Source organism: Bufo gargarizans, unplaced genomic scaffold, assembly GCF_014858855.1.
Source record: "Bufo gargarizans isolate SCDJY-AF-19 unplaced genomic scaffold, ASM1485885v1 fragScaff_scaffold_311_pilon, whole genome shotgun sequence".
Lineage (NCBI taxonomy): Eukaryota > Metazoa > Chordata > Amphibia > Anura > Bufonidae > Bufo > Bufo gargarizans.
The window spans coordinates 161,891-233,979 of NW_025334088.1; the positions used below are offsets into that span (position 1 = coordinate 161,891).

Consider the following 72,089-nt stretch of genomic DNA (forward strand, 5'->3'; position numbering starts at 1 on the left):
TGGGCCATAATCCTGAGGCAGGAGGCTGGCAACCAGCCCCCTCCAAAACACTGTGGCGAGGTTGGTTTCGTCACACATCTCCCCCTTCCAGGGAAGACTAACCAGATACCTGACCTCACGGTCAGTACCTGAGTTAGTCTGGCAGTCCAACCACAACCCCATACTGGACCTGTTGAATTTTGGGGCCTGGCTTTGTTCTGTATGTCCCCAGCTGTTGAGTGGGCATCTGCGACTCCTTGCTGCCTTGTGGTTCTCCAGCTTGGAGCTGTAGGTACTTGGTGGGCAGAGGCCGACTGCGCTCTGCCCAGATGCCAGCTCTTCCGCGGGGGTAGCCTGTGGAAAGTCCGGCTCTGAAGAAGAGGGTAGGGGAGGGCAGAGGCCGACTGCGCTCTGCCCAGATGCCAGCTCTTCCGCTGGGGTAGCCGGTGGGGAGTCTGGCTCTGGAGAAGAGGATAGGGGAGGGCAGAGGCCGACTGCACTCTGCCCAGATGCCAGCACTTCCGCTGGGGTAGCCTGTGGGATGTCCTGCTCTGGAGAAGAGGATAGAGGAGGGCAGAGGCCGACTGCGCTCTGCCCTGATGCCAGCTCTTCCGCTGGGAAGAAATCAGTGGGTAGCGCAGGCTCATCCCCTGCCCCCAGAACTCTGTTGGGAAGTAGCTGGGAAGGGGAGGGCTCGCTTACCTCCTCCTCCTGGTATCCCTGCGGAGAAGGATGGGGATCTGGACCGACTGTCCAGCATCCCTGTAGGACTGGCACCGAGCCCGCGGTCTCATCTGCGCCCATTCAGAGGGGCTTGTGTTCCCCTTTTCCCGGTATCTCCGGCTGCTGGTGGAAGGTGAGGCCGGTTGCCTCTCCTCCCAGTACTCTGGTTGCTGTAAGGCAGAGGGACCCCGCATCTCCTCCCCCTGGAACTCAGGTTGCCGCTGGGGAGAGAGACCGGTTGTCTCCTCTCCCTGTGATATGCACTGCCGCTGGAGATCTGGGCAGGCGGCCCAGCATCCCTGTAGGGCCAGTAGAGAGACCTCAGTCCCATCTCCACCTGCCATCTGTGGGTCCTCCCAGGACCAGTCTGTGAGGTCCCTCAACATTTGCGAGTCATGATCACCTGCGTCCACACCTGGCAACTCCGGCTGCTGCTGAGGGTCTGGGCCAGCATCCCGGTGGAGAGCCCTCGGTCCCGTCTCCACCTGCCTGTTGTGGTTCCTCACAGGAAAAGTCTATAAGGACCACTACCTCTGTAGCTGGTACTGAAGCAGGGGATACTTCAGTCGGGTCTTCCCAGCTGTAGGGTTGTAGGTCTGGGACTGCCACCCAGCTCTCTGGCAGTGTATATTGGGACCGAATTGAGCTGAAGAAGTATTGGTAGTCCTGCTCCAGCTCCCACTCCTTTGTCACTAGAGATGCCAGGTCTTGTCTCACCTCTCTCGCTGTTGCCCAATCATGCATAGCCTCTCTGTAGTCATAGATATCCCAGAACCGGGACCCTCCAGCATCTCCGAACTCCGGTTCTGCGAAGGCCTCAAACAACAGGCCAGGGACATCATAATCCTCACCCTCGGGTCTGTCGTGCTCAGCCATCCTGGGAGAGTGCCGAATCACATACCACCAGAGTGCCTGGTAGGCGTCATCTAGCCAAAGCTCCTTCCATACCAGGCTCTCCAGTTCTGTCACCCACTCATTCAGGGGCTCCTCTCCCAGAAGGGGCATTCGCAGGGCCACTCGCATCCGCAACTGCTGCTCCTCACTGGGGAGACACTCACCCCGCTGACGCTGTACATCTTCCAGGGCCTCGTGCCAGACGCCTTTCCGGACTGCATCCCTCCAGTCCAGGTCATCATCCTCCTCGTAGTGGAATGCTGTTCGAAGATTCCATCCTGCTGTAGCCAGGGGCGCTGTACGGATACTAGCGTTGCCCTCAATATACTCCACAAACGGTGTCTCCGAGCTGCTTCTCCTCACACTACGACGCCATCCCACTGCTTGCCACCAATGTAACGGAACACCTGGCACCCCGACCGAGTACCTCCGTCGATAGATGCTCCTAGTGCTTTCCGAGGACTCCAAGCACTCCACTTGGCACCGTACGCACTGCAGACCCCACGAACCGCCGTAGCTTGGTTGGGGTCTCACCGTCCTCCACCCACGATGGACCTACGACAAGGCTCCAGGCTCCAGTGGGTGAACCTCTCCTACCGCCAGAGAGCAGGAACAGCTCTTACAAGAGCTAGTAGTTATGCAGGGGGAGTATAGCAAATCTTCAGCGTATAGCAATCCCCCAGTTTTGATCAGTTATCCAAACACCAGTCTCAACATGATGAAGGATAAAACAGGAACACTTTATTGAGGGCTACCCGCCCGTATTTATGCAGGTCCCCATCTGGTGGACACGCCCCCCAGGGAACCAGAATGGAGACTGCGACACACCGAACAGATACAACACATCCCCACAATGCATCATGGTTTCCTCCTCTCTGCCCAGAGACAACCGAGGGATAATCAAATTATCTCTCAGGACAAAGGGGAGATCGCCAATACACATGCGGGGACAACAGGACAGAAATCACCATTTAAACACACAATGTCACACCCTCCCAGCAACCACAGACATTTAACATATTCCCAGATAGCTCAAGTCTAAGTGCATATCATTATGCCAATGGCACTCAGACCACACGAATACAATTAAACTAGCCATCTGGGTGCCCTCACATAACAAAATACAATTCCAAAGACAGATTTAAGCTGTGCGGCCGGCCTGTCTTCTTTAAAGTTAGTATGGGCCATAATCCTGAGGCAGGAGGCTGGCAACCAGCCCCCTCCAAAACACAGTGGTGAGGTTGGTTTCGTCACAATGGCCAAGCTGTGAGAGCAGAAAAGAGCACTGCCCCCAACAGAGAGATGGAGGAGGAGACCACTGATAGCAGAGAGAGGAGCGGACCTCCACTAATGGCCGAGCTGTGAGAGTGGAGAAAAGCACTGCCCCCAACAGAGAGAGGGAGGAGAAGACCACCGACTGCAGAGAGAGGAGCGGACCTCCACTAATGGCCAAGCTGTGAGAGCGGAAAAGAGCACTGCCCCCAGCAGAGAGATGGAAAAGGAGACCACCGACTGCAGAGAGGAGCGGACCTTACTAATAGCCGAGCTATGAGAGTGGAGAAGAGCACTGCCCCAATAGAGAGATGGAGGAGGAGACCCACCGACTGCAGAGAGAGGAGTGGACCTCCACTAAAGGCCGAGCTGTGAAAGCGGAGAAGAGCACTGCCCCCAAAAGAGAGATGGAGGAGGAGACCACTGACTGCAGAGAGAGGAGCGGACCTCCACTAATGGCCGAGCTGTGAGAGCGGAGAAGAGCACTGCCCCCAACAGAGAGATGGAGGAGGAGACCACCGACTGCAGAGAGGAGCAGACCTCCACTAATGGCCGAGCTGTGAGAGTGGAGAAGAGCACTGCCCCCAACAGAGAGATGGAGGAGGAGACCACCGACTGCAGAGAGGAGCGGACCTCCACTAATGGCCGAGCTGTGAGAGCGGAGAAGAGCACTGTCCCCAACAGAGAGATGGAGGAGGAAACCACCGACTGCAGAGAGAAGCGGACCTCCACTAATGGCCGAGCTGTGAGAGTGGAGAAGAGCACTGCCCCCAACAGAGAGATGGAGGAGGAGACCACCGACTGCAGAGAGGAGCGGACCTCCACTAATGGCCTAGCTGTGAGAGCAGACAAGAGCACTGTCCCCAACAGAGAGATGGAGGAGGAGACCACCGACTGCAGAGAGGAGCGGACCTCCACTAATGGCCGAGCTGTGAGAGCGGAGAAGAGCACTGACCCCAAAAGAGAGATGGAGGAGACCACTGTGGTGAAACCAACCTCGCCACTGGGTTTTGGAGGGGCCTGGCTACTAGCCTCTTGCCCCAGGATTATGGGCCCTCTCATCAGCCAGGCCTCATTTGTTCACAAAGGACTTGGACTAACTTGAACTCTCACCCCCACGAATTAGACCAGGGTTCAAGTTAGTCCATTACGTTTGGTAATTGTATTTTGTGGATTGCGTCTCAGACGATGCTTACTGTGTTAGTTAATTGCGTCTCAGACAATGCTCATTGTATTTTGTTTATTGCGTTACAGACAGAGGGAAGGGGATTTTGTGTACAATTGCTGGGAAGGTTTGAATACTGTAAATACATGTGATTGGCTGTTTTTACAAAACACTGTGGGTGGTAACCTTGTTGGAAGATGTGTATAAATCAATGCTTGTGTTAAAATAAAGAGAGTTCCTGCTTTGCCCCTTTATGAAGTCTTGGCTCATGTTTGAGGGAGGGGATAACTACACTCTTGGGGATTGCTATATCATAATACTCCCCTGAGTATAAGCTCTTGTAAGAGCTTGTTCCTGGTTCTTGTCTCTGCATTTAGGAGAGGTTCACCCACTGGAGCCTGGAGCCTTGTCATAGGTCCAGGGTGGGTAGAAGACGGCAAGACCTCAACCAAGCTTCGGCGGTTTGTGGAGTCTGCAGTGCTGACGGTGTCAAGTGGAGTGCTTGGAGTCCTCGGAAAGCACTAGGAGCATCTATTGACGGAGGTACCCGGTCGGGGTGCCTAGGAGATCCATTACAACCACCAACTGCAGAGAGGAGCAGATCTCCTCTAATGGCCGAGCTGTGAGAGCGGAGAAGAGTACTGCCCCCAACATGGAGATGGAGGAGGAGACCACCGACTGCAGAGAGGAGCGGACCTCCACTAATGGCCGAGCTGTGAGAGTGGAGAAGAGCACTGCCCCCAACAGAGAGATGGAGGAGGAGACCACCGACTGCAGAGAGAGGAGCGGACCTCTACTAATGGTCGAGCTATGAGATCGGAGAAGAGCCCTGCCCCCAACAGAGACATGGAGGAGGAGACCACCGACTGCAGAGAGAGGAGCGGACCTCCACTAATGGTCGAGATGTGAGAGCGGAGAAGAGCCCTGCCCCCAACAGAGAGATGGAAGAGAGGATCACCGACTGCAGAGAGAGGAGCGGACCTCCACTAATGGTCGAGATGTGAGAGCGGAGAAGAGCACTGCCCCCAACAGAGAGATGGAGGAGGAGACCACCGACTGCAGAGAGAGGAGCGGACCTCCACTAAAGGTCGAGATGTGAGAGCGGAGAAGAGCACTGGCCCCAACAGAGAGATGGAGGAGGAGACCACCGACTGCAGAGAGAGGAGCGGACCTCCACTAATGGCCGTGCTGTGAGAGCGGAGAAGAGCACTGCCCCCAACAGAGAGATGGAGGAGGAGACCACCGACTGCAGAGAGAGGAGCGGACCTCCACTAATGGCCGAGCTGTGAGAGCGGAGAAGAGCACTGCCCCCAACAGAGAGATGGAGGAGGAGACCACCGACTGCAGAGAGGGGACCCCCAACGGACACCCATCACAGGACATTACAGGAGGCGGTAGAAGAGAAGAGGACTACAACTCCCAGCATGTCAGCCTTTTATTAGTGATATCAGAGGACATTACATGAGGTAGAAGAGGACTACAACTCCCATCATGTCCAGCCTGTTATTATGTGGTATCAGAAGATATTACAGTAGGAGATATAAAATGGAGAGAACTACAACTCCCAGTCTGCTATGGGATATCAGAGCACTGCCCCCAACAGAGAGATGGAGGAGGAGACCACCGACTGCAGAGAGAGGAGCGGACCTCCACTAAAGGTTGAGATGTGAGAGCGGAGAAGAGCACTGCCCCCAACACAGAGATGGAAAAGGAGACCACTGAATGCAGGGAGAGGAGCAGATCTCCTCTAATGGCCGAGCTGTGAGAGCGGAGAAGAGTACTGCCCCCAACATGGAGATGGAGGAGGAGACCACCGACTGCAGAGAGGAGCGGACCTCCACTAATGGCCGAGCTGTGAGAGTGGAGAAGAGCACTGCCCCCAACAGAGAGATGGAGGAGGAGACCACCGACTGCAGAGAGAGGAGCGGACCTCTACTAATGGTCAAGCTATGAGATCGGAGAAGAGCCCTGCCCCCAACAGAGAGATGGAAGAGAGGATCACCGACTGCAGAGAGAGGAGCGGACCTCCACTAATGGTCGAGATGTGAGAGCGGAGAAGAGCACTGCCCCCAACAGAGAGATGGAGGAGGAGACTACCGACTGCAGAGAGAGGAGCGGACCTCCACTAATGGCCAAGCTGTGAGAGCGGAGAAGAGCACTGCCCCCAACAGAGAGATGGAGGAGGAGACCACCGACTGCAGAGAGAGGAGCGGACCTCCACTAAAGGTCGAGATGTGAGAGCGGAGAAGAGCACTGGCCCCAACAGAGAGATGGAGGAGGAGACCACCGACTGCAGAGAGAGGAGCGGACCTCCACTAATGGCCGTGCTGTGAGAGCGGAGAAGAGCACTGCCCCCAACAGAGAGATGGAGGAGGAGACCACCGACTGCAGAGAGAGGAGCGGACCTCCACTAATGGCCGAGCTGTGAGAGCGGAGAAGAGCACTGCCCCCAACAGAGAGATGGAGGAGGAGACCACCGACTGCAGAGAGGGGACCCCCAACGGACACCCATCACAGGACATTACAGGAGGCGGTAGAAGAGAAGAGGACTACAACTCCCAGCATGTCAGCCTTTTATTAGTGATATCAGAGGACATTACATGAGGTAGAAGAGGACTACAACTCCCATCATGTCCAGCCTGTTATTATGTGGTATCAGAAGATATTACAGTAGGAGATATAAAATGGAGAGAACTACAACTCCCAGTCTGCTATGGGATATCAGAGCACTGCCCCCAACAGAGAGATGGAGGAGGAGACCACCGACTGCAGAGAAAGGAGCGGACCTCCACTAAAGGTCGAGATGTGAGAGCGGAGAAGAGCACTGCCCCCAACACAGAGATGGAAAAGGAGACCACTGAATGCAGGGAGAGGAGCAGACCTCCACTAATGGCCGAGCTATGAGAGCAGAGAAGAGCACTGCCCCCAATAGAGAGATGGAGGAGGAGACCACCCACTGCAGAGAGAGGAGCGGACCTCCACTAATGGCCGAGCTGTGGGAGCAGAGAAGAGCACTGTCACCAACAGAGAGATGGAGGAGGAGACTCCCGACTGCAGAGAGGAGCGGACCTCCACTTATGGCCGAGCTGTGAGTGGAGAAGAGCACTGCACCCAACAGAGAGATGAAGGAGAAGACCACCGACAGCAGAGAGGATCGGAACTCCACTAATGGCCGAGCTGTGAGAGCAGAGAAGAGCACTGCCCCTAATAGAGATATGGAGGAGACCACTGATTGCAGAGAGAGGAGAGGACATCCACTAATGACTTAGCTATGAGAGCAGAGAAGAGCACTGCCCCCAACAGAGAGATGGAGGAGGAGACCAACAACTGGAGAGAGGAGCGAACCTCTACTAATGGCGTAGTTATGAGAGCAGGAAAGAGCACTGCCCCCAACACAGAGATGGAGAAGACCACCGATTGCAGAGAAAGGAGCAAACCTCCACTAATGGTCGAGATGTGAGAGTGAAGAAGATCACTGTCCCCAAAAGAGAGATGGAGGAGGAGACCACCGACTACAGAGAGAGGAGCGGACCTCCACTAATGGCCGAGCTGTGAGCGCGGAGAAGATTACTGCCCCCAACACAGAGATGGAGGAGGAGACCACCGAATGCAGAGAGAGGAGCGGACCTCCACTAATGGCCGAGCTGTGAGAGCGGAAAAGAGCAATTCTCCCAACACAGAGATGGAGAAGACCACCGATTGCAGAGAGAGGAGCAAACCTCCACTAAGGGTCGAGATGTGAGAGCGAAGAAGATCACTGTCCCCAACAGAGAGATGGAGGAGGAGACCACCGACTACAGAGAGAGGAGCGGACCTCCACTAATGGCCGACCTGTGAGAGGGGAGAAGAGCACTGCCCCCAACAGAGAGATGGAGGAGGAGACCACCGACTAAAGAGAGAGGAGCGGACCTCCACTAATGGCCGAGCTATGAGAGCGGAGTAGAGCACTGCCCCTAACAGAGAGATGGAGGAGGAGACCACCGACTGCAGAGAGAGGGGACCTCCACTAATGGCTGAGCTGTGAGAGCAGAGAAGAACACTGCCCCCACAGCAGAGAGATGGAGGAGGAGAACACCAACTGCAGAGAGAGGAGTGGACCTCCACTAATAGCCGAGCTGTGAGAGCGGAGAAGAGCACTGCCCCCAACAGAGAGATGGAGGAGGAGACCCCCGACTGCCGAGAGAGGAGTGGACCTCCACTAATGGCCGAGCTATGAGAGCAGAGAAGAGCACTGCTCCCAACAGAGAGATGGAGGAGGAGACCACTGACTGCAGAGAGAGGAGCGGACCTCCACTAATGGCCGAGCTGTGAGCGCGGAGAAGATTACTGCCCCAACAGAGAGATGGAGGAGGAGACCACCGACTGCAGAGAGAGGAGCGGACCTCCACTAATGGCCGAGCTGTGAGAGCGGAGAAAAGCACTGCCCCCAACAGAGAGATGGAGGAGGAGACCACTGACTGCAGAGAGAGGAGCGGACCTCCACTAATGGCCGAGCTGTGAGAGCGGAGAAGAGCACTGCCCCCAACAGAGAGATGGAGGAGGAGACCACCGACTGCAGAGAGGAGCGGACCTCCACTAATGGCCGAGCTGTGAGAGCGGAGAAGAGCACTGCCCCCAACAGAGAGATGGAGGAGGAGACCACTGACTGCAGAGAGAGGAGCGGACCTCCACTAATGGCCGAGCTGTGAGAGCGGAGAAGAGCACTGCCCCCAACAGAGAGATGGAGGAGGAGACCACGGACTGCAGAGAGAGGAGCAAACCTCCACTAATGGTCGAGATGTGAGAGCGAAGAAGATCACTATCCCCAACAGAGAGATGGAGGAGGAGACCACCGACTACAGAGAGAGGAGCGGACCTCCACTAATGGCCGAGCTGTGAGAGCGGAGAAGAGCACTGCCCCCAACAGAGAGATGGAGGAGGAGACCACCGACTGCAGAGAGAGGAGCGGACCTCCACTAATGGCCGTGCTGTGAGAGCGGAGAAGAGCACTGCCCCCAACAGAGAGATGGAGGAGGAGACCACCGACTGCAGAGAGAGGAGCGGACCTCCACTAATGGCCGAGCTGTGAGAGCGGAGAAGAGCACTGGCCCCAACAGAGAGATGGAGGAGGAGACCACCGACTGCAGAGAGAGGAGCGGACCTCCACTAATGGCCGAGCTGTGAGAGCGGAGAAGAGCACTGCCCCCAACAGAGAGATGGAGGAGGAGACCACCGACTGCAGAGAGAGGAGCGGACCTCCACTAATGGCCGAGCTGTGAGAGCGGAGAAGAGCACTGGCCCCAACAGAGAGATGGAGGAGGAGACCACCGACTGCAGAGAGAGGAGCGGACCTCCACTAATGGCCGAGCTGTGAGAGCGGAGAAGAGCACTGCCCCCAACAGAGAGATGGAGGAGGAGACCACCGACTGCAGAGAGGGGACCCCCAACGGACACCCATCACAGGACATTACAGGAGGCGGTAGAAGAGAAGAGGACTACAACTCCCAGCATGTCAGCCTTTTATTAGTGATATCAGAGGACATTACATGAGGTAGAAGAGGACTACAACTCCCATCATGTCCAGCCTGTTATTATGTGGTATCAGAAGATATTACAGTAGGAGATATAAAATGGAGAGAACTACAACTCCCAGTCTGCTATGGGATATCAGAGGATCTTCTCTCTCATTCTAAGCTCCGCCCCTTCAGATCACATGACGTCTTTACAGCTTCTGCGCCATCATTCCTCAGCTCCCGCCCACAACTGCTGGGATCACATGACGGTGACGTCACCGCTGGTCCTGTTGCTCAGTGGTGTATGTAAGTTGTAGTGATTGTTTGTGGGCGGGGCCAGAAGGGAAGCTGTCCCCGGCCGCCATGATGGAGGCTCACCTCCCAGGTAAAAGAAGCTGTGGACGGGTCTGGTCAAGGCTGACACTGCTGGATGTGCGGGGAGATTATTGGCGGCTCCGCCCCCTCACGTGACTTGACGTTATCACAGGTCATTGACTACTTCTTCCCCTGTGCAAAGCTAAGCCACGCCCTTTCCTGCTCTGGTCACATGACAGTGACGTCACCGCAGGTCCTGTACCACCACCTGACTGCACTGCTGAGCTCCTCCTGCTCTGGTCACATGACAGTGACGTCACCGCAGGTCCTGTACCACCACTTGTCTGCTCTGCTGAGCTCCGCCCTTTCCTGTTCTGGTCACATGACAGTGACGTCACCCCAGGTCCTTCCTCTGTCATTCCTCATGGAGAAGCTGCCCCCCGGCCGCCATGATGGAGTCTCCCCTCCCAGGTAACAGGAGCTGTGGACGGGTCTGCTCCGGGCGGACACTGCTGGATGTGCGGGGAGATTCCCTGCGGCTCCCTCTCGCCCATGTTGGCCGCTCACAGGCCGTGGTTCCGGGCACATCTCGGGCAGACCCCCCGGGTTATGCCTCGCACATATCAGTGCTCCCAGACTGCGGCAGACATGGCTCCCTGGGAGATGTGAGGGGGAGGCCGGGCGGCCATCATGGAGACAGGGGCCGGCAGACCTTAGAGGCTCCTGTGCGGCCCCGGCCTCCGTCCATGTCTGGAGCAGGTCAGCTGCGGCCTCCATCCAGGGGAGTAATGCGGCCTCTGTGGCCTCCTGGTCTGTCAGGGCGGTCACCACAGCCGGAGGGGCTGCTCTCCAATATGGCCGCCGTCCAGCCCCCCGGCATTGTATATAGGCTTCCCTACAGAGCTCAGGAGGGCGACATCAGGGTCTACACCAAACACAGCCCTGGAGTCGTATAGATGTCCACCTCCTTGTCCTCCCCCAGATTACACCCTGCAGGGATGGAGATGTCCTCAGCCAGATTACACCCTGCAGGGATGGAGATGTCCTCGCCCAGATTACACCCTGCAGGGATGGAGATGTCCTCACCCAGATTACACCCTGCAGGGATGGAGATGTCCTCACCCAGATTACACCCTGCAGGGATGGAGATGTCCTCCCCCAGATTACACCCTGCAGGGATGGAGATGTCCTCCCCCAGATTACACCCTGCAGGGATGGAGATGTCCTCCCCCGGATTACACCCTGCAGGGATGGAGATGTCCTCCCCCGAATTACACCCTGCAGGGATGGAGATGTCCTCCCCCGGATTACACCCTGCAGGGATGGAGATGTCCTCCCCCGGATTACACCCTGCAGGGATGGAGATGTCCTCGCCCAGTTTACACCCTGCAGGGATGTAGATGTCCTCCCCCAGATTACACCCTGCAGGGATGTAGATGTCCTCACCCAGATTACACCCTGCAGGGATGTAGATGTCCTCACCCAGATTACACCCTGCAGGGATGGAGATGTCCTCACCCAGATTACACCCTGCAGGGATGTAGATGTCCTCACCCAGATTACACCCTGCAGGGATGGAGATGTCCTCACCCAGATTACACCCTGCAGGGATGGAGATGTCCTCCCCCGGATTACACCCTGCAGGGATGGAGATGTCCTCGCCCGGATTACACCCTGCAGGGATTTAGATGTCCTCGCCCGGATTACACCCTGCAGAGATGTAGATGTCCTCGCCCAGATTACACCCTGCAGGGATGTAGATGTTCTCGCCCAGATTACACCCTGCAGGGATGTAGATGTCCTCCCCCAGATTACACCCTGCAGGGATGTAGATGTTCTCGCCCAGATTACACCCTGCAGGGATGTAGATGTTCTCGCCCAGATTACACCCTGCAGGGATGTAGATGTCCTCCCCCAGATTACTCCCTGCAGGGATGTAGATGTCCTCACCCACATTACACCCTGCAGGGATGTAGATGTTCTCGCCCAGATTACACCCTGCAGGGATGTAGATGTCCTCCCCCAGATTACACCCTGCAGGGATGTAGATGTCCTCCCCCAGATTACACCCTGCAGGGATGTAGATGTCCTCCCCCAGATTACACCCTGCAGGGATGGAGATGTCCTCCCCCAAATTACACCCTGCAGGGATGTAGAAGTCCTCACCCAGATTACACCCTGCAGGGATGTAGATGTCCTCCCCCAGATTACTCCCTGCAGGGATGTAGATGTCCTCACCCAGATTACACCCTGCAGCGATGTAGATGTCCTCCCCCAGATTACTCCCTGCAGAGATGTAGATGTCCTCCCCCAGATTACACCCTGCAGGGATGTAGATGTCCTCCCCCAGATTACACCCTGCAGGGATGTAGATGTCCTCCCCCAGATTACACCCTGCAGGGATGGAGATGTCCTCCCCCAGATTACTCCCTGCAGGGATGGAGATGTCCTCACCCACATTACACCCTGCAGGGATGTAGATGTCCTCACCCAGATTACACCCTGCAGGGATGTAGATGTCCTCACCCAGATTACACCCTGCAGGGATGTAGATGTCCTCCCCCAGATTACACCCTGCAGGGATGTAGATGTCCTCCCCCAGATTACACCCTGCAGGGATGTAGATGTCCTCCCCCAGATTACACCCTGCAGGGATGTAGATGTCCTCCCCCAGATTACACCCTGCAGGGATGTAGATGTCCTCACCCAGATTACACCCTGCAGGGATGTAGATGTCCTCACCCAGATTACACCCTGCACGGATGTAGATGTCCTCACCCAGATTACACCCTTAACTTCCCGTGGTCCGTTTTCCACCATCTAGGACCGTCTACAGAACACTCAGTATAAGTATCAGTGAGACAGACATAGGTGATACTGTGCTGACACTTTGGTTTCCATGTCCTTCAATGTCTGACAACCATGTACATATATCATCACAGTGGTCTCATCAATGGTCAGTGGTCTCTCGATGGCCCCCTTTTTATCAATGTCATTTCCTATCCCCCCCTTTCTGAACCCACGGACAGCAGCAGAGCTGTTCGCTGCATTACAAGATTGGGGGGTTGTAATAAGCACAAACTCATATTTGTGGAGTCACTGGAGAGGTTTCTGGAATGTCTATGAGAGGACCTTGGAGGACTATCCTCCATCTTCTTGATGAGTTCAGGGGATCCCAGCAGTATCCCAGGAGCTTCTGTTTACCCCCTATGCCCGTATACAAGACCCCCGAGGCTTCCCCCACCCGTTCATAACAAAATAATGTAAACTTTTTATCATAATTTTGGAAGCAGCGATTATTGTAAGCTACCACCTACTCTTATAGTGACTTCACTATCACCACCTCCTCAGGCAGAGTCCATAGTCTCACTGCTCTTACAGTAGAGCCCATAGTCTCACTGCTCTTACAGTAAAGAGTCCATAGTCTCACTGCTCTTACCGTAAAGAGTCCATAGTCTCACCGCTCTTACAGTATAGAGTCCATAGTCTCACTGCTCTTACAGTAAAGAGTCCATAGTCTCACTGCTCTTACAGTAAAGAGTCCATAGTCTCACTGCTCTTACAGTATAGAGTCCATAGTCTCACTGCTCTTACAGTAAAGAGTCTATAGTCTCACTGCTCTTACAGTATAGAGTCCATAGTCTCACTGCTCTTACAGTATAGAGTCCATAGTCTCACTGCTCTTACAGTATAGAGTCCATAGTCTCACTGCTCTTACAGTATAGAGTCCATAGTCTCACTGCTCTTACAGTAAAGAGTCCATAGTCTCACTGCTCTTACAGTAAAGAGTCCATAGTCTCACTGCTCTTACAGTACAGAGTCCATAGTCTCACTGCTCTTACAGTATAGAGTCCATAGTCTCACTGCTCTTACAGTAAAGAGTCCATAGTCTCACTGCTCTTACAGGATAGAGTCCATAGTCTCACCGCTCTTACAGTATAGAGTCCATAGTCTCACTGCTCTTACAGTACAGAGTCCATAGTCTCACTGCTCTTACAGTATAGAGTCCATAGTCTCACTGCTCTTACAGTACAGAGTCCACAGTCTCACTGCTCTTACCGTAAAGAGTCCATAGTCTCACTGCTCTTACAGTAAAGAGTCCATAGTCTCACTGCTCTTACCGTAAAGAGCCCATAGTCTCAGTGCTCTTACAGTAAAGAGTCCATAGTCTCACTGCTCTTACAGTAAAGAGTCCATAGTCTCACTGCTCTTACAGTAAAGAGTCCATAGTCTCACTGCTCTTACAGTATAGCGGCCACAGTCTCACTGCTCTTACAGTATAGAGTCCACAGTCTCACTGCTCTTACAGTATAGAGTCCATAGTCTCACTGCTCTTACAGTATAGAGTCCATAGTCTCACTGCTCTTACAGTATAGAGTCCACAGTCTCACTGCTCTTACAGTATAGAGTCCACAGTCTCACTGTTCTTACAGTATAGAGTCCACAGTCTCACTGCTCTTACAGTATAGAGTCCACAGTCTCACTGTTCTTACAGTATAGAGTCCACAGTCTCACTGCTCTTACAGTATAGAGTCCACAGTCTCACTGCTCTTACAGTATAGAGTCCATAGTCTCACTGCTCTTACAGTATAGAGTCCATAGTCTCACTGCTCTTACAGTAAAGAGCCCATAGTCTCACTGCTCTTACAGTATAGAGTCCATAGTCTTACTGCTCTTACAGTATAGAGTCCATAGTCTCACTGCTCTTACAGTATAGAGTCCACAGTCTCACTGCTCTTACAGTATAGAGTCCACAGTCTCACTGCTCTTACAGTAGAGTCCATAGTCTCACTGCTCTTACAGTAAAGAGTCCATAGTCTCACTGCTCTTACAGTAAAGAGTCCATAGTCTCACTGCTCTTACAGTAAAGAGTCCATAGTCTCACTGCTCTTACAGTAAAGAGTCCATAGTCTCACTGCTCTTACAGTAAAGAGTCCATAGTCTCACTGCTGTTGCAGTAGAGTCCACAGTCTCGCTGCTGTTGCAGTAGAGTCCATAGTCTCGCTGCTGTTGCAGTAGAGTCCATAGCCTCGCTGCTGTTGCAGTAGAGTCCATAGCCTCGCTGCTGTTGCAGTAGAGTCCATAGTCTCGCTGCTGTTGCAGTAGAGTCCATAGTCTCGCTGCTGTTGCAGTAGAGTCCATAGTCTCGCTGCTGTTGCAGTAGAGTCCATAGTCTCGCTGCTGTTGCAGTAGAGTCCATAGTCTCGCTGCTGTTGCAGTAGAGTCCATAGTCTCGCTGCTGTTGCAGTAGAGTCCATAGTCTCGCTGCTGTTGCAGTAGAGTCCATAGCCTCGCTGCTGTTGCAGTAGAGTCCATAGCCTCGCTGCTGTTGCAGTAGAGTCCATAGCCTCGCTGCTGTTGCAGTAGAGTCCATAGTCTCGCTGCTGTTGCAGTAGAGTCCATAGTCTCGCTGCTGTTGCAGTAGAGTCCATAGTCTCGCTGCTGTTGCAGTAGAGTCCATAGTCTCGCTGCTGTTGCAGTAGAGTCCACAGTCTCGCTGCTGTTGCAGTAGAGTCCACAGTCTCGCTGCTGTTGCAGTAGAGTCCACAGTCTCGCTGCTGTTGCAGTAGAGTCCACAGTCTCGCTGCTGTTGCAGTAGAGTCCACAGTCTCGCTGCTGTTGCAGTAGAGTCCATAGTCTCGCTGCTGTTGCAGTAGAGTCCATAGTCTCGCTGCTGTTGCAGTAGAGTCCATAGTCTCGCTGCTGTTGCAGTAGAGTCCATAGTCTCGCTGCTGTTGCAGTAGAGTCCATAGTCTCGCTGCTGTTGCAGTAGAGTCCATAGTCTCGCTGCTGTTGCAGTAGAGTCCATAGTCTCGCTGCTGTTGCAGTAGAGTCCATAGTCTCGCTGCTGTTGCAGTAGAGTCCATAGTCTCGCTGCTGTTGCAGTAGAGTCCATAGTCTCGCTGCTGTTGCAGTAGAGTCCATAGTCTCGCTGCTGTTGCAGTAGAGTCCATAGTCTCGCTGCTGTTGCAGTAGAGTCCATAGTCTCGCTGCTGTTGCAGTAGAGTCCATAGTCTCGCTGCTGTTGCAGTAGAGTCCATAGTCTCGCTGCTGTTGCAGTAGAGTCCATAGTCTCGCTGCCCTTGCAGTAGAGTCCATAGTCCTCGCTGCTGTTGCAGTAGAGTCCATAGCCTCGCTGCTGTTGCAGTAGAGTCCATAGCCTCGCTGCTGTTGCAGTAGAGTCCATAGCCTCGCTGCTGTTGCAGTAGAGTCCATAGCCTCGCTGCTGTTGCAGTAGAGTCCATAGCCTCGCTGCTGTTGCAGTAGAGTCCATAGCCTCGCTGCTGTTGCAGTAGAGTCCATAGCCTCGCTGCTGTTGCAGTAGAGTCCATAGCCTCGCTGCTGTTGCAGTAGAGTCCATAGCCTCGCTGCTGTTGCAGTAGAGTCCATAGCCTCGCTGCTGTTGCAGTAGAGTCCATAGCCTCGCTGCTGTTGCAGTAGAGTCCATAGCCTCGCTGCTGTTGCAGTAGAGTCCATAGCCTCGCTGCTGTTGCAGTAGAGTCCATAGCCTCGCTGCTGTTGCAGTAGAGTCCATAGCCTCGCTGCTGTTGCAGTAGAGTCCATAGCCTCGCTGCTGTTGCAGTAGAGTCCATAGCCTCGCTGCTGTTGCAGTAGAGTCCATAGCCTCGCTTGCTGTTGCAGTAGAGTCCATAGCCTCGGCTGCTGTTGCAGTAGAGTCCATAGCCTCGCTGCTGTTGCAGTAGAGTCCATAGCCTCGCTGCTGTTGCAGTAGAGTCCATAGCCTCGCTGCTGTTGCAGTAGAGTCCATAGCCTCGCTGCTGTTGCAGTAGAGTCCATAGCCTCGCTGCTGTTGCAGTAGAGTCCATAGCCTCGCTGCTGTTGCAGTAGAGTCCATAGCCTCGCTGCTGTTGCAGTAGAGTCCATAGCCTCGCTGCTGTTGCAGTAGAGTCCATAGCCCTCGCTGCTGTTGCAGTAGAGTCCATAGCCTCGCTGCTGTTGCAGTAGAGTCCATAGCCTCGCTGCTGTTGCAGTAGAGTCCATAGCCTCGCTGCTGTTGCAGTAGAGTCCATAGCCTCGCTGCTGTTGCAGTAGAGTCCATAGCCTCGCTGCTGTTGCAGTAGAGTCCATAGCCTCGCTGCTGTTGCAGTAGAGTCCATAGCCTCGCTGCTGTTGCAGTAGAGTCCATAGCCTCGCTGCTGTTGCAGTAGAGTCCATAGCCTCGCTGCTGTTGCAGTAGAGTCCATAGCCTCGCTGCTGTTGCAGTAGAGTCCATAGCCTCGCTGCTGTTGCAGTAGAGTCCATAGCCTCGCTGCTGTTGCAGTAGAGTCCATAGCCTCGCTGCTGTTGCAGTAGAGTCCATAGCCTCGCTGCTGTTGCAGTAGAGTCCATAGCCTCGCTGCTGTTGCAGTAGAGTCCATAGCCTCGCTGCTGTTGCAGTAGAGTCCATAGCCTCGCTGCTGTTGCAGTAGAGTCCATAGCCTCGCTGCTGTTGCAGTAGAGTCCATAGCCTCGCTGCTGTTGCAGTAGAGTCCATAGCCTCGCTGCTGTTGCAGTAGAGTCCATAGCCTCGCTGCTGTTGCAGTAGAGTCCATAGCCTCGCTGCTGTTGCAGTAGAGTCCATAGCCTCGCTGCTGTTGCAGTAGAGTCCATAGCCTCGCTGCTGTTGCAGTAGAGTCCATAGCCTCGCTGCTGTTGCAGTAGAGTCCATAGCCTCGCTGCTGTTGCAGTGAGTCCTAGCCTCGCTGCTGTTGCAGTAGAGTCCATAGCCTCGCTGCTGTTGCAGTAGAGTCCATAGCCTCGCTGCTGTTGCAGTAGAGTCCATAGCCTCGCTGCTGTTGCAGTAGAGTCCATAGCCTCGCTGCTGTTGCAGTAGAGTCCATAGCCTCGCTGCTGTTGCAGTAGAGTCCATAGCCTCGCTGCTGTTGCAGTAGAGTCCATAGCCTCGCTGCTGTTGCAGTAGAGTCCATAGCCTCGCTGCTGTTGCAGTAGAGTCCATAGCCTCGCTGCTGTTGCAGTAGAGTCCATAGCCTCGCTGCTGTTGCAGTAGAGTCCATAGCCTCGCTGCTGTTGCAGTAGAGTCCATAGCCTCGCTGCTGTTGCAGTAGAGTCCATAGCCTCGCTGCTGTTGCAGTAGAGTCCATAGCCTCGCTGCTGTTGCAGTAGAGTCCATAGCCTCGCTGCTGTTGCAGTAGAGTCCATAGCCTCGCTGCTGTTGCAGTAGAGTCCATAGCCTCGCTGCTGTTGCAGTAGAGTCCATAGCCTCGCTGCTGTTGCAGTAGAGTCCATAGCCTCGCTGCTGTTGCAGTAGAGTCCATAGCCTCGCTGCTGTTGCAGTAGAGTCCATAGCCTCGCTGCTGTTGCAGTAGAGTCCATAGCCTCGCTGCTGTTGCAGTAGAGTCCATAGCCTCGCTGCGTTGCAGTAGAGTCCATAGCCTCGCTGCTGTTGCAGTAGAGTCCATAGCCTCGCTGCTGTTGCAGTAGAGTCCATAGCCTCGCTGCTGTTGCATTGAGTCCATAGGCCTCGCGCTGTTGCAGTAGAGTCCATGCCTCGCTGCTGTTGCAGTAGAGTCCATAGCCTCGCTGCTGTTGCAGTAGAGTCCATAGCCTCGCTGCTGTTGCAGTAGAGTCCATAGCCTCGCTGCTGTTGCAGTAGAGTCCATAGCCTCGCTGCTGTTGCAGTAGAGTCCATAGCCTCGCTGCTGTTGCAGTAGAGTCCATAGCCTCGCTGCTGTTGCAGTAGAGTCCATAGCCTCGCTGCTGTTGCAGTAGAGTCCATAGCCTCGCTGCTGTTGCAGTAGAGTCCATAGCCTCGCTGCTGTTGCAGTAGAGTCCATAGCTCGCTGCTGTTGCAGTAGAGTCCATAGCCTCGCTGCTGTTGCAGTAGAGTCCATAGCCTCGCTGCTGTTGCAGTAGAGTCCATAGCCTCGCTGCTGTTGCAGTAGAGTCCATAGCCTCGCTGCTGTTGCAGTAGAGTCCATAGCCTCGCTGCTGTTGCAGTAGAGTCCATAGCCTCGCTGCTGTTGCAGTAGAGTCCATAGCCTCGCTGCTGTTGCAGTAGAGTCCATAGCCTCGCTGCTGTTGCAGTAGAGTCCATAGCCTCGCTGCTGTTGCAGTAGAGTCCATAGCCTCGCTGCTGTTGCAGTAGAGTCCATAGCCTCGCTGCTGTTGCAGTAGAGTCCATAGCCTCGCTGCTGTTGCAGTAGAGTCCATAGCCTCGCTGCTGTTGCAGTAGAGTCCATAGCCTCGCTGCTGTTGCAGTAGAGTCCATAGCCTCGCTGCTGTTGCAGTAGAGTCCATAGTCTCGCTGCTGTTGCAGTAGAGTCCATAGTCTCGCTGCTGTTGCAGTAGAGTCCATAGTCTCGCTGCTGTTGCAGTAGAGTCCATAGTCTCGCTGCTGTTGCAGTAGAGTCCATAGCCTCGCTGCTCTTACAGTATAGAGTCCATAGTCTCGCTGCTGTTGCAGTAGAGTCCATAGTCTCGCTGCTCTTACAGTATAGAGTCCATAGTCTCGCTGCTGTTGCAGTAGAGTCCATAGTCTCGCTGCTGTTGCAGTAGAGTCCATAGCCTCGCTGCTGTTGCAGTAGAGTCCATAGCCTCGCTGCTGTTGCAGTAGAGTCCATAGCCTCGCTGCTGTTGCAGTAGAGTCCATAGCCTCGCTGCTGTTGCAGTAGAGTCCATAGCCTCGCTGCTGTTGCAGTAGAGTCCATAGCCTCGCTGCTGTTGCAGTAGAGTCCATAGCCTCGCTGCTGTTGCAGTAGAGTCCATAGCCTCGCTGCTGTTGCAGTAGAGTCCATAGCCTCGCTGCTGTTGCAGTAGAGTCCATAGCCTCGCTGCTGTTGCAGTAGAGTCCATAGCCTCGCTGCTGTTGCAGTAGAGTCCATAGTCTCGCTGCTGTTGCAGTAGAGTCCATAGTCTCGCTGCTGTTGCAGTAGAGTCCATAGTCTCGCTGCTGTTGCAGTAGAGTCCATAGTCTCGCTGCTGTTGCAGTAGAGTCCATAGTCTCGCTGCTGTTGCAGTAGAGTCCATAGTCTCGCTGCTGTTGCAGTAGAGTCCATAGTCTCGCTGCTGTTGCAGTAGAGTCCATAGTCTCGCTGCTGTTGCAGTAGAGTCCATAGCCTCGCTGCTCTTACAGTATAGAGTCCATAGTCTCGCTGCTGTTGCAGTAGAGTCCATAGTCTCGCTGCTCTTACAGTATAGAGTCCATAGTCTCGCTGCTGTTGCAGTAGAGTCCATAGTCTCGCTGCTGTTGCAGTAGAGTCCATAGCCTCGCTGCTGTTGCAGTAGAGTCCATAGCCTCGCTGCTGTTGCAGTAGAGTCCATAGCCTCGCTGCTGTTGCAGTAGAGTCCATAGCCTCGCTGCTGTTGCAGTAGAGTCCATAGCCTCGCTGCTGTTGCAGTAGAGTCCATAGCCTCGCTGCTGTTGCAGTAGAGTCCATAGCCTCGCTGCTGTTGCAGTAGAGTCCATAGCCTCGCTGCTGTTGCAGTAGAGTCCATAGCCTCGCTGCTGTTGCAGTAGAGTCCATAGCCTCGCTGCTGTTGCAGTAGAGTCCATAGCCTCGCTGCTGTTGCAGTAGAGTCCATAGCCTCGCTGCTGTTGCAGTAGAGTCCATAGCCTCGCTGCTGTTGCAGTAGAGTCCATAGCCTCGCTGCTGTTGCAGTAGAGTCCATAGCCTCGCTGCTGTTGCAGTAGAGTCCATAGCCTCGCTGCTGTTGCAGTAGAGTCCATAGCCTCGCTGCTGTTGCAGTAGAGTCCATAGCCTCGCTGCTGTTGCAGTAGTGTGTCCATGTATCACAAAGGGTTGCCCACTGTGGTTGTTGAGTTTCAGTAGTCCCGTGGGAGATTGTCCTGGTCAGGTAAAAGAAGTCTGTAGACGTTTCTGGGTTTCAAACACCATGGACTGTAGATGGAAGCCCTCTTCTCTGGAATTTGGGGGAGACTTCAAAGGTCTCCAAGTCTGTCACTGAGAGAAAGAAAGACACAGACACAATGTCTCCAGGTGTGTTTTATATGTCCATACGGAGGGTCTCCTGCCCAGTACTATACCAGTATGAACTGGTCTTCTCCAGTCTGAACCTCCCTATGGACACAGTTTATGAACTCTACAGTAGGAGAGATGAAGGGGGAAAAGCAGAAGTCATCTTTATCAGGCACTTCAGCCCTGATATCGTGGGCGCTCTCCTCCCTCTATGGGGGTTCAGCCCTGATATCGGGGGGGGGGGGGGGGGGCGCTCTCATCCCCATGCTCTTGATATTGGGGGGCGCTCTCTTGATATTGGGGGGCGCTCTCCTCCCTCTATGGGGGTTCAGTCCTGATATTGGGGGCGCTCTCCTCCCTCTATGGGGGTTCAGCCCTGATATCGGGGGGGGGGGGGGGCGCTCTCATCCCCATGCTCTTGATATTGGGGGGCGCTCTCTTGATATTGGGGGGCGCTCTCCTCCCTCTATGGGGGTTCAGCCCTGATATCGGGGGGCGCTCTCCTCCCTCTATGGGGGTTCAGTCCTGATATTGGGGGCGCTCTCCTCCCTCTATGGGGGTTCAGCCCAGATATCGGGGGGCGCTCTCCTCCCTCTATGGGGGTTCAGCCCAGATATCGGGGGGCGCTCTCCTCCCTCTATGGGGGTTCAGCCCAGATATTGGGGGGCGCTCTCCTCCCTCTATGGGGGTTCAGCCCAAATATCGGGGGGCGCTCTCCTCCCTCTATGGGGGTTCAGCCCTGATATCGGGGGGTGCTCTTGTCCCTCTATGGGGGTCACACTTTCCAAGGATTTTCTTTTCAATTAGAAGTAGAAAACTGAAGGTTCAGAAATTCTCCTAGTAACTGTAAAATGGCGGATTTATCTGTGGCTCACAAACTACTGCCGGCTGCCCATAGACTTCCAGGCTGCTGAACTCCACCCTAGTGCACGCTAGAGTTGGGCGATATACCGGTATCACGATATACCGCGGTATTAAAAAATCGGCAATATGTCGATCTCGCTGTTTCATAATTACCGCTTTATCAAAGCGGTCATGTGCACTGAGTAACATTACTTCCTCTCGCTCCTGGCTCCTTCTTGCTCCGCCCAGCTCCACACACCATCTGACATCACCGTCGTCACCCACCAGTGCCGGCTCTATTGTATGTGGCGAACTCTGTCTGAGTACTGGTGTCTCTGGAGAGACTTTTCCTACGGCTGCCTCGCTCGTGTGCTCTCATGACAAAATTACAAACGTATTACTTCCCGCAGCGGCCGCCCCGGCTCTCCCTCCTCCTCGATCCTATATTCAAATCTCCGCCCACCAGTATCTGATGTCAGAATCGGAGCACACAAGCGAGGCAGCCGCGGGAAAAGTATATCGTAAAGTATTATTGTATGTATGGTGGCCTGTGGCCACAAGACTTTATGATAATGTCTCCTTGTGGCCCCCATACAGTATAACGTCTCCTTGTGGCTGCCCCCATACAGTGTAACGTCTCCTTGTGGCTGTCCACATACAGTGTAACGTCTCCTTGTGGCTGCCCCCATACAGTATAACGTCTCCTTGTGGCTGCCCCCATACAGTATAACGTCTCCTTGTGGCTGCCCCCATACAGTATAACGTCTCCTTGTGGCTGCCCCCCTACAGTGATAACGTCTCCTTGTGGCGGCCCCCTACAGTGTAACGTCTCCTTGTGGCTGCCCCATACAGTATAACGTCTCCTTGTGGCTGCCCCCATACAGTGTAACGTCTCCTTGTGGCTGCCCCCATACAGTGTAACGTCTCCTTGTGGCTGCCCCCCATACAGTTAACTGTCTCCTTGTGGCTGCCCCCATACAGTGTAATGTCTCCTTGTGGCTGCCCCCATACAGTATAACGTCTCCTTGTGGCTGCCCCCTACAGTATAACGTCTCCTTGTGGCTGCCCCCATACAGTATAACGTCTCCTTGTGGCGCCCCCATACAGTATAACGTCTCCTTGTGGCTGCCCCCATACAGTGTAACGTCTCCTTGTGGCTGCCCCCCATACAGTATAACGTCTCCTTGTGGCTGCCCCCATACAGTATAACGTCTCCTTGTGGCTGCCCCCTACAGTATAACGTCTCCTTGTGGCTGCCCCCCATACAGTATAACGTCTCCTTGTGGCTGCCCCCATACAGTATAACGTCTCCTTGTGGCTGCCCCCCATACAGTATACGTCTCCTTGTGGCTGCCCCCCATACAGTGTAACGTCTCCTTGTGGCTGCCCCCATACAGTGTAACGTCTCCTTGTGGCTGCCCCCATACAGTGTAACGTCTCCTTGTGGCTGCCCCCATACAGTATAACGTCTCCTTGTGGCTGCCCCCATACAGTATAACGTCTCCTTGTGGCTGCCCCCATACAGTGTAACGTCTCCTTGTGGCTGGCCCCATACAGTATAACGTCTCCTTGTGGCTGCCCCCCCATACAGTATAACGTCTCCTTGTGGCCCCCCATACAGTATAACGTCTCCTTGTGGCTGCCCCCATACAGTATAACGTCTCCTTGTGGCCGCCCCCATACAGTGTAACGTCTCCTTGTGGCTGCCCCCATACAGTATAACGTCTCCTTGTGGCTGCCCCCATACAGTATAACGTCTCCTTGTGGCTGCCCCATACAGTATAACGTCTCCTTGTGGCTGCCCCCCCCATACAGTATAACGTCTCCTTGTGGCTGCCCCCCCCATACAGTATAACGTCTCCTTGTGGCTGCCCCCATACAGTATAACGTCTCCTTGTGGCTGCCCCCCATACAGTATAACGTCTCCTTGTGGCTGCCCCCCATACAGTGTAACGTCTCCTTGTGGCTGCCCCCCATACAGTGTAACGTCTCCTTGTGGCTGCCCTCATACAGTATAACGTCTCCTTGTGGCCCGCCCCCATACAGTATAACGTCTCCTTGTGGCCCGCCCCCATACAGTGTAACGTCTCCTTGTGGCCCGCCCCCATACAGTGTAACGTCTCCTTGTGGCTGCCCCCATACAGTATAACGTCTCCTTGTGGCTGCCCCATACAGTATAACGTCTCCTGGGCTGCCCCCATACAGTATAACGTCTCCTTGTGGCTGCCCCCATACAGTGTAACGTCTCCTTGTGGCTGGCCCCATACAGTATAACGTCTCCTTGTGGCTGCCCCCCCTCTACAGTATAAGTCTCATTGTGGCCCCCAGTATAACGTCTCCTTGTGGCTGCCCCCATACAGTATAACGTCTCCTTGTGGCGGCCCCCATACAGTGTAACGTCTCCTTGTGGCTGCCCCCATACAGTATAACGTCTCCTTGTGGCTGCCCCCATACAGTATAACGTCTCCTTGTGGCTGCCCCCATACAGTGTAACGTCTCCTTGTGGCTGCCCCCATACAGTATAACGTCTCCTTGTGGCTGCCCCCATACAGTATAACGTCTCCTTGTGGCTGCCCCCCATACAGTATAACGTCTCCTTGTGGCTGCCCCCCTACAGTATAACGTCTCCTTGTGGCTGCCCCCCCCATACAGTATAACGTCTCCTTGTGGCTGCCCCCCATACAGTATAACGTCTCCTTGTGGCTGCCCCCCATACAGTATAACGTCTCCTTGTGGCTGCCCCCATACAGTATAACGTCTCCTTGTGGCTGCCCCATACAGTATAATGTCTCCTTGTGGCTCCCCCATACAGTATAACGTCTCCTTGTGGCTGCCCCCCATACAGTGTAACGTCTCCTTGTGGCTGCCCCCATACAGTGTAACGTCTCCTTGTGGCTGCCCCCATACAGTGTAACGTCTCCTTGTGGCTGCCCCCATACAGTATAACGTCTCCTTGTGGCTGCCCCCATACAGTGTAACGTCTCCTTGTGGCTGCCCCCATACAGTGTAACGCCTCCTTGTGGCTGCCCCCATACAGTGTAACGTCTCCTTGTGGCTGCCCCCATACAGTATAACGTCTCCTTGTGGCTGCCCCCATACAGTGTAATGCCTCCTTGTGGCTGCCCCCATACAGTATAACGTCTCCTTGTGGCTGCCCCCCCATACAGTATAACGTCTCCTTGTGGCTGCCCCCCATACAGTATAACGTCTCCTTGTGGCTGCCCCCCATACAGTATAACGTCTTCTTGTGGCTGCCCCCCATACAGTATAACGTCTCCTTGTGTTTTTTCCTTTTAAACGGGTATTTATTGCAATAAATTTTGTAATATTGTTATCGTCTGAATATTTTTGATATTGTCCAACCCTAGTGCACGCACATGTTCCTGCTCTCCTCTGCCGCTTTTCAGCGCTCAGTATTGTATTCAGTCTGTGTGTTATCTCCTATAGGTTCTGACTCCAGGAGGAGAAGTCCCTGTCCTCTGTATTCCCAGGACTGTCCAGAGGAGAAGCTCCCAGAGAACCATCAGGTAGATGGAGCTGAAGTCTCCCCAGAATCTGACCAGAAAGGGACTGAACCACAGACCATTTTACATTTCTCTTCTTCAGGATGAAAATCTGATGGATATTAAGGCTGAGATTAAAGATGAAGAAGAAGAGGAGATGGATTTATGGGGCGATCAGCAGGGTAAGGAGGGGGGCTGTCATGGGTCACCTGGATACTACTCCCATCATCTCATCATCACATGTAATAATCTCTCCTGTCCCTGTGTGTTTCCTACAGATGGACTCATAGAAGGAAATCCCCCCGAGAGATGTCCCCGTCCTCTGTATTCCCAGGACTGCCCAGAGGAGAAGCTCCCAGAGAACCATCAGGTAGATGGAGCTGAGCCCTATACACATCTATATAGGGGGGTCCTGCAGTCATAGATGGGTCATAGATGGTGGGGGTCTCTTATGTGGATCTGTTAGATTTCCCACCTGTCTGCTGTATTGTCCTGAATTGTTACAGATGACAAATCAGGGGGAAGATGTGACTGATATTAAAGTGGAGGATGAAGAAGAGCGGATGATGGGCGATCCCCCATGTAAGAGTGAGGTGGAGGAGGACATTCCAGTCCATGTGACCACAGGTATGGAATAATGAATGGAGGAAGGGAATTGGGAGGTTTCTTCAGGTGAGGCTCCACCTTAGAGCTGGAGTAAAGGAGCCCTCCGGGCAGTGACCCAGCTTTGAGTCTTTAAATATCAGACTAATGGTTTTATACTAGTAACGTCACCAGAGACATGTAGTAATGGCTGTTATACCTCAGGTAGGTGTCATCAGATGCCGGGTGTTATAGATGACATTACTTCTACACTATAAAGGCTGGAGACATGTAGTAATGGCTGTTATACCTCAGGTAGGTGTCATCAGATGCCGGGTGTTATAGATGACATTACTACTACACTATAAAGGCCGGAGACATGTAGTAATGGCTGTTATACCTCAGGTAGGTGACATCAGATGCCGGATGTTATAGGTGACATTACTTCTACACTATAAAGGCTGGAGACATGTAGTAATGGCTGTTATACCTCAGGTAGGTGTCATCAGATGCCGGGTGTTATAGATGACATTACTTCTACACTATAAAGGCTGGAGACATATAGTAACGGCACAATATTTTTACTAAAGACCAATTGAAAAAATTATTTTCTCTTTCGCCTATGACGGCACCCCTGGAGAGACCGGCTCCTCCTCCTCTGAACAGGAACCAGAACGCCTTTTAAAAGAGGGGACCTCCCCTCCACCTCCAGCTCTGTTTCATGTCCTAAGAGGCAGGAAGGAATCGGATCGCCGATACTCTATTAGAGCTGCGGGGGCCCCGGCAATTTATGCAAGTGAGGAGGGTTACCCTGAGTGGCTTAGGTCTCCATGAGGAGCCGCTGCTCAGTTTGGGCTCCAGAGTCTGTCCCTCACCTTCCGTCCCCTTCCCTGGACCTGGGGGGTTTGTACCTCTGGGTCTTCTGCGAACCTCTGCGGCCGTGTTCGCATGTTCGGCTGCCGGCCCGCGTGTGTCTGAACTTCCGGGTGCGGCGGTGGAAGGAAGCCGACGCTGCGGACCGGAAGGGGAGGGAGCCGGCAGCGCGTGCCGAGGACAAAATGCCCAGCCAGCTCACTGCCATGCGGACTGACGAGCTGTCAGTTTCCCATTCCGGCTGAGTTTGCTGTGTAAGGAATGGAGCAGGCTCAGCGCGCTGAGACCACCAGTAATACATCGGTACCACGGTGGGGTAAGAGGGGTCATTCCCCAGCAGATTTAATTTACTATTGCTTATGGGGTTATGTTTGTTTGTGCCTAGGTGTCTAAGGAGTCTTCCAGGAAGACCTCCAGAGCTAAAGAGAGGGGGTGTGCGGTTTGTAAAAAGAAGCTACTCTCTGCATGGGCTAAACCCCTTTGTCAAGGATGTGTCAGCAAGTTAATGGAGGAGGAAGCTCCAGCCTTAATGAACAGTATTAAGCAGATGATCAGGGATGAGGTCAGAGTTGGTTAGCGGATTGATGAAATGTCGCCCCGGTACTTCTGCTGCTGCATCTAAATATTCCCCCTCCAGCGACAGCGATATTCTATCTGGGAGGAAGAAGGAGAGTGTTTGTCATCGGACGATTCTTCTGAGGACGAGGCCGCAGCAAAACCGCTGTTTCATACTGAGAACACTAACTCCCTAGTCAAGGCGGTTAGAGCCACTATGGGATTGGATGACCAAAGACCTCAGCAGTCAGTGCTATGTTTGAGGGCCTGGGTCCTAGAAAGAGGAAGGTGTTTGATGTACATAAGAACATTCAGGCGGTAATCGCCAGGGAATGGAAGAGACCAGATAGGAAGTTTTTCGTTCCTTCCTCTGTTAAACATAAATGTCCGTTTGATGAAGAGGTCTCCGCCCCCTGGGATAGGGCCCCAAAACTGTATTTGGGAGGCCTCTGCAGCAGCCTTTAAACCTGCTATTTCTGCTACCTCTGTCGCTAGGTCCCTAAAGGTGTGGATGGAAGAGTTAGAGGCCCGCATTAAAGGGGGTACCCCTAGGGAGCAGTTGCTTACCTCATTCCCCATTATAAACAATGCCCTAGATTTTTTGGCTGATGCCTCTACGGATTCCTTAAGATTCTCCACCAGGGCTACGGCCTTATCCAACTCTGCCCGTAGATCTTTTTGTCTAAGGGGCTGGAATGGGGATGCTTCCTTTAAGGCTAAGCTTTGTGCTATCCCATGTTTCGGTGAGTTTTTGTTTGGCCCAGTCCTCGACGACCTTTTAGAAAAGGCTTCCGACAAGAAAAAAGGTTTTTCCCTCCGCTGTCCAACCCCCTAGGAGAACTTTCCGTCCTAGATTTAATAAAGAAGAGTTTAAGGGAAAGTAAAGAGCAAAGCAGTTTTCTGGTGTTACTAGAAAGAATAAGGGGTTTATTTTTTTCCGGGTCTGATGCCTCTAAGAAACGGTCCCAATGACGCCAAGCCCCCTGTCGGAGGTCGTCTGTCTCTGTTTGCAGATCGGTGGCAGGAGGTTTCCAACAGTTTTTGGATAAATTTGGTGGTAAGGGAAGGCCTAAGATTACAATTTCCGAGCTTTCCAGTCGGGATGTTTGTGGTCACAGATTACCGGTCAGATCCGGCAAAACAGTCAGCTATCATTACAGAGGTTCTCTCTCTAATAGAGAAAAAGGTATTGATAAAGATCCCGGAGCAGGAAGTGGCAACAGGGTTTTACTCTCCCCTGTTTCCTGTCAAGAAACCAAATGGTTCATTTCGGACCATAATAAACCTAAAGTGCTTAAATCTGTATCTGGTGTACGAGAGGTTTCGTATGGAGTCCATCAGGTCAGCAGTAAGCATTCTTTTCCCGAACTGCTTTATGGCCACTGTGGACCTGAAGGATGCATATTACCATGTCCATATCCATCTCAGCCATCAGAAGTTTCTGAGAGTAGCAGTCCAATCGGAGCAGGAAGTTCTTCATATTCAATTTCAGGCCTTACCCCTTGGGCTTTCGCAGGCTCCGAGAGTGTTCACGGAAATCGTTTCAGAAATGATGGCCCATGTGAGGGAGAAAAATAGTCATCATACCTTACCTGGACGACTTTCTTCTCGTGTCCCAATCGTATTGGGCCCTTCAGAGGCAGATTGCCTGGTTGAAGGAAGTTCTAAAAAAGCTAGGATTGGAGATAAATCTAGAAAAGTCCAGTTTATGTCCAAGCCAGAGGTGCAACTTCCTAGGGATGATTGTAGACTCCAGAGCCCAGAAGTGTCGGTTGCCCCTTCAGAAGGCCTTGCAAATTAAGTCCAGGGTCCAACACATTCACTCGCACCCGTCTGTCACCCTAAGAGAGGCCATGTCTGTGTTGGGCCTCATCACGGCTCCGATTCCATGAGTAGAATGGGAATCATTCAAGGATTCTACAACTTCAGATTCTACAGGAATGGGACAGATGTATACTCTCGCTGGACTTGGAGATATCTCTATCTCCTCGGACTCTGAGCTCCTTGATCTGGTGGATGAATTTAGAAAATCTTCAAAAAGGGGTTCCGTGGATCAGAGAAGCGGTTCTTCCTTTGACTACAGATGCAAGTCCATCCGGTTGGGGAGCCCATGTGGAGTCCCTTCTGTTGCAGGGGAGCTGGGACAGCAGAGCCTTATCCCAGATCAAGTTAGCCCTGGAAAAGAGTCTTCCAGTTATCATGGGCAGAAATGTAGAGATCTACTCGGACAACACAACCGCCGTACCCTATATCAATCGGCAGGGAGGTACAAGAGCTCAGGGCCTCATGTCCCTTACCCATCAGATATTCAGTCTGGCAGAGGCTTCTCTATCTTCTCTTTCTGCGGTGCATCTCAAGGGCTCGGACAATGTGAAAGCGGACTTCCTCAGTCGTCACCACCTGAGCCAGGGAGAGTGGTCCCTAGATCAGAGGGTTTTCAACCAGGTCACAGCATTATGGGGGATTCCGGAGATAGATCTTTTTGCCACCAGATCAAACAAAGAGGTAGATGTTTTCTATTCCCTATCTCCATGGGAACATCTGAAAGCGGTGGACTCATTGTCTCAATCTTGGAGACAGAAGTGAAAGTAAATCCCGGCAACTGCTTGGATATGCTGAATCTTCTTCTTTTTAATTTATATATACAAAGAGGTAACAACAACGCGTTTCGGCACACTGCCTTTTTCAACAGGCAGTGTGCCGAAAAAGGCAGTGTGTCGAAAAGCGTTGTTGTTACCTCCTTTGTATATTTAAAATAAAAAGAAGAAGATTCAGCATATCCAAGCAGTTGCCAGGATTTACTTTCAGTTTTGTTCTCGTGGAGCTCCACTCCTCCCCGCAGCAACGCTGACCTTTAGCAGCTAGTGCTGGCTGGATTTGTCTTTATCTCAATCTTGGAGACAGGGCCTTCTCTATGCCCCCCTCCCCCCTAAAAATGTTACCGAGGGTTCTCAAAAAGATCAGAGAGGAAGAGGCCACTGTAATAGTTATAGCCCCATTCTGGCTGAGAAGAGTTTGGTTCTCTTCGCTCCGCATGATGTCGATAGCAACTTTGTGGGTGCTTCCGGAGTCTCGGGAGCTTCTGTCTCAAGGTCCAGTCTTTCACCTAGGAGTAAAAAAATCTACATCTGACTGCTTGGCTCTTGAGAGGGAGATTCTAAAAAGAAGAGGTCTTTGTGAAGAGGTAGTTAACACTCTGTTTGCCAGTCGGAAGAGGGTTACTTCTGAGATCTACCTTAGAGTTTGGAGGGCCTTTTTTAGATTCGCCAATAGACCAGTGGATGTGCTAGAGGTTCCTGACATTCTGCTAGTGCTAGAATTCTTGCAGGAAGGTTAGAAAAAAAAACTCAATGCCGATATCTGGACTTTTAAAGAACTAGGCCTAAGTGCCTTGTTTGAGTTTAGATTAGCAGTCCATCCCTGGATCAAGAGGTTTGGTACAGTTGTGTCCAAGTTATCTCCTGTCTCTAAGGTCAAAACCCCTGTTTTTGGGATTTAAACTTAGTCCTCTCTGCGCTTTCTTCTGACCCCTTTGAGTTGATTGATGGTATTTCCCCTAAGATGCTCTCCCTAAAGCTTGCTTTCTTGCTTGCCATTACCTCGGCTAGAAGGGTTAGTGAGATCAGTGTACTCTCTGCTGATTCCTCCCCCCCCCCCCCCATTTGGTTATCTTGGAGGATCGGGTAGTTATTTCTCCTGATCCTTCTTTTTTACCAAAAGTATCTTCTCATTTTCACCGCTCTCAGGAGATAGTGCTACCTTCCTTCTGTGCCTCCCCTAAGAATGAGAAGGAATCGGAGTTCCACTGCCTAGACGTTAGAAGGTGTATTTTACTGTATCTGAAGATCACTCAGCCTTGGAGGGCCTCCTCTCGTCTGCTGCTTTTGTTTCAGGGAGCTCAGAAGGGTTCTGCTGCCTCTTCTCAGACCATTGCTAGGTGGATCAGACATGCCATTGCCTTAGCTTATTCTTCTAAGGGACTAGTTCCGCCCTTGGGGTTTGAGGCTCACTGTACAAGATCAGTCTCCACATCATGGGCAGAGAGAGCTTCAGCTTCAATTGAGCAGATCTGTAGAGCAGCTACCTGGAGCTCTCCAAATACTTTTTTAGGCACTATAGACTGCAGCTACCTTCTAATGAGGGTCTTTCCTTTGGCTGTAAGGTGCTGCAGGCTGTAGTCCCTCCCTAGATAGGATTCTTGCCTATTCTCCTGGGGTGCTGTCATAGGCGAAAGAGAAATATTGGATTACACTTACCGATGACAGCATCCGGTTAATTTTCCCCTCCCCCTGAAAAAAGAGGGTCGGAGTATTTACCGGAATTATTATTTTTTTTTTAAATATAGAAAAAATTGCTCTCCTCTTCCGCATTTCAGCACTCAGTATTGTATTCAGTCTGTGTGTTATCTCCTATAGGTTCTGACTCCAGGAGGAGAAGTCCCCCCGAGAGATGTCCCCGTCCTCTGTATTCCCAGGACTGTCCAGGGGAGAAGCTCCCAGAGAACCATCAGGTAGATGGAGCTGAAGTCTCCCCAGAATCTGACCAGAACGGGACTGAACCAAAGACCATTTTACATTTCTCTTCTTTAGGATGAAAATCTGATGGATATTAAGGCTGAGGTTAAAGATGAAGAAGAAGAGGAGACGGATTTATGGGGCAATCAGCAGGGTAAGGAGGGGGGGGGGGCTGTCATGGGTCACCTGGATACTACTCCCATCATCTCATCATCACATGTAATAATCTCTCCTGTCCCTGTGTGTTTCCTACAGATGGACTCATAGAAGGAAGTCCCCCCGAGAGATGTCCCCGTCCTCTGTATTCCCAGGACTATCCAGAGGAGAAGCTCCCAGAGAACCATCAGGTAGATGGAGCTAAGCCCTATACACATCTATATAGAGGGGTCCTGCAGTCATGGAGGGGTCATAGATGGTGGGGGTCTCTTATGTGGATCTGTTAGATTTCCCACCTGTCTGCTGTATTGTCCTGAATTGTTACAGATGACAAATCAGGGGGAAGATGTGACTGATATTAAAGTGGAGGATGAAGAAGAGCGGATGATGGGCGATCCCCCGTGTAAGAGTGAGGTGGAGGAGGACATTCCAGTCCATGTGACCACAGGTATGGAATCATGAATGGAGTAAGGGAATTGGGAGGTTTCTTATGGTGGAGCTCCACCTTAGAGCTGGAGTAAAGGAGCACTCCGGGCAGTGACCCAGCTTTGAGTCTTTAAATAGCAGTCTAATGGTTTTATACTAGTAAAGTCACCGGAGTTATACCTCAGGTAGGTGACATCAGATGCCGGGTGTTATAGATGACATTACTACTACACTATAAAGGCTGGAGACATGTAGTAATGGCTGTTATACCTCAGGTAGGTGTCATCAGATTCCGGGTGTTATAGATGACATTACTACTACACTATAAAGGCTGGAGACATGTAGTAATGGCTGTTATGCCTCAGGTAGGTGTTATCAGATGCCGGGTGTTATAGATGACATTACTTCTACACTATAAAGGCTGGAGACATGTAGTAATGGCTGTTATGCCTCAGGTAGGTGACATCAGATGCCGGGTGTTATAGATGACATTACTTCTACACTATAAAGGCTGGTGACATGTAGTAATGGCTGTTATACCTCAGGTAGGTGTCATCAGATGACTTTTATTATGAATGATCAGATTTTCTAATTTTTCATGTTATACCCACAAACTTGAAGGCTATGGACACCTTTGGGGGCATATTATCGTATTGTACTTATTTTGAGCTTAAAATCTTTTTTTCAATTAAAAATATGGAGTCCTTTTCTCTGTACAGAGCTGAGATGCTCTACTGGCAGGATATGAGTATGCTCTCTGCTCCGTCAGGCAGGGAGGTGACAGGCTCCTTATCTGTGACATTATAGACACTCTAAGGCCTGTATTACACCAACAGATTATCTGACAGATTTTCGGACCATTCATTGGTCAGATGGCCTATTACACACACAGATCTTTTGTTTCACACACCAACTATTGGTCTCATTGGACAGATATTGGTCAGATAATCTGTTGGTGTAATACAGGCCTTAGTAATTTAGAGATCAGGATTATTAGATGACCAGCACAAGTACCAGTCACACAGCTAGAAAAACAATTAACCCTTTGTGACCGAACGGCTCATTATTTTTACTAAAGACCAATTGAAAAAATGATTTTTAGCCCCAAATGAGTAAAATGCAATCATAGAAATAATGTTCCCCATACATAGTCTTTAAATGTATTTTATTGGTATTTTATGTGATCGACCAACACAAAGTACAAGTCTGTGTGAGGTTTCTCTGCAGAAGCTTCTGTGAACTGCAGTTTTTAAGTCTTGTCACAGACAAGACTAAACCCTTCCATTGTAGCTCTGGCTGGATGTTTAGGGTTGTTTTCTTGCTGGAATGTGAACCCCTGCACCAGTCTGAAGTCTTCTGCAGCCTCTACCAGGTTTTTGTCCAGGATTGCCCTGTATTTAGCTCCTCCCATCTTCTCATAAACTCTGACCAGCTTTCCTGTCCCTGCTGAAAAGAAGCCCCCCCACAGTATGATGCTGCCACCATGTTTCACGGTGGGTATGGTGGGTTCAGGGTGATGTGCAGTGGTAGTTTTTGTCACACACAGCATTTTGCATTTGTGCCAAAAAGTTCCACTTTGGTCTCCTCTGACCAGAGCACCTTCTTCCAAGTGTTTGCTGTGTCCCCTACATGGATTGTGGCAAACTGCAAGATTTCTTATGGCTTTCTTCTTGCCACTCTTCCATAAAGGGCAGATTGGTGGAGTACACAACTAATAGGTGTCCTGTGGACAGATTCTCCCACCTGAGCTGTGGATTTCTGCAGTGTGATCATGGTCCTCCTGGTTGCTTCTCTAATTGGTGCTCTCCTTGCCTCGGATGTCAGTTAAGGTGGACAATCATGTATTGCTAGATTTGCAGTTGTGCCATATTCCTTACGTTTTCGGATAATGGATTGACCAGTGCTCCTTGAGATGTTCAGAGCTTTGGATATTTTTAATAACCTAACCCTGCTTTACACTACTTCAGAACTTTATTCCTGACCTGTCTGGCGTGTTCCTTGGTTTTTAATGATGCTGTTTGATCCCTGATGTTCTCTAACAAACCTCAGAGGCCCTCACAGAAGAGCTGGAGTTATACTGAGAATACATTACACACAGTTGGACTCTATTACTAATTAGGTGACTTCTGAAGGCAAAGGTCACACTGGTTTTTATTTAGGGGAATCAGAGTACAGGGGGCTGAATACAAATGCATGCCACACCTTTCAGATATTTATTTATTAAACACTTTGAAACCATGTTTCATCTTCTTCTCACTTCACACAGACTTGTGCTTTTTCGTTCGATCACATAAAACCCCAATAAAATACATCTAAGTTTGTGAGTGTAACGTGAAGAAATGTGGAAAAGTTCAAGGGGTACGAATACGTTTTATGGCACTGTATAAGACCTTCATTCCGAATACTGCGCCTTCTTTATGAAAGACCCCAGCCAGCCTACATCGCTTCATGGAATGTTCACTCTGCCTTGCCTCCAGGATGTATGAGGAGAGGGCTGAGCGAGCTGAAGTTTAAAGGGGAGTTATACCCTGTGGTTTATATACTTCATGGGTTACCTGAAATGCTTTTATTTTGTTGTAGAGCTAAGACCAAGAGGATAGAGTGTTCCTCAAGAAACCTGCCCCCGCATGGCTTACACCATTGTATAAGCAGTGAGTGGATAAGGTTATGGAGGAAGAATCCCCATCTCTCAGTCAGAACATTAGACGTGATTAGGATGGAAGTATCTACTTCTTTTAAAGCTTTTGAGAATCTTCCACATTATCTGGGAAGTTAGCATCTTCTATTACTGTATCCGACTCTGCCTCCTCTGATGAGGAACTCCACTTCCTCTTCTGACTATGAACTATTCTTCAGAAGACAAAGGCGGACTGGGAACTTAAAGTGGCCCTGGAAAAAAAAATAAAAACTGGCCCCATGTTGTAGGCAGGTCCGAATTACCAGAAGACGGGGCAACACAAGTAGACGGTATCAACAATACCATATTTCAAAATACCATCCCAGCAGAACCAAATAACATAATATAGCACAATATACTGCCCCAAAAGCTGTCCCTCTGTGGTGGCCATCAATAGCTATCTGTCCTCCTCTTCCAGTCATCTATGGAGCAGGGGGCTTAGGAGGTGAGATGCGGGCCATGTGCGGTCGCTGGCTGGGTACCCGAGTACCTGATTCTCACAGCATTAGTTACTGTTGACACCTCATTAGGTACCCGGTCAGCAGCAGAGAGGAGAACTTGAGTGGCCCCTGGGGCATCAGCCCACCAGGAAATTTCCCTGTAGGGTCTATGGCTGATCTGCCCATGGACCGGGATACTCTGATGATAACTGAGGGATTTCTTTGTAGGAGCCAGTCAAACTTAAAAACAAAAGTCTAATCAACAAAGACGCAGGATCACCGGGCCTGAGAATAAGGGGCACTCAGCTTTTTCCCCCCCAGGCTTGTGAAAACATTTTGGCAAGCTGTTAGATGAGGAGCATAGTATAGACAGATGGAATGACGGATAATGTTAAAGGAAATATTAATTATTGATATTTTGAGTAATCTCAATAATTAATATTCATAAATAGGCGTGAGTCGTCTATTTATGACTCTGCCTATTTATACCTAAAAATAAATACCAACTAACTCTGTTGCCTTACCTAATTTCCTGAACTAAGTGCGAATTACTACTACGATATACTACGGCGGCTACTACTACTACAATAAACGACTATACGGTGTGTTATGAATAACAAGGACTTTATTAAAACAATTACAGAAAGGGTAACACAATCCCAATAATAAGCAGGGATTGTAGTGAAGGGGTTAATGCAATGCCAGGGTTGACTACAATGCAAGGGTTAACTGGGCTGGGTATGCAGGGGTTCATGGCAGCAAGGGTTAATTCTAGGGCTGGGGTACCTGGGTATGCAGGGGTAAATCAGGGCAGGGAAGCAAGGCACAATAGGGGTTAAGGCAGGGGATAGGAGGCAGAGCAGGGATACTTAGCCAGCTGCAGGGCACTCTTCCATGGAGCTGCTCCGTCCATCCTGTGTTTCCTGCTCTCCTCCTCTGGGGCTGTTAGGGGTTCAACTCCTGGGGAGACACTTTCTTCTGAGCGCTGCCTGCACTCTTCCTCTCTTCTCCAGGTTGGTCGGGTGTCTTCCTGAGTGCTGCCTGCGCTCTTCTTTCATGCCGGGCTGCAGGAGTTAACTCACTTCTGGGTGGGTCGGGGTTAGCTGCCAGAGCGCAGTGCCGCCAGGGTATTTAAACCCCGCTGCGCTCGCTCCTGTCCTCCCACGCACGCCTGCAGCCAAGTCCACGTGCCTTGCCGGAGATGTTATCAAAGGGCATAGGATCTATTGATCCTCTGTCCTTTGAAGTGACCGAAACTGGACATAATTGGTATGCGCCTGCAGGGGGATTAATCAGCTGGGGGGTACCCGCGCCGGGGGACAGCATATTGGCCACATTTTAGGATAATATATATATATACATAGATGCATATAATAAGAAGGGCATACAGTACAGACCAAAAGTTTGGACACACCTTCTCATTCAAAGAGTTTTCTTTATCTTCATAACTATGAAAATTGTAGATTCACACTGAAGGCATCAAAACTATGAATTATCACATGTGGAATTATATACATAACAAAAAAGTGTGAAACAACTGAAAATATGTCATATTCTAGGTTCTTCACAGTAGCCACCTTTTGCTTTGATTACTGCTTTGCACACTCTTGGCATTCTCTTGATGAGCTTCAAGAGGTAGTCACCTGAAATGGTCTTCCAACAGTCTTGAAGGAGTTCCCAGAGATGCTTAGCACTTGTTGGCCCTTTTGCCTTCACTCTGCGGTCCAGCTCACCCCAAACCATCTCGATTGGGTTCAGGTCCAGTGACTGTGAAGGCCAGGTCATCTGGCGCAGCACCCCATCACTCTCCTTCATGGTCAAATAGCCCTTACTTTCAAAGTTTTCCCAATTTTTTCGGCTGACTGACTCTTAAAGTAATGATAGGCCACTCTTTTTTCTTTACTTAGCTGCTTTTTTCTTGCCATAATACAGATTCTAACAGTCTATTCAGTAGGACTATCAGCTGTGTATCCACCTGACTTCTCCACAACGCAACTGATGGTCCCAACCCCATTTATAAGGCAAGAAATCCCACTTATTAAACCTGACAGGGCACACCTGTGAAGTGAAGACCATTTCAGGGGACTACCTCTTGAAGCTCATCAAGAGAATGCCAAGAGTGTGCAAAGCAGTAATCAAAGCAAAAGGTGGCTACTCTGAAGAACCTAGAATATGACATATTTTCAGTTGTTTCACACTTTTTTGTTATGTATATAATTCCACATGTGATAATTCATAGTTTTGATGCCTTCAGTGTGAATCTACAATTGTCATAGTCATGAAAATAAAGAAAACTCTTTGAATGAGAAGGTGTGTCCAAACTTTTGGTCTGTACTGTATGTATATATTCAGATGTGTGCAATATAGGGGTGTATATATAGTATATCTCCACAGACCTGGGCCCATACTGGGTATAATACAGGGCCAATATATACATGTAAATATTAGACATATATACATATACATATTCAAATATCGCCCTTCCCTCTGCAGATAACATCCCACTATTGCTAATAGTGATGAGCGAAAGCTGCGGATCCTAGATCCGAAGTCGATTTCCTTAAACCTTCGGATTAATGCTGTACAGAGATCCCTCTCCTTACAGCATTAAAATGTACGGCCTCCGATGGAGGAGAAGTCTCGCAAGAGTTCATGGAGTAACTGCGGCATTTGAAGTGGAAAACGACTTTAAAACTTGGATCTGAAATTTGCTTCAGATCCGAGGTAGCAGTCAGAACCATAGGAGCACAGTGTGATTGTAGTAGACTCCAATGCATACATGCCCCGACATGAGCACTCGCACAGCTCCGTGCACATAATAGAATCATAAATAAGGGTAAGCATATGCTGATGCAAAGAAAAAGGTTTTTTCCCCAAAATTTTTCAGTTTTTTCCCAGTATTAAAACACAAGAAAAACTATACACATTTGATATCATTATAATGGTAGTGACCCGGTGAATGGAAGTAACAGGTCAATTTTACCTCATAGGAAATGCTGTAAAAGCATAAGCCATAAAACTTTGTCGGAATTTTAATTTTTTTATAATTACACCCTATTTGGAATTTATTTCCCCGCTTCTTACTACATTGTATGCAACCGTAAATGGTGCCATTAAAAAGTACAACTTGTCCCGCAACAAAAAAAAGCTTGCATATAGCCATGCGAATGGAAAAATAAGAGTTAAGGCTTTGGGAAGGCTGGGAGTAAAAAATGAAAATGAAAAAAATTGAAAATTGCCTGAACATTAAAGGGCTAATGTCCCAGGAGTGGAGTGGGGGGGGGGGGGGGGGGGGGGGGTGCACAGACCAGAATCTGTGATGTCACTCAAACATGTTAGCTTATGTTCTCATTAGCATTTTTTCCGCCCTGACTTCGGAACACATTCTGTGTCATACTCCAGGCTGATCGATCATCTAGTAGATGATTCATCCGCACACTGTAGCAAGAAAAAAAGTTACATCCTTCCTCCTGTTACAATTTCCTTGCGCAAATTCGCTCCATTGATTTAGGCCTCATGCACACGATCGTTGTTTGGGTCCGCATCCGATCCGCTGTTTTAGCGGCTCAGATGCGGACCCATTCACTGTCCGCATCCGTGGCTCCGTTCGGCGGCCCCTGCTAAAAAATATAACTTCCTATTCTTGTTCGCGCTTTGCAGACAAGAATAGGCATTTATATTGCCAGCGCCTGTTCCGTTCTGCAAATTGCGGAAGGCAACACGGGCGGCTTCCATTTTTTGCGGATCCGCGGTTTGCGAACCGCAAAAGATGGAATGGTCGTGTGCATGAGGCCTTAGGCTAAATCTGCAAGCAGATCCTCAACATGCAAACTGTAGAAACTCAGGAGACGTTCCAGAGTCGGCCTTAAATTTCTACAGCAAATACATAGCGGAGAAAGGAAAGGATGTATTCCTCACATTCCTGATGGATCCACTTCTGACTGGCACAAAAAAATTATTTTATATTGTATGTGTCCCTCCAGCCTAAGGCCAGATTCACATGAGCTTATTACGGGCATATTATCCATCTGTATTGTGCACATGTGTCCCGACCACAGGTTAAGCTGACACCAACTCACAGCATCATAGATACATGTGCACGTAACATAGATGGACATGTCTGTTACATGTGAATCCAGCCTCATTGGAATGTGATACATTTATCAAATTGTTTTAACAAAAAAAATCATAAAATCTATTATTAATCTTAACAGAAAATCCCTGTGAGAAGCCTATCATGTTATCTCTAGATTATAAAGAAGATGAAGATACCAGGCAGCGCTCTTCAGGAGAAAACTTAATTACCTGTAATGTACATCCAGGACTTCACAGTGCAGAGCCAGCAAATAATTCCCCCAAGAATGAGGAACTTTCTAATGACCAATCACAGATTAACCCAAGTCCAAATCTATCATATAATCATCCTAAACATGAGGAATCTTCTCCTGACCGATCACAGATTATTACTCCAAATATAAGGCAGAAACGGGGTAAAAGGTTTAATTGTGAGGATCGTGGAAAACAGTTCAGATATAAGTCAGAGCTTTCTATACACAGAAGTCACACAGAAGAGAAGCCATATTCATGTTCAGAATGTGGGAAATGTTTTCCATATAAATCATTGCTTTTAAGACATGAGAAAATTCACACAGGAGAGAAGCCGTATTCATGTTCAGAATGTGGGAAATGTTTTAACAGGAAGTCAGGTCTTGATCAACACAAAAGAATTCACACAGGAGAGAAGCCATATTCTTGTTCAGAGTGTAGGAAATGTTTTACCAAGAAATCATATCTTGATAATCATAAAAGAATTCACACTGGAGAGAAGCCATATTCATGTTCAGAATGTGGGAAATATTTTAACAATAAGTCACGTTTTGATCAACACAAAAAACTTCACACAGGAGAGAAGCCATATTCTTGTTCAGAATGTGAGAAATGCTTTAACCAGAAATCAAGCCTTGATCAACATAAGAGAATCCACACAGGAGAGAAGCCATTTTCATGTTCAGAATGTGGGAAATGTTTCGCAAAAAAAAAAAGTCTTACTATACATCAACGAATTCATACAGGAGAGAAACCATTTTCATGTTCAGAATGTGGTAAATGCTTTATTAGGAAAACAAATCTTAATAAACATAAGATAATTCATACAAGAGAGAAGCTATATTCATGTTCAGAGTGTGGTAAATGTTTTACAGATAATTCATATCTGGTTGCACATCAGAGAATTCACACAGGGGAAAAGCCATATTTATGTTCAGAATGTGGGAAATGTTTTAACCACAAATCAAGTCTTAATCAACACAAAAGAATTCACACAGGAGAAAAGCCTTATTCATGTTCAGAATGTGGAAAATGTTTCACAGAAAAAAAAAGTCTTACTAGACATCATCGAAATCACACAGGAGAAAAACCATTTTCATGTTCAGAATGTGGGAAATGTTTTACAGAAAAAGGAAGTCTTACTATACATCAACGAATTCACACAGGAGAAAAAACATTTTTATGTTCAGAATGTGGGAAATGCTTTAATCAGAAATCAGCCCTTGATCAACATAAAAGAATTCACACAGGAGAGAAACCGTATTCATGTTCAGAATGTGGGAAATGTTTTGGCCATAAATCAGACATTTTAAAACATGAGAGAATTCACACAGGAGTGAAGCCGTATTCATGTTTGGAGTGTAGGAAATGTTTTATTAAGAAATCACATCTTGATCACCATAAAAGAATTCACACAGGAGAGAATCCATATTCATGTTCAGAATGTGGGAAATGCTTTAACAACAAATCAAGCCTTGATCTACATAAAAGAATTCACACAGGAGAGAAGCCATATTCATGTTCAGAATGTGGGAAATGCTTTAACCACAAATCAAGCCTTGATCTACATAAAAGAATTCACACAGGAGAGAAGCCATATTCGTGTTCCGAATGTGGGAAATGTTTCATAGAAAAAAGATGTCTTACTACACATCTGAGAATTCACACAGGAGAGAGACCATTTTTATGTTCAGAATGTGGGAAATGCTTTGTTAGGAAATCAAATCTTCATCAGCATAAGAAAATTCACACAGGAGTGAAGCCATATTCATGTTCAGAGTGTGGTAAATGTTTTACAGATAAATCATGTCTGGTTGCACATCAGAGAATTCACACAGGAGAGAAGCCATATTCATGTTCAGAATGTGGGAGATGCTTTAATCAGAAATCAAGCCTTGTTCAACATAAAAGAATCCACACAGGAGAGAAGCCATATTCATGTTCAGAATGTGGTAAAAGTTTCACAGAAAAAAGAAGTCTTACTACACATCAGAGAAGTCACACAGGAGAGAAACCATTTTCATGTTCAGAATGTGGGAACTGCTTTACCAAGAAATTAAGTCTTGATCTACATAAGAGAATCCACACAGGGGAGAAGACATGATGTTTTGTGTAAGAATAATGTTTTACAAAAAAATTTGTCTTTCAAACTTGCCGACTTGTGTGTTCATTTTACCTCATTGTGCCAATATTGTATGCGAATAAGCAACAGAAGTCATACTCACAAGTCGCTGGTAAAAAAAAACCACTTGTTTCTTTTATTTCTTTTTACTTCATTCCAATATAAAATGGTATATCATGAGGGATGCTGAGAAAGACATCGTTCACACCTCACACGACCCCTTACTCATGTGTGCAGTTAGAGAAGGTGGGATTTTTATAGCACCAACAGCTGATACTTATATACAAAATACATCGCCATAAACAACCCTAACACATGAAAGTGATCAATTGTATAAATGCACTAAAGCTACAAATTTCATTTAACCCCTTAGGTATTAAAGACTGGAGTTTCACTATCCAAAAGGTCTCCCCTTGTAACAATTAACAAGCCTTTGAGACAAGGCATGTATTCTGTGTGGGTGGCTTCGCTATGTGGACGATGTGTTCATGCTATGGAGGGGTGATGAATCTTACACAGTTTGTTACCCATTTAAACGAATGCCATAATACCATCAAATTTACGTTATGATGGAAATGTTATTCACTTTTGGATGTTGAATTACGGCGCATAAAGAGAGGATTTGAGACTATTCACAAAGACCACAGATCGAAATAACCTGCTGCTTCATTCCAGCTACCGCGCCCCTCACATTTTTTCCAGTATCCCTAGGAGGTCACACTGGCCAGAAGGATATCTAGTACAGATAAAATATATGAAAAAAACCTATTATTGATGGGTAATACATTTATACAGAGGGGTTTTAAGTAAGGTGACTGAAATTGAAATAGAGGTTGGTAAAAAAAAAAAAAAAACAAGACAGGACATCGGACAAGTTAAAAAGAGGGAGAACCAAAGAAACAATTTGTGTGTTTCCAAATATGATCGACATTCTAAACTAATAAAAAATATAATTCTGAAATATTGGGAGGTCCTAAGACATGATCAAAAACATGGGGAACGTTTGTTGATAACCCCCTTTTTGCCTCTCTGAATAACATGCTGATTAGATGTGACAGACGCCCTAAAAAAATGGAAAGACAGCGTTTCCTTGCAACTCAGAGGAGGGGGCGTTCTCCCTGCCTGAGCTGTGGGAACTGTAGTGCTATAATTAAAGATGACGCTGTAGTGCACCCCACACAGGGAGACAGGATACAAATTAAGGATTTTGCAACGTGCGAGACATGTAATGTCATATACTGCTTGAAATGCCCATGTGGTAAGATATGTTGGGCAAACATCTCGGGCTATACGGATCAGAATCAATGAGCATAAGTCCAGCCTTAGGAAGGAACTCAGAAGGCAGAGTAAGATGGATACAGTGGAGGTGAAAAAACAAGGTGAAACTACGGTTGCCCGAAATCTTTATGATCGGGCCTGTTCTGTCTTCATACATGTTCACACAATGTGCAGTCTGACATTCAGTATAAACCATTGCTGTCTTCCAAATAAGAGGACTGTTCTCTGTAGTCTAACTTGTTTATTCCCAAAACAGGAGTATTGATGTGATAAAACTACAAGAACTTGTAGAAGTAGAAGGCATAGAACAGCATGTATTATAACTTTACATTTCAGGTCATTTTTATATCCGTTATAAAACTTAACATTTAATAAAGATATTCTTAAAATCAAAAATGTCTATTGCACTAATAAAATTTGTAAGTGACCATCTGAGTGTATTTTGGTCTCTTTCAGTGATTTTTTTTAACAGGTGTGAGGGATCCACTGGGATATTCACTCCCTATTCCTTTATACTCACTATGCTATGATTTTGATCACTTTGTATTGCTTTGTAACAGATAGTATCAAATAGTGTCAATATTGGCTGTTATTGTTGCCTAGCAATAAGCTGCTAATTGGGTGGCAACAATAACAGCCAATATTTACACTATTTGATACTATCTGTTACAAACCAATACAAAGTGAACAAAATCATAGCATAGTGACTATAAGGGGTTATAAGGGTTAGGGATATGAAGGGAATATCCCAGTGGATCCCTCACACCTGTTAAAAAAAAAATCACTGAAAAAGACAAAAATACACAGATTGTCACTTACAAATTTTACTAGTGTTAGTATTTTGGGCAATAGACATTTTATATTTTAAGTACATGTTTATTAAATGTTAGGTTTTATAACGAATATAAAAATGATCTGAAACAGGAACTAGATAGCCATCGGCTTTTGGATCTATCAAATTGAATAAATCCTGGGTCAAATTTAGGGTTTACGTCTTGAATTGAATATAACTTTACAGTTGTCTGGGATTGGGGACATTGGTCTAATAGTAATCTACTGACATACACATTACAAACATGCATGTACTACCTTTTGAACATATTTCTCATGCCCTGTTTTAATCCTGTAAATTCTTGGCCGGAAGTATTTTCTTGTCTTCAGTGATGTTCCGGGTCCCTGGCAGGCGAGCAAAGCCTCATCGTCCACTGCTCAGGGAGCCCGGTGACGTCACTGGCAGCCTAGGTAATTATGCAGAGAGGATGGAGGGGTGGTAACTAGGCCGGCCGACATCACGCTAAGCCCCGCCCCTCCAGTTCGGTGCTTTATAATGAATGGAGACAGGAGGATGAATATGTATGAGGGGGCGGATCAATGGAGGAGTGGACGATGTGCACGAGGCATGAATATGTATAAGGGGGTGGGTGCAGGGATGCAATGTTAGACAGTAGAAACCATGAGACCCGCAGTGCGGCAGGAAGTGATCGCACACATAAACAGATATGTAAACAATCTGGAGCATGGCTCCTACCGTCCTCAACAGTGTAAAAGCTACCTAAAACTATCTTGGGAACATAGACTCGGCTACTAAAGGTGAGTAAGATGTTTTAAAAAATATTTAAGTTTGATCCCGGACAACCCCTTTAACACTGGGCACATTTTAAAATGGCTGTGTGTACATAGGATTGCATAGCTAACAAACAGAACAACTTCCTGAGTACTGATTGGAACTAGCTGGACAGCACTGCATAACACAATATCCCTAAGACAGAGGTAGATCTCTTACCACATATGCTGGCACAAGGATGGTGGGGTTTGAAAAGGAGACTGGGCTTCTCTTCCCAGAATACATTACACCCCCACCTTGCACCACCCACAATACAATAATCTTTATTAACAGAAAAACAAGTTGCAATACATTTTTAAGACCTCTAGATCGTGCTATAACGAAACTAATAACTATGAAACTGAAGCGGAACGTGATCTGAAATGATTCTCCCTCTGCTGGGGCAGAACACTCCCTGTCTGGTGTCAACAGACGCCACTACTGGGTCCTTCTCTCTTAGCAACCCATATATTCAAAGCGTTATTCTTAGAGACTGTTTGGCCTTTGCTGAGGTAGTATTTCCTTAGCATGACATTCACATTGTATCTTGCAAATTATTATGTTCTTGGACCTTTCCAGATTAGGAGCAGTAAAGGCATGTTTGCAGTGATGCCAACCTTTGCAGGGCTTCTTGCTCACAGGTAATGTCTGAGCTGTATGGACTACACAGGCTAAAGCACAAACGAGCAACATCCAGACGGAGAACCTGTGGAAACAATGGGATTTGAGTTGGTGGTCTGAAGTCACTGTACATAGAACAGATACTTCAGGTCGGACTTCATCGGCTTCTGGGTCTACCAATTTGAACTTGTGGGATCTGATGTTGCAAGACGTTGAACGGTACAGGAACGCAGGCCCCTCAAACTATGTAGTGTCCATAAGGTGTCGTATATCTTCTATATAAATAGAATCTTCATATAAAAGAGAGGATCAAAGAAAAATATAAAAATTATATGATCCTTCAGGTAGACATAATCGCCTCTAAGTTTTTTTTTATCGAGTATCTTAATTTGTTTTGTGCAAGCAGTGAAACAAAGGGACAATTGTCTATGCAAAAATATATATGTAATTTATTACACACAATACGAAGCAAGAATATAAAATCAATACAATTGCAAAGACAAACAATGAAGCTGTAAAATAATACCCCAAATATGCCACAAGACGGTGCTGACACACCACTAATCTACCAGCACCCTCTAACAAGCCATCAGGAAGATACAGAATATACCAAGTCTGCTACAATCTTTACAGACAATTCAATACAGAACATTTTAGAGATGTTAACCCTTTGCTCTGTCACCTATGAACAATTTTTGTATATGTTAGTATGATATAACTTATAAATTCCTTAACGTGGTATGGCTATGGAATATAAAATTCCAGTCGGAGATTCTTTCTCTGATAGCAATATCGTATGTATTATTTAGTGATATGCATTTTCTCTAAATCAGTTACAATGTTGCTGTGGCCACTTAACACTATGAATCCACACAAAATGGGGATCTAACTATATAGCAAGCAAAGTGATTTATGAATACTATACGTACAAAAATATATGGTACCAGATCAAAGGATGAGCAGAGTTGCAGAGGATAGCCGGCTCTCGGGGATTGGATTCTCTGGTAGTCAGGAACTAATCCAGGGGTTTCTTTCCTTGTAATGTAGTGGGGATCCTATGTGTTCTCTGTCTCGTCAAGTCTGTTGTTACTTTTCCTTTCTTTTTCCCCTTTTCCTTTCTTTTTTGTGATCTCCCGGTACGTGGTAATTATCCCCATCCTTATCTAATGATCACACCCTTCCAGATTAGGATTTTCCAATCATGTTGGTTGGGTGTGCTCATATGGTAATGATACTATGAGATCATATTTACCCAGAATGCACTATTGTGATTGGTGTCATGATATCCACCCGCCTCCAGATGGCACTGTTGTGTAACATATTAACATGAGACTTTTCAAGAATTAACTTATACAATGTGACTTTATGTTACCCATTATATCTTTAACCTTTGCAACCTAAATCAATGAGGAGGGATACTTCTTTGACACTCTGAAGTAATCTTTCCCAGACTTAGTGGGACCATCATGATTTTCCCAGACTCTTGAATTTATGGGTTTGATAAGAAATACAATGGGCCTTACACTCGCACCATGGGTTAGTATACAGGTCCTTCTAAAGAAATTAGCATATTGTGATAAAGTTCATTATTTTCTGTAATGTACTGATAAACATTAGACTTTCATATATTTTAGATTCATTACACACAACTGAAGTAGTTCAAGCCTTTTATTGTTTTAATATTGATGATTTTGGCCACAGCTCATGAAAACCCAAAATTCCTATCTAAAAAAATTAGCATATCATGAAAAGGTTCTCTAAACGAGCTATTAACCTAATCATCTGAATCAACTAATTAACTCTAAACACCTGCAAAAGATTCCTGAGGCTTTTAAAAACTCCCAGCCTGGTTCATTACTCAAAACGGCAATCATGGGTAAGACTGCCGACCTGACTCCTGTCCAGAAGGCCATCATTGACCCCCTCAAGCAAGAGGGTAAGACACAGAAAGACATGTCTGACCGAATAGGCTGTTCCCAGAGTGCTGTATCAAGGCACCTCAGTGGGAAGTCTGTGGGAAGGAAAAAGTGTGGCAGAAAACGCTGCACAACGAGAAGAGGTGACCGGACCCTGAGGAAGATTGTGGAGAAGGACCGATTCCAGACCTTGGGGGACTTGCGGAAGCAGTGGACTGAGTCTGGAGTAGAAACATCCAGAGCCACCGTGTACAGGCGTGTGCAGGAAATGGGCTACAGGTGCCGCATTCCCCTGGGCTACAGAGAAGCAGCACTGGACTGTTGCTCAGTGGTCCAAAGTACTTTTTTCGGATGAAAGCTAATTTTGCATGTCATTCGGAAATCAAGGTGCCAGAGTCAGGAGGAAGACTGGGGAGAGGGAAATGCCAAAATGCCTGAAGTCCATTGTCAAGTACCCACAGTCAGTGATGGTCTGGGTGCCATGTCAGCTGCTGGTGTTGGTCCACTGTGTTTTATCAAGGGCAGGGTCAATGCAGCCGCTATCAGGAGATTTTGGAGCACTTCATGCTTCCATCTGCTGAAAAGCTTTATGGAGATGAAGATTTCATTTTTCAGCACGACCTGGCACCTGCTCACAGTGCCAAAACCACTGGTAAATGGTTTACTGACCATGGTATTACTGGGCTCAACTGGCCTGCCAACTCTCCTGACCTGAACCCCATAGAGAATCTGTGGGATATTGGGAAGAGAAAGTTGAGAGACGCAAGACCCAACACTCTGGATGAGCTTAAGGCCGCTATCAAAGCATCCTGGGCCTCCATAACACCTCAGCAGTGCCACAGGCTGATTGCCTCCATGCCACGCCGCATTGAAGCCTCCTGGGCCTCCATAACACCTCAGCAGTGCCACAGGCTGATTGCCTCCATGCCACGCCGCATTGAAGCATCCTGGGCCTCCATAACACCTCAGCAGTGCCACAGGCTGATTGCCTCCATGCCACGCCGCATTGAAGCATCCTGGGCCTCCATAACACCTCAGCAGTGCCACAGGCTGATTGCCTCCATGCCACGCCGCATTGAAGCATCCTGGGCCTCCATAACACCTCAGCAGTGCCACAGGCTGATTGCCTCCATGCCACGCCGCATTGAAGCCTCCTGGGCCTCCATAACACCTCAGCAGTGCCACAGGCTGATTGCCTCCATGCCACGCCGCATTGAAGCCTCCTGGGCCTCCATAACACCTCAGCAGTGCCACAGGCTGATTGCCTCCATGCTACGCCGCATTGAAGCATCCTGGGCCTCCATAACACCTCAGCAGTGCCACAGGCTGATTGCCTCCATGCCACGCCGCATTGAAGCAGTCATTTCTGCAAAAGGATTCCCGACCAAGTATTGAGTGCAGAACCGAACATAATTATTTGAAGGTTGACTTTTTTGTATTAAAAACACTTTTGTTTTATTGGTCGGATGAAATATGCTAATTTTTTGAGAGAGGAATTTTGGGTTTTCATGAGCTGTGGCCAAAATCATCAATATTAAAACAATAAAAGGCTTGAACTCCTTCAGTTGTGTGTAATAAATCTAAAATATATGAAAGTCTAATGTTTATCAGCACATTACAGAAAATAATGAACTTTATCACAATATGCTAATTCTTTTAGAAGGACCTGTATTCTAACTGTCGAAACGACTGATTCATTATGGTTAGAATAACAGCTTCTCTGAGTAAATTCCATTAGCAGAAATTAAACGCTTTCCATATATCCTAATAATACATATTCTCTTAGTGAGACACACACAGCATAAAGCATATATATATATCGATACCTTATAATATTTGTGGGAGAGGCTAAAGGCAAATCACGAGGAGAAGCACCTACCCCTGCCCTAAGCTGGCTGAGTTGTGCCCGGAGCCAGGAGCGAGGGTAAGCCTAGCAGTGGGCATACCGTAAAGGGAACTTGAAAATAAAAAGGGGGGGGGGCGGGTGTGAACAGGAAGCGCCTAGAGGAGTCGGGAACCGGCACTTAAGAGGGGTTAGACGCCCCTCCCACAAATTCAGGCTGACATTTCAGCCTTCCAACTTGTGGGAGAGGCTAAAGGCAAATGACGAGGAGAAGCACCTACCCCTGCCCTAAGCTGGCTGAGTTGTGCCCGGAGTGGGGGTAAGCCTAGCAGTGGGCAAAAAGAAGCGAGGAGACCGGAGCAGTGCTAAATCATTTAATTCGCTTCAGAGCACGAGATTACAAAAAGCCTGGGATATCTCGACATTTGGGTTTGGAATGTACCTCGCCATCGACCCATTTTTTTAATCACGTGGGCCGGGACTCCATTTTTAGAAGCTGCAGAAGCAGCCCCAATACGGAATGAGTGCCCAGTGATAGCAAGTGGGTTATACCCGAGACCATATGCCAGTCTCCTGATATGAGATATGAACTGAATAGAGGACAGAAAACCCTCGTGGAAAGGCAACAGCGGGCCATCAGGGGGAGCATCTTGCAGCAGTGCTAGCAATTGTTGGAGGACCTTGACCGGACACCAAACATTGGAGGTTCTAAAAAACTTGACCTCGGTGGGAGGCCCGTGCTGGCTGGTCTTGGTGGAAGGTAACCAGTGGACAAAATGGTCCTGGGTCCAGGACAATTGCTGCCTCTGCAAACCCTGATGCTTGGAGGTGGTGCTAGGGAACTCGCCTGGCCTAAGGAAACCATAAAATCCGAGGTACATAGCTGCCTTAATGACCAAGCTGGGAGAGTGCCCAAAAGGATGACCATCCAACGCAGAAAAAAGTGTCCTAAACATCTCACCGGAGACAGGCTGTTTCTGGGACAGAAAAAACAGGGAGGAGCGTGCACAAGTGAGACTGGGCAGGTATGACATGGATGAACCAGGACACCACCTGTAAAATTAAAAGCACACATGCCCGATAGTGATCCTCAACATGCGTTCCACACTGAAACTCACGCCGACCCCGCGAACGGAAGTAGCGCTAAAACAATGGGGAAAACGTGGGGGCCGATCAGAGGTGCCCTATGGTGGAGACGGGAACGAGGGAAGAGATATTACCCGTCCTGGAGACGCGTGCAGGCGGTGTACAGGGGGCGTGCGAGCCCTTAGACGATTCGGACTGCAGGAGAGATAGCGAGGCGGCTTCTTATCCAGTGGGTGTGAACAGAAAGCGCCCAGAGGAGTCGGGAACCGGTGCTTAAGAGGGGTCAGACGCCCCTCCTACAAATTCAGGCTGATATTTCAATGTGTCAATATAGAATATTATATACAGTATATATGAATAATCAATTGGTTCATGCTAGGACTATATAAATCCACTATATGTATACATACGTTATACATTCGATTATATGAATAAACACACACATCAGATGTTTCTCATGAAACGGCGTTACCTCCTTCATATCCTGGCAATGAGGTAAAATTACTCCCTTTAGATAAACCTACATCTGTGGCAATCACTTTTAACGAACAATGCTCTCTGTGCAGAGTCTGAACCTTATACAGAGTCCACTTTCTGTGACCTTTCCATTGGCCTACTCTAGACACATAGTAACATTGTAACTATGGTTCAGGATGAATTTATTCTTAAAGGCAATGAACGTCCATCTTGACTAGAATAAGCAGACATCACTGTATTCTTATGAAAAGGCATAACAAACCCCCCTTCATTGCAATATAATCCATTGCTATAACTTGGATTGTGCTGGAATGTCCAAAAAGGCTTTTCATACGTCTTCTTCAATGCATAGACTTGGTTCATAGTGTTCCAACCAGAGCTTGGCTAAAGTCTGTTTGAAGAACCTTATCCATCGCATGACTTGGAAGGTCCAGATACTCAACCATCCCAGGATGACGACAATCAGAACACTGCATATATAATCTGTCCCCCATGCCCAAGCGGAGGGATATAATATATCATTGTCCGATGAAGAATACTGTAGGGTGTCCATGGTGAGGTTATCTTTCCTTTTATTACCATGCGGACCTTATGGCTAGGCTTGTTATCTAGCAAAACATTTTCATCTGGATTTATGGCAATTTCTTGATTTTGGAAGGCATCAATACTCTCCACTTCCCCCTCAATGTCCTCTATTTCAATAGGATATATAGTACGATTTCCAATCATAATCATGGAATTATGGGGCACTTTTATAATAGAGACACAAAATGGCAGGGCGATGACTTTCACCATCATGTGGTCATTTGAAAAGACAGTCATGTCTGGTAAGCGGGTGCTAACAAGCCATTTGTCTTGTATCAAAACTGCGTTCACCATGTTGCCCTTCTCAGTCTTAGACGGGGTCACCTGGCACTTTTCCGATCCATGTTTCTTGTATTCGAGACCACACAACGCGTTGGTCACGTCATAGTTGAAGGGATTGCCTTTGCATTGGAAATTGTTATCCCGGAATGTCACACAATTGTCCAGAATTAGGACAAATAACCAATCCGGCTTCCAGGGTTGGTAGGCCACAATGTCAGGAGTTTGAATCCTAACATGAATATTGTCTTTCCAGGTGCCTACGTTATGAATTTTTTTTCATCTGGAATACGTTATTTGTAGTAACAACGGGAATCGATAGCAGAAAACAGATTTCCATCTTTATGGGATCAGTATACAGCGGTATGGCAATCCCCATGTTGAATGTTAAGTTCAGTTGGATATCCTCTACTTTCTCTTTGCTGACATTTTGCTGAATTTTGCGGATGAGATCATATGAAACAAAATATAGGGGAATGCGTCCTTCCCTCAGTTCCTGCATCCCACTTTGTACTTCGTCGTGGTATACCTGAGTATGGAAATCGATACGTTCTTTTATAAGTTCTTGTTTAAACCGTTTGTTACTTTTATGAAGATTTATCGAATGAGATAATAATTCTGAATGTAAGTTCGTCGTAACGACAGTATCCTGTGCAACGGAATATAAGTCCGATAAATGTTTCTTTTGATTCTTCTCTGCATAAATACTTACTAGGTTCCTTTTCAGTGAACCGATCTCAAGTTCCAATGTCTTTATAGAGATGGAATTGGCAACTGATACATCGGTGGCAATGACAGCGCCTACTACGCCAAAGATTATGGCGGCTACAATTGCAGAAATGAATCGCCTCAGTCTTTGACCTGTAGAAAATTGTTCCCTGGTCAGGGTCTTCCTCGCCTGTTCCAGGATCTGCATAATCCGTTCTTGGGAATATCGGATATGCGTCTGATACCACGATTGGATCTCCGGCGACAGGATTTCATACACGTTGAACTGTCTCTCAACGAAGATGCGTGGATCCAGACTGACATAGATCTTCTGGGACAGAATCCTCTTGTTCGTCAAGATAAATCCCGCGGTAGCCTGCAGCATAATCCCGGATGAAGGGCCTGACACAGCAAATCTTTCTCCAAGATCAGGACGACGTAGACAACGGCAATAAGTCTCGATGTCATCTTGTGCCTATAAAATATTGTATGACACATATGAGTACATACATCGTTTACTTTTTATCAATCATGCAAGAAAAGATTTTATAGGTTCTTTTCTTGAACAGAGCAGGTTCTTAGTTTCGAGGTGAGTCAAGAGATAATTAGTTGCAGAGGAAACATAAATGGGGATAGGTTAGTATATTTGTTTGTTTATACAATACCGATCCCGGGTTTCCGTCTTTAGCTGGAACCTTGATATGTCCTCACCTCTCATCATCCGACTCCTATCTCTCGAATGCGTGTGCTAGGATGACAAACACGTAATTGGTTATGTGCACCCATTTCTCTATAATTTTATCCCCCTTTGGGATTTTTATCTCGTAGACCACAGGTGACAACTTGTTAGTGGTGTCATAAGGTCCTTTCCAAGAAGGTGAGAATTGTATCTCCTTCACTTGATTCCGGACGAAGTTATAGAGATAAACCTGATTGGAAATTAGATATTCCTTCTGTGTAGTCTTCAGATCGTAGTATGTCTTAGCAGTTACTGCAGCTTTCTCTATATTCTTTTGGGCAAACGTAAAAGCATACTGCAGGTGCTTGCATAGATTTTCTATATATTGATGAGATGTCGAAGCGTTTATTAAACTGTGGTCTGTAGTCCGATAGAGCAAATGCTGGGGTAACACCATCTTCCTGCCTGTGATAATTTTGAAGGGAGAAAGTTTGGTTGCCGCGCTCAGGGTGGCTCTGATGGCCATGAGAACTAAAGGCAACTTGACATCCCAGTCCTTACCAAATTCATTGACAAACTTTTTTAGAATGTTCACAATGGATTGGTTATAGCGTCCCACTCCACCACTAGAGGCCGGCCGATAAGCTATATGTAGTTTTCTTTTTACCCCCAGTATCTCCCACATATTCGTCATCACCTCACTGGTGAAATGACTTCCACGATCGGACTCGATGCGTTGGGGAAGACCGAATCTGGAAAATACGTGGCTAATGAGTAGAGATGCTCACACACTTGAGCTGCATGTTTTACAAGGCAAACATTCCACCCATTTTGTGAACAGACAAGTCACAGCATGTATCTGTTGCCTTTTGATGAAGTTGTTACTGGTCCAATGAAGTCAATTTGGAGGTCTGACCATGGCATGGACATCCCCCTTTTCATCAGCGGTGCCCGATGAGTGGGTGCCTGTGGCTGAAATTGAGGGCAAATTAGGCATCCTTGACAATATGTGCGAACATCTTGCAACATATGTGGCCAATAAGCGTAGTCCCGTAATAATTTGTACGTTAACTTCTCACCCGGTGACCAGCTGTTGGGGAATCATGGGCATGTTGTAACATCAAACCTCGGTATGTTGCGGGTACTACCCATTGTACAATACCATCCTTCGAGGTCCTTATCAACAACCTATCCTGTAACGAGAATTGAGACTTGCCCTTCATCAAAATCCGTAACTCTTCTTTACCTGCTCAGTCTTCCATGGTTATTAGACAATTCTGAGGATCCTCCATGTGTTTATAAGATACCAATTATTGTATCCCCCTTTTGGCTCACAATGAGATCTTCATTACGGGAATCTGGGCTCTATTGTAGCACATTGGCTTCGGCTTCCCTTTGGGCCTGCCTTCTTGTCATGGCATACACTTGGCCAGTTCCCATGAGGTCATCAACATCCAAGACTTCTCCATCCATGGCTGCTTGTTTGGCAAGGAAATCTGCTAGATCATTTCCTTCCTTATCCATACCTGGATATTTTGAATGACCCCTTACCTTTTTCCAGTAAATGGTAAGACTGTGGCTAATAACAATCTCGTCGATCTTACAAAACATCCTACCATGCTTGACTGGCTTGTTATTGCTTCTCATCATGTTGGATCTTTTCCATCTGGGGAAATTCTCCACAAAGCTATTATGAATATAATCAGAATCTGTGATTATGGCAAACGCTTTAATATCATATTTGTACGGCTTTGTACACAGCGGCAAGTTCTGCAACCTGGCTACTTTTGGGACCAATTTTGTATCTGACAGACATCTCTGGGAACATATTATTCCACACGATTCCGATACCTGCTGCAACCAGTGTACGTTCAGTCCCTATATCCGTATGGAAAGAACAGCAGTCAACATGCACATGAAAATGATTTGCAATACTCCTTTTCATAAGACTTATATGGAGATGAAGATTGTTCTTCCAGGAATTTTTTTTCCTGTGATTCACCTTTATGTTCTGCATTGGAAGAATCATGAAGTTCAGCTAATCCTTGAGCAAGTGGATTCTTATTATTTTGTTTGTACCTGATCTGGCCATCCCATTAAGGACATCGTCCAGGCGGTTATCCTGCTGTTTGACAGATTTCCATCCTTGATCCTATTCACTTTGCAAATATTGCAGTGGTTGGAGTGCAGTTTCCACAATGATCCTTTTACCTTGGATAAAGCTCCTGAAATATTGGAAAGCCCACACGGTTGACAATAATGCTTTCTCACAATCGTTGAATTTTACTTTAACTGGTGACAAGGACTTGCTGGCATAGGCGATGATCTTGTTCAGGTTTTCCTTTTTCTGGAAAAGGACTGCACTCACGCTTTTGTCGGTGAAACCTGTTTCCGCGAAAAAAGGTTTTCCACCCTCTGGACAGGCAAGGCATGGGGCCTGGACAAGCTTAGCCTTTAGCTCATTCACAGCTTGCTCATGACGTCCACTCCATTCCCATTTTACTCCTTTCTTCAGCAACTGCAAAAGAGGTTTTGTAATTTCTGCGTAATTATCTATGAACTTACGTGAATAGTTCATCATACCCAGGAATGATCTCAACTCCTTGAGATTTGTAGGTGACTTGGTATTGATCACTGCCTTCACCTTCTTCTTCTGTGGGTTGATTCCATCAGCAGTGATTTCGTGATCTAGGAAATTAACCTTGGCACGACACCATTGAGCCTTCTGCAAAGAAAGTTTCTCCAGCTTTTCTCAATTGGGTTACTACATGCCTCAGTTCTGCAACATGTTCCTCAAAAGTAGTTTTTTTTTTATCAGGATGTCATCCACATAGGATAAGGTGCCTCGTCTTATGCATGAACACAGAAAATTCATGGCCCGCATTTATGTACCCGAAGGGCAGTCGGGTCCATGCATATGTTGTTTTCCAAACGTGAAGGCCAGTTTGTATTGATCCCTCTTGTCCACTTTAATCCTCCAATATCCTTGCGCACAATCAAGGGAGGTGAAAATTTTGGATCCATTTACTCGGGCCAAACACTGGTCAATGTATGGCTTGGGCCATCCGAACATGTAAACATTTTTGTTTAACTGTCTGAGGTCCGAGCAGAGACAAAATTGACCATTGGGTTTGAGAATCCCAAGTATAGGATGGTTTAACGAGCTGTGTACCGGACTAATGATGCCCAGCCTTTCCAAGTTTTTGACGATTTCCGATAGTGACTCGTAAGACGCCAGCGGAAGTTGGTATTGTTTGACATAGACAGGGGGTGCATTGGGATCTGTCTGGATTCTTGCAACATGTAGGTCAGTTTCCCACAATCATAAGAATCCTTGGCAAACATGTCCTGTAATTCTGTGAAGATCTTCTTTAGCTGTTGATGCTCTGACTCATTGGAGCATGCGTCAGCTAGAGATATTTTCCCATCCACCCGTTCCTGAAATTATGGAAAGATTTCAGGTTGACTTAACTCGTAAGCTTCTTCAAGCTCACTAGTTAAATCATTGTGAGTATCGTGTACCTTATCTTTTTCTCTTTGGCATGACTCGTATTCCTTTTCATCAATCTCATGGTTGTAAACCAATGATGACTGTTCGATGTGGCACGTACTTTCTTCAGAACTGAAAGGATAAACAGAGTGGATTTTGAATAACCCCTCAGGTGTTGAGGAAAAATGTTGCTCCACTACCTGTTCTTCTGTTAGGTATCCATCAGGAATAAGTCCAATGACATCATTCTGGAATCCAAAAGTATAGTATTCCGAATCAATAGCTAGACCAATTACAGTGTCCTTTTGCAGAGATATGCTATGGGGAGCCATGTTATGGATTACCATATGCAATGGATCCTGATGGATGTTTATCATAGGAGTAGGCTTTACCTTTAGGCTGAGTTGCTGCATCCGGTTGGACAAACAGATCAAAGCATCTGCGTTCAAATTCTCTTGAATGGGAAGAAGGAATGGTTTGCATCCTTCAGGGATTTTAACCTCATCAGCAACCATGATACTCACGGCATAGAGCATCTGTTCTCCCCCATCATAAGGCTTGCTCTACATTCTGGAACCCCTCTGGGTCTCCCGGTAATCTGGACCAAAGACTATTATTGACCAGATTCAACACGACTAGGGTTGAGCGAACCCGAACTGTAAAGTTCGGGTTCGTACCAAACTTTAGGATTTTTGGACCCCGGACCCGGACCCGAACCCGAACATTTCTGTAAAAGTTCGGGTTCGGTGTTCGGCGATTTCTTAGCGCTTTTTGAAGCAGCCAATCAACAAGCGTTTAACTGTGTGCCCTTAGAAGCCATCACAGCCATGCCTACTTATGGCATGGCTGTGATTGGCCAGTGCAGCATGTGACCCGGGCTCTATATAAGCTGGAGTCACGTAGCGCCGCCCGTCACTCTGCTGTTACTAGTGTAGGGAGAGGATGCTGCTGCTGTGCTTAGTGTAGGCAGAGGATGCTGCTGCTGTGAGGGAGACAATAGGACAGACTCTTTAATCAGAACTCAGCAATCTACATAGATTTAGTTGTGTGGGTGCAGGGCACAATCTTTTTACCCTGCCCTGAGCCCAGTGACAGAGAAAAATACCTTTTACCCGTCTGTTAGTTAGGTGGGCGGCGGCGGCCATTTTATGCACGCTCAGTGCACCAGCCCTGCGTATGTGCATTTGTGACATTCAAACCCAAGCTTCAAATACTGCACTAATAATCTGGTTTTAAAAAAACACCCTTTTTTGGCAATATCCTACATCTGGGGCCTTTGCCGCATTAGTCAATGTGCAATTTAAGCTAGAAATACAGCTATAATTTTCTGGGTTTTAAAAAACACCCTTTTTGGGAAAAATACACAATTTTACAGCCCTTGCTGCATCTGCACGTGTGAAATTCAAGCGTTATATACTGCTATCATATTCTGTAAAAAAAACACCCTTTTTGGGCAAAATACTTAATATTGCAGCCTTTGCTGCATCTGTCATTGTGAGATACAGCCTTTACATACTGTGGTTCTATCCTGCTATTAATAAAACACCCATTTTGGGCAAAAATCTTAAATTGTGGCCTAGTCTGCATCTGTACATGTGAGATACAGCATTTAGATACTGTGGTTTTATCCTGTTATTAAAAAAAACACCCATTTATGGCAAGATCCTAAATTTGAGAAATATTAGGAGAGCGTCAAATAAGGGATGTGGCCCCGGTCGTGGTGCTGCTGGTGGAGCTCCTGTTGCAGGGAGAGGACGTGGTCGATCTGTGCCAGCTACACCCACAAGTGAAACCCCTTCCTCAGGTGCGAGTAGGTGACAGAACCTGCAGCGGTATTTGGTCGGGCCTAATGCTGCTCTACGAATGGTGAGACCTGAACAAGTACAGGCGATAGTAGACTGGGTTGCTGACAGTGGCTCCAGTTCCTTCACATTGTCTCCCACCCAGTCTCCTGCTGAAAGACCACAGTTGGCACCTGCAGCCGATGTCCTTCAGTCCTTCACCTCACCCCCTTGCAAATCAGCCAAGCAGTCTGAGTCCCAAGTCATGCAGCAGTCTCTTCTGCTTTTTGATGACTCTGTTAGCAGGGTTCCCCAGGGCCATCCACCTAGCCCTGCCCCAGAAGTGGAAGAGATTTAATGCACCGATGCCCAACCACTTATCTTTCAAGATGAGTACATGGGAGGACCATCGCAGCACGCCTCGGAAGATGACGAAACACAGGTGCCAACTGCTGGGGCTTTCTGCAGTATGCAGACCGACAAGGAGGACAGGGGTGAAGACTGGGTGGAAGATGATGTGGAGGACGATGAGGTCCTCGACCCCACATGGAATCAAGGTCATGCGAGTGACCTGTGTAGTTCGGAGAAAGAGGCGGTGCTACTGCCCACCGCAGCAAGGGACCAAGCACACCAAAGCCAGCTCCAAGGAGTTCCCTGGCGTGGCAGTTCTTCAGACAATGTGCTTACGACCAGACACGAGTGGTTTGCACGCTGTGCATTGCACAGCGTGCAAACCACTCGTGTCTGGTCGTAAGCACATTGTCTGAAGAACTGCCACGCCAGGGAACTCCTTGGAGCTGGCTTTGGTGTGCTTGGTCCCTTGCTGCGGTGGGCAGTAGCACCGCCTCTTCCTCCGAACTACACAGGTCACTCGCATGACCTTGATTCCATGTGGGGTCGAGGACCTCATCGTCCTCCACATCATCTTCCACCCAGTCTTCACCCCTGTCCTCCTTGTCGGTCTGCATACTGCAGAAAGCCCCAGCAGTTGGCACCTGTGTTTCCGGACTGGGGATAAAAACCAGCCCTGGAAACAGTTGCACACCGGCCCCACAGCATTGCGTCATTATTTACTTGTTTATAAAGGGGGAAAGCATTCATTTTATAACATTTGTGTAAACACGAATATGAACTTTGCCCCACAATAGCTCTTTTGTAGAACCCCCATTGTTCATATTATCACAGTAGACCAGCTTTTCCCAACCAGGATGCCTCCAGCTGTTGCAAAACTACAACTCTCAGCATGCCCAGACAGCGTTTGGCTGTCAGGGCATGCTGGGAAATGTAGTTTTGCAACAGCTGGAGGCATCCTGGTAGGGAAACACTACAGTAGACCATTATCCCATCCAATTGGGTCAGAACTAAGAATAATCACAGAACTTTACTTTAAAGTAGAGGTGGGACGAATCCAATTTTTTTCAAATCCGAATTTGAAAAGGTTCTCGAATCTCTCGAATCTTTCGAATCTCGAATCCTGTACATAAGAATTGTGTGAACGGTATAAGAAACAAAGTGACCCAAACTCAATATTCTTTTAATATGAAAAAATAAAGAGTCCTTTTTTAACAAAGTATTCGGATTTGGATTCGAAAAAAATTGGAAATACAGGGTAATACAGCACACATACCTCTTACATCCAGTGATGTCCCTTTGACGTAGATGTTCTATGTCCTCATCTTCTCCTTTCAGACCTTCAGATCAGACCATCATTTTTCAGCCATTTTTCGTCTCTGCAGTTTGAGAAACAATATCTTAGATTACTACTTTTCCATCATACTCGCATCTTTTGGACAAATCATCCTACTAGCCCCAATACTGTGCCGCTGTGCTCCCCAATACTATACTGCAGAAACAGATAAACCCCTGATAATACTAGTACCACACAAAGCCCCCCCCCATATAAAATACCCCTTCTTTGTGGCCTCAGTAGATGCCCCCATAGTGCCCCCCAATAATGTGCCAGTAAAAAGGGACCCCAATAATGCCCCCCCAATAATGTGCCAGTACGTGTCCCCATAGATGCCCCCCCATCATGTGCCAGTATCAAGTGCCTCTCTCCTCCCCCCCACATGTCCCAGTATCATAGTGCCATCTCGCCCCCCCAAAGTGCCAGTATCATAGTGCCATCTCCCCCCCAATGTGCCAGTATCAAGTGCCTCTCTCCTTCCCATCCCCCATTTGCCAGTATCATAGTGCCAAACCCCCCCATGTGCCAGTATCATAGTGCCATCTCCCCCTCCAAATGTGCCAATATCAAGTGCCTTTCCTTCGCACCGACCCACACCCCATGTGCCAGTATCATAGTGCTAAACCCCCCATGTGCCAGTATCAAGTGCCTCCCCCCCTCATGTCCTAGTATCATAGTGCCATCTCCCCCCAATGTGCCAGTATTAAGTGCCTCTCTCCTTCCCACTTCCCCCCACATGTGCCAGTATTATAGTGCCATCTCCCCCCTCCAAATGTGCCAGTATCAAATGCCTTTCTACTTCCCACCCATCCCCCCCATGTGCCAGTATCATAGTGCCATCTCCCCCCTCCCAATGTGCCAGTACCAAGTGCCTCACTCCTTCTCACCCACCCCCTAATGTGCCAGTATTATAGTGCCATCTCCCCCCCAATGTGCCAGTATCAAGTGCCTCTCTCCTTCCCCTCCCCCATATGTGCCAGTATCATAGTGCCATCTCCCCCCCCCCCCATGTGCCAGTATCAAGTGTCTCCTGCTCCCCCCATGTGGCAGTAACAGTCCGGTATAAAAAAAAAAAGCACTTAGCGATGCAGCCTCTTCCTGTGTCCCACGCTGTATGTCCATATATGGAGTTAGTGCTTGTGTATTCTAATTTAGCCTGTATTTCAGAAAAGTTTCTGCAGGGACTCGAACCCACAACCTTCTGTATCAGAGGCAAGGCACTTAACCACACAGCTACAATAGCTGCATAGCCACTGACTTAAAAAATATGAGACTTCTACTGTAGACTCGTTTATAGCTTTGATAGCTAGTGTATATCTATCCATACACGACAGTTGCCCCAACGCACTCAGCTCTGCTATATCTCTATATATGATAGCTGCCCCAGCACACCGAGCTCTGCTACATCTATACACATAACAGCTGCCCCAGCGCACTCAGCTCTGCTACATCTCTATATATGATGGTTGCCCCAGCACAGCCAGCTCTGCTACATCTATACACATGACACCTGCCCCAGCACACCAAGCTCTGCTACATCTATACACATGACAGCTGCCACAGCACACTCAGCTCTGCCATATCTCTATATATCTATCTACTGTATAGCAATACTTAGAGATATATAGATATAGCAGTGCTGAGTGTGCAGGAGCAGCTGTCATGTATATATATGTAGCAGAGCTGGGTGTGCTGGGGCAGCTGTCATATATAGAGATATAGTAGAGCTGAGTGTGTTGGGGCAGCTATCATGTGTATAGAAGTACACTGACTATAACAGCTATAACAGAGTCTACAGTAGAAGTCTCATATTTTTTCAGTGCTTTGCCTCTGATACAGAAGGTCGTGGGTTTGAATCCCAGCAGACACATCTCTCTCGTAGTGTGCAAGTTGTGACACAGGCAGGGCGTCTATACAGTAGTAATGGAGGTGAGAGAAGGCCGCCGTCGTTACAGTATGTGGTGTTTGTTGCAGTCGCTACACTGGCCAAGTAGCCTCCTCACTGTCGGCACAACTGGCCGTGCGGCTGGACTAATGGAAATTTTCCCGATAGGCCAGTCCGGCCCTGCTGTGCAATCAGAGCCTGAAGTGAGGCATAAACGTTCTAAACCTGAGCATGACCAGGCATTTAAGTGCAAAGCACGAGCTGCAGTGTAGTAGACACCTCAAAAACCAAGAAAGGTCTCTGGCTCCTCCTGCTTCCTCATCTGCTGCAGTCTCGGCCTCTTCATCCACCCATGGAGTGACAGTGCCACCTGCCACCCCGCAAACAGAGGATCTGCCACCAACACCTGGGTCACCAAGCATCTCCACAATGTCCCACGGAAGCGTTCAGCTCTCCATATCCCAAACACTGGAGCGGACTAGGAAGTACCCCCCTACCCACCCGCGATCCCTAGCCCTGAATGCCACAGTACGTTGTGCCCAGCCGCCACTACTTTTCCAGGTGTGCCATCCCTTCCCTGCACAACCAAGTAGGGGACAAAATCAGGTGTGCACTGCGCAAGGCCATCTGTGGCAAGGTGCACCTGACTACAGATACGTGGACCAGTAAGCACGGTAAGGGCCGTTATATCTCCATAACAGCACACTGGGTAAATGCAGTGGCGGCTGGGCCTGAGGCGGATAGCAGTTTGGCGCATGTCCTTCCACCACCGAGGATTGCAGGGCGCTTCAGTTTGCCTCCTGTTGCTTCCTCCTCCTACTCCGCTTCCTCATCCTCTACCAGCTCCTCATCCGGTCAGCGTAACACCTTCACCACACACTTCAGCACAGCCAGGGGTAAACGACAGCAGGCAGTTTAAAAACGTATCTGTTTGGGGAACAAACCCCACACCGCACAGGAGCTGTGGACGGGCCTTGAACAACTGACCGATGAGTGGTATGTGCCAGTCAGCCTCAAGCCCTGCCTGGTGGTGTGCGATAATGGGCGAAATCTCGTAGCAGCTCTGGGACTAGCCGGTTTGACGGACATCCCTTGCCTGGCGCATGTGCTGAATTTGGTGGTACAGAGATTCCTTAAAAATTATCCCGATATGTCTGCGCTACAGCGTAACTTCGGCCTTCCCGCTCACCGCCTCATATGCGACGTGCCTACAAGGTGGATTTCCACCTTGCACATGCTGGACAGACTGTGCGAGCAGCAGCAGGCCATAGTGGAGTTTCAGCTGCAGCGCGCACGGGTCAGTCGCACTGCGGAACAGCACCACTTCACCACCAATGACTGGGCCTCCATGCCAGACCTGTGTGCCCTGTTGCGCTGTTTCGAGTACTCCACCAACATGGCCAGTGCCGATAACGCCGCTCTCAGCGTTACTATCCCACCTCTATGTCTCGCTGCTGGCGATGATGGAAGAGGATGTGGAAGAGGAGGAAGAGGGATCATTTCGTAGGATTTCCGGCCAGTCATTCACAAGTGGCTCCGAGGGTGGGTTCCTGCACCCACAAACGCCAGGTACACAATTGTCCAGCCAGGGCACAGTTCTGGAGGATGACGAGGTGGAGGAGGAGGAGGAGGAGATGGAGGAGGAGGAACCATGTTCACAGCAGGGTGGCACCCAGACCAGCTCAGGGCCATCACTGGTGCGTGGCTGGGGGGATACAGAGGACACAGATGATACACCTCCCACAAAGGACAGCTTTTCGTTGCCCCTGGGCAGGCTGGCACACATGAGCGATTACATGCTGCAGTGTCTCCGCAACGACCGCCGAGTTGCCCACATTCTAACTTGTGCTTATTACTGGGTGGCCACGCTGCTGGATCCCCGTTTGTACCGTCCTTAATTCCCTCATTGGAGCGTGATCGTAAGATGCGCGAGTACAAGCGCACGCTGGTAGACGCGCTGCTGGTGGCATTCCCACCTGACAGAGGGGGCACAGTCAAAGCACAGGGCAGAGGAGGAGGAAGAGGTCGCCAACGCAGCTGGGGCACCGCCAGCACCTCAGAAGGCAGGGTTAGCATGGCCAAAATGTGGAAAAGCTTTGTCAGCACAACAACCAGCACCACCAGCTGATATGGAATGTCTTAGCAGGAGGCAGCATTTCACCAACATGGTGGAGCAGTATGTGTGCACGTGCCTACACGGACTGAATGACGGGTCTGCCCCCTTCAACTTCTGGGTCTCCAAATTGGGCACATGGCCTGAGCTTGCCCTTTACCCCTTGGAGGTGCTCCCTGCCCTGCAGCGGGGGCATTGTCTGAACGTGTGTTTAGCACGGCAGGGGCGTCATCACAGACAAGCGCAGCCGCCTGTCCACAGCCAACGTGGACAAGCTCACGTTTATGAACCAGGCCTGGATCCCTCAGGACTTGTCCGTACCTTGTGCAGAATAGACATGTATACCGGCACTAAGCAGCCATTGTTAGACTGCAGCGCAATTACTCATTCTTGTATTTTTTATATTTTCCACTCTTTTGGGGTGTACCTTAATAATAAAAAAAAAATTAAACCAAAAGCCTGTGTGGGCTATCTCGTCCTCCTCCACCGCCGCTTCCACCTACTCCGCTACGTCCACCGCCTCCTCAAACTCCTACTCCATATGGAACTCCACCTCATAAATCCATTTTATTTTTTTTATTTGTACGTATTTTGTTTGATTTCATTTCACTAATTGGTCAGTTACATTTTCAGGTGAAATTCACCAATTTTTGGGTGTGATATACCACTTCTATACCTAGTAGACAGGTTAATAAATTTCAGTTACATTCTTGGGTTGACATTTTACAGTTTTTGCAGTGAATAAACCCTGGCTCTGCATAGGTGACAGGGACTTAAATCTCTAAAATTCCTCTTTAATTGGCCATTTCATTCGATCCTTCTGCTTTAATAACTTGTCCCACGATTCCACTTCATCCCATTGCAGCCATTGACCTCCCTTGGATGTGGTCTCCCTTTCTCTCGCTCCCTCTCCGGAGAGGAACCCTGATTCGCTGATAACCGTGATCCCCATGGTAGGTGCAGAAAAGAACATCGAAAGTTGATAGAGAAGATATCCTAATGGATGGTGGACGTCACGGGGACGTGCGATCAGGCAGAAGTTATCTAGAGTCAACAAAGCGGCAGCAGGGCCTCTCCTGGCTAACGTTTCCAAATCCTAAATACCCAGTGACATTCCCTGTAATGTTTTATTAATCATTCTGATAACAGGGCATCTAAGAGTCCTGTATTGTTATTTATCGTCACTACCTCCCCGAGTCGGAGTGGGTAATTGCCGCGCGCCCCCTCCTTTCCTTCAATTCTACCGTTTTAATAGCTTCTCCGACATTTCCGCTCGATCACAATAAATTTCATCCATTGACCTCCCTTGGATGTGGTCTCCCTTTCTCACGCTCCCTCTCCGGGGTGGAACCCTGATTCGCCGCTAACCATGATCATCATGGTAGGCCAAGAAAAGAACAGAGGGAAAGAACAGAGAATCTGGCTGGTGTAGTGAGCGGCATTTATATTTCTATAGGCAGATATATAACGCGAGTTTGACCGCGACGCGCGGTTGTGTAAGTGTGTGACTTAAAGGGAGTCTGTCACCAGCATTTCACTGTTTTAACCCTTCCCACAGCTCCCTAGCATGCTTACAGTTAATAAAAACGTTACCTCTGGCATCAATCCTGGACTTATAGAACCCTCAAAAACAATCTTTATAAGATATGCAAATGAGGGCTTGCAAGTGCCCAGGGGCGGCGTTACCCTCGTAGGTGCCCTGCTTGCTCAGCCTTCTCATTGCGTCCCCCCGCCCCTTCCTAACCTCCGCCCGCCCATCCTTTCCCTCTGACCGCCTTTGTACTAACTTGTTATGCTGCCGATATCCCGCGCCTGCGCACTCATTCCTTTGGCCGGTGCATGCGCACTGCGATGCCCATTCCTTGTACGGCATCACAGTAACTATTGCTCTATCGTAGGGACGGGCTGCACCTCAATGGGGAAGGGGCAGCTGTGCTGGGGAGAAGATGGCTAGAAGGTTGGAGGAGGGTTTAAACTAGGGACTGGGGGGGGAGGTAATTACATTATAGGAGGGGAAGATGGAGACCGGGGGCAAGGAAGTGGGACTGGGGGGGGGGGGGGGGGGGAAATTACACTATAGGAGGGGAAGATGGAGACCGGGGGCAAGGAAGTGGGACTGGGGGGGGGGGGGGAATTACACTATAGGAGGGGAAGATGGAGACCGGGGGCAAGGAAGTGGGACTGGGGGGGAAAATTACACTATAGGAGGGGAAGATGGAGACCGGGGGCAAGGAAGTGGGACTGGGGGGGGGGAAATTACACTATAGGAGGGGAAGATGGAGACCGGGGGCAAGGAAATGGGACTGGGGGGGGGAAATTACATTATACGAGGGGAAGATGGAGACCGGGGGCAAGGAAGTGGGACTGGGGGGGGGAAATTACACTATAGGAGGGGAAGATGGAGACCGGGGTCAAGGAAGTGGGACTGGGGGGGGGAAATTACACTATAGGAGGGGAAGATGGAGACCGGGGGCAAGGAAGTGGGACTGGGGGGGGGAATTACACTATAGGAGGGGCAGATGGAGACCGGGGGCAAGGAAGTGGGACTGGGGGGGGAAATGACACTATAGGAGGGGAAGATAGCGCAGATAGAGACCGGGGGCAAGGAAGTGGGACTGGGGGGGGGGAATTACACTATAGGAGGGGAAGATGGAGACCAGGGGCAAGGAAGTGGGACTGGGGGGGGGGGGAAATTACACTAAAGGAGGGGAAGATGGAGACCAGGGGCGAGGAAGTGGGACTGAGGGGGGGGGGGGAAATTACACTATAGGAGGGTAAGATGGAGACCAGGGGCAAGGAAGTGGGATTGGGGGGGGGGGGGAATTACATTATAGGAGGGGAAGATGGAGACCGCGGGCAAGGAAGTGGGACTGGGGGGGGGAAATTACACTATAGGAGGGGAAGATGGAGACCGGGGGCAAGGAAATGGGACTGGGGGGGGGAAATTACATTATACGAGGGGAAGATGGAGACCGGGGGCAAGGAAGTGGGACTGGGGGGGGGAAATTACACTATAGGAGGGGAAGATGGAGACCGGGGGCAAGGAAGTGGGACTGGGGGGGGGAAATTACACTATAGGAGGGGAAGATGGAGACCGGGGGCAAGGAAGTGGGACTGGGGGGGGGGAATTACACTATAGGAGGGGCAGATGGAGACCGGGGGCAAGGAAGTGGGACTGGGGGGGGAAATGACACTATAGGAGGGGAAGATAGCGCAGATAGAGACCGGGGGCAAGGAAGTGGGACTGGGGGGGGGGGAATTACACTATAGGAGGGGAAGATGGAGACCAGGGGCAAGGAAGTGGGACTGGGGGGGGGGGAAATTACACTAAAGGAGGGGAAGATGGAGACCGGGGGCGAGGAAGTGGGACTGAGGGGGGGGGGGAAATTACACTATAGGAGGGTAAGATGGAGACCAGGGGCAAGGAAGTGGGATTGGGGGGGGGGGGGAATTACATTATAGGAGGGGAAGATGGAGACCGCGGGCAAGGAAGTGGGACTGGGGGGGGGGAAATTACACTATAGGAGGGGAAGATGGAGACCGGGGGCAAGGAAGTGGGACTGGGGGGGGAGGGAAATTACATTATAGAAGGGGAAGATAGTGCAGATAGAGACCGGGGGCAAGGAAGTGGGAATGGGGGGGGGGGAAATTACACTATAGGAGGGGAAGATGGAGACCGGGGGCAAGGAAGTGGGACTGGGGGGGAGGGAAATTACACTATAGGAGGGGAAAATGGAGACCGGGGGCAAGGAAGTTGGACTGGGGGGGAGGGAAATTACACTATAGGAGAGGAAGATGGAGACCGGGGGCAAGGAAGTGGGACTGGGGAGGGAAATTACATTATAGAAGGGGAAGATAGCGCAGATAGAGACCGGGGGCAAGGAAGTGGGAATGGGGGGGGGGGGGAAATTACACTAAAGGAGGGGAAGATGGAGACCGGGGGCAAGGAAGTGGGACTGGGGGGGGAGGGAAATTACACTATAGGAGGGGAAGATGGAGACCGGGGGCAAGGAAGTTGGACTGGGGGGGAGGGAAATTACACTATAGGAGAGGAAGATGGAGACCGGGGGCAAGGAAGTGGGACTGGGGGGGAGGGAAATTACATTATAGAAGGGGAAGATGGAGACCGGGGGCAAGGAAGTGGGACTGGGGGGGGCGGGAAATTACACTATAGGAGGGTAAGATGGAGACCAGGGGCAAGGAAGTGGGACTGAGGGGGGGGGGAAATTACATTATCGGAGGGGAAGATGGAGACCGGGGGCAAGGAAGTGGGACTGGGGGGGGGGGGGGGAAATTACATTATAGAAGGGGAAGATAGTGCAGATAGAGACCGGGGGCAAGGAAGTGGGACTGGGGGGGGGGGGGGAATTACACTATAGGAGGGGAAGATGGAGACCAGGGGCAAGGAAGTGGGACTGGGGGGGGGAAATTACATTATAGGAGGGGAAGATGGAGACCGCGGGCAAGGAAGTGGGACGGGGGGGGGGGGAAATTACACTATAGGAGGGGAAGATGGAGACCGGGGGCAAGGAAGTGGGACTGGGGGGAGGGAAATTACATTATAGAAGGGGAAGATAGTGGAGATAGAGACCGGGGGCAAGGAAGTGGGAATGGGGGGGGGGGGGAAAATTACACTATAGGAGGGGAAGATGGAGACCGGGGGCAAGGAAGTGGGACTGGGGGGGGAGGGAAATTACACTATAGGAGGGGAAGATGGAGACCGGGGGCAAGGAAGTTGGACTGGGGGGGGGGGAAATTACATTATAGAAGGGGAAGATGGAGACCGGGGGCAAGGAAGTGGGACTGGGGGGGAGGGAAATTACATTATAGGAGGGGAAGATGGAGACCGGGGGCAAGGAAGTGGGACTGGGGGGGAGGGAAATTACATTATAGAAGGGGAAGATGGAGACCGGGGGCAAGGAAGTGGGACTGGGGGGGAGGGAAATTACATTATAGGAGGGGAAGATGGAGACCGGGGGCAAGGAAGTGGGACTGGGGGGGGGGGGAAATTACATTATAGAAGGGGAAGATGGAGACCGGGGGCAAGGAAGTGGGACTGGGGGGGGGGGAAATTACATTATAGAAGGGGAAGATGGAGACCGGGGGGAGGTAGTGGGATGGGGGGGGGGGGTGGAAGGAGGGACTAGAACAGTTCAGAAGGAAAGGTGTAGGGTAAAATATATACATAAACCTCTCAGATGTATGTATACTAATGCCAGAAGCCTGACTAATAAACCGGGGAACTGGAATTACTGATGTGTGAGGAGGACTATGACAGTGGGAATAACTGAGACACGGCTGGATGATAGCTATGACAGTGGGAATAACTGAGACATGGCTGGATGATAACTATGACAGTGGGAATAACTGAGAGACGGCTGGATGATAGCTATGACAGTGGGAATAACTGAGACACAGCTGGATGATAGTTATGACAGTGGGAATAACTGAGACACGGCTGGATGATAGCTATGACAGTGGGAATAACTGAGACACGGCTGGATAATAGCTATGACAGTGGGAGTAACTGAGACACGGCTGGATGATAGCTATGACAGTGGGAATAACTGAGACACGGCTGGATGATAGCTATGACAGTGGGAGTAACTGAGACACGGCTGGATGATAGCTATGACAGTGGGAATAACTGAGACACGGCTGGATGATAGCTATGACAGTGGGAATAACTGAGACACGACTGGAGGATAGCTATGACTGGGCAGTTAATGTACAGGGTTACAGTCTGTTTAGAAAGGATCGTCAAAACCGGAGAGGAGGGGAGGGGGGGGGTCTGCCTTTATGTAAAGTCCGGTCTAAAGCCCACAGTCCGAGAAGATATAAGTGAGGGACATGGACATGTGGAGTCTCTGTGGGGAGAGATACATGGAGGCAAAAACAACAATAAATTACTAATAGGAGTTTACTATAAACCACCTAATATACCGGAGTCCACAGAAAATCTACTACTAAACGAGATAGACGAGGCGGCAAATCATAATGAGGTGGTTATTATGGGGGAACTCCGCAGATATAGACTGTGAAACTGAGACCTGTACATCTCATAAAGGAAACAGGTTCTTGCCAATGACCTCTCCCAACTGGTCCAGGACCCGACTAGAGGGACGGCCATACTGGACTTAGTACTAACCAATAGGCCTGACAGAACAACAGACGTGCAGGTCGGGGGACACCGGGGAAATAGTGACCACAAAGTAATGACCTTCCAATTATCATTCAAGAGAGCGTTTCTACACGGAGGAACAAAAATACCAAAACTTCAAAAAAGCTAAATTTAGCCAACTAAGAGAGGCTATAGTCCTAACTAAATGGGATAAAGTCCTCAAAAAATAAAAATACAGCCACAAAATGGGATATCTTTAAAAGCATCCTAAAATCTCATTGTGAGAGGCACATACCGTATGGGAAAAAAGGGTTAAGGAACAAGAAGAAACCAATGTGGATAAACAGAACCTGTAAAGAAAGCAATAAATGACAAAAAAGAAAGCATATAAAACACTAAAACAGGAGGGTAGCGAGCAAGCACTGAAAAACTATAAGGAAAAAAATAGAACATGTAAAAAACAAATAAAAGCGGCCAAACTAGAGACCAAGAGATGAATTGCCAAAGAGAGTAAAACTAACGCTAAAATGTTCTTCAATTATATAAATGTTAAAAAGTATAAATCTGAAGGTGTCGGCCCGTTAAATAGTAATGAGTGGGGAGTCGCAGAGAGCGACGAGGAGAAAGCAAAGCTGTTAAATATTTTTTTCTCCAATGTGAGGAGGAACTGAGGAAAATAAACTGTCAGATGAAATGCAGAATGTAAAAATAAATTCCCCATTAAAAGTGTCCTGTCTGACCCAGGAAGAAGTACAACAGCGACTTAAAAAGATTAAAATAGACAAATCGCCAGGACCAGATGGCATACACCCTCGTATCCTAAGGGAATTAAGTAATGTCATAGCCAGACACTTATTTCTGATATTTGCAGACTCTATACTGACAGGGAATGTCCCACAGGACTGGCGCATGGCAAATGTGGTGCCAATATTCAAAAAGGGTCCAAAAACAGAGCCTGGAAACTATAGGCCGGTAAGTTTAACATCTGTTGTGGGTAAACTGTTTGAAGGTTTTCTGAGAGACACTATGTTAGAGCGTCTCAACGGAAATAAGCAAATAACACCATATCAGCATGGCTTCATGAGGGATAGGTCATGTCAAACCAATTTAATCAGTTTCTATGAGGAGGTAAGTTCTAGACTTGACAGCGGCGAATCAATGGATGTCGTGTATCTGGACTTCTCCAAAGCATCGGACACTGTACCACATAGAAGGTTAGTATATAAAATGAGAATGCTCGGACTGGGAGAAAACATCTGTAAGTGGGTAAGTAACTGGCTGAGGGATAGAAAACAGAGGGGGGTTATTAACGGTAAATACTCAGATTGGGTCACTGTCACTAGTGGGGTGCCTCAGGGGTCAGTACTGGAGGGGTCACTGTCACTAGTGGGGTACCTCAGGGGTCAGTACTGGAGGGGTCACTGTGACTAGTGGGGTACCACAGGGGTCAGTACTGGAGGGTTCACTGTCACTAGTGGGGTACCTCAGGGGTCAGTACTGGAGGGGTCACTGTCACTAGTGGGGTACCTCAGGGGTCAGTACTGGAGGGGTCACTGTCACTAGTGGGGTACCATAGGGGTCAGTACTGGAGGGGTCACTGTCACTAGTGGGGTACCACAGGGGTCAGTACTAGAGGGGTCACTGTCACTAGTGGGGTACCTCAGGGGTCAGTACTGAAGGGGGACACTGTCACTAGTGGGGTACCTCAGGGGTCAGTACTGGAGGGGTCACTGTCACTAGTGGGGTACCACAGGGGTCAGTACTAGAGGGGTCACTGTCACTAGTGGGGTACCTCAGGGGTCAGTACTGAAGGGGGTCACTGTCACTAGTGGGGTACCTCAGGGGTCAGTACTGGAGGGGTCACTGTCACTAGTGGGGTACCACAGGGGTCAGTACTGGAGGAGTCACCATCACTAGTGGGGTACCACAGGGGTCAGTACTGGAGAGGTCACTGTCACTAGTGGGGTACCTCAGGGGTCAGTACTGGAGGGGTCACTGTCACTAGTGGGGTACCTCAGGGGTCAGTACTGGAGGGGTCACTGCCACTAGTGAGGTACCACAGGGGTCAGTACTGGAGGGTCACTGTCACTAGTGGGGTACCTCAGGGGTCAGTACTGGAGGGGTCACCGTCACTAGTGGGTAC

At 48.7% G+C, this 72,089-nt stretch overlaps 1 protein-coding gene and 1 long non-coding RNA gene across 2 annotated transcripts; both read left to right on the forward strand.

Moving 5' to 3' along the window:
- Positions 1 to 29,904: 29,904 nt before the first annotated feature.
- LOC122922382 lies at positions 29,905 to 31,929 on the forward strand. Its single transcript, XR_006387133.1, has 3 exons — positions 29,905 to 31,643; positions 31,723 to 31,801; positions 31,903 to 31,929. It is a non-coding gene; the product is annotated as an uncharacterized LOC122922382 (long non-coding RNA).
- Positions 31,930 to 32,198: 269 nt separating this feature from the next.
- LOC122922379 (zinc finger protein 260-like) lies at positions 32,199 to 41,808 on the forward strand. The gene is made up of 2 exons (XM_044272972.1): positions 32,199 to 32,251; positions 39,561 to 41,808. Exon 2 carries the CDS (start codon positions 39,584 to 39,586, stop codon positions 41,774 to 41,776), a length of 2,193 nt encoding a protein of 730 aa, XP_044128907.1. The 5' UTR covers positions 32,199 to 32,251; positions 39,561 to 39,583; the 3' UTR covers positions 41,777 to 41,808.
- The last annotated feature ends 30,281 nt before the right edge of the window (positions 41,809 to 72,089 follow it).

Coding starts and splice junctions, on each gene's coding strand:
- LOC122922379 (XM_044272972.1), top strand. CDS start 39,584: ATGTTATCTCTAGATTATAAAGAAGATGAAGATACCAGGCAGCGCTCT.